Raw genomic sequence first — 72,089 nt, forward strand, 5'->3', positions numbered from 1 at the left:
TGTTTCTATGTGTGTGTCTGAAAGAAAATATTTTTGGGTCTATTTTGCATACACAAGATGGGGAGCTGTAAGTTCAAATGACACTAACAGAAAAAGCATTGGGACTAAGGGTCTGAGCATGCGTGGGTCCATATGCTGCAGTTGCAGGCCAGTAAACATCTCAATTGCAGCTCTTTTTGCATGCACTTTTATCAGAGTAAACTTACAACCGTACTTTGTATGAGCCCCAATATTTCAAGTTCATATTTAAATATGTTATATGTATAATTCTTTAATATCTTTAAAATAGAAAACCATATTGTTGCCATTTAATCCGATACCTTCCCACTCCATGATTTGCTATCAAAATCATTGTCCTTTTAAATTTTGGGCTTAAACACGCCGGGAAGCAACGGTTTTTACAAGCCATCCCTTAGTAAATAAATCCCATACAATCAATTATGAAAATTCCAATGCACTGCCAATATGCAGATCAGCCAAGCAAGTTTGGCATACTGACTTCCCATTTCGATAGTAAACAGACACTTTTTAATATTAAATTTCCTAGCTTGTTCCATTGAAGCACTTTAGCCTTGCCTCTTATGCTGGTTGTATTTCCAAAGCTACTTTTCCCATTACAAACTACGAGTGTTAGTTAGGAAATCCAATAATATGTGATGAATAAACAATTTTAAGGTTTGCTTTCTGTAGTGTGTAGGAATCCGCATATTAATTTATTCAAGCTTCCATAGACCATATTTCTGGGATCCTAAAAATGTCTAAATTCATCATATAAACTAATGGCCTTGCTCCATTACACAACACACTGTGGGACTGATTCACTACGGATCACTATTCTGCTTATACGCACGCAACGCAGTAGCTAATATCAGCGGTGATATGTAAATGTTTGCATTCGCATTGCGATCGCAGCCTAACATTAGGACGCCCACTTTATACTTTGACAACATAGGGAAACAATCTGTAACATCGAGTAACATTGGACCCAAACGCACAGTTAAGGCAGGTCAGACCTTACTCAGGAATTGCTTACTTCAGCGCACGCTATGAGTCCTCAGGCTACGTATGGTATCGCAGTGGCTAATTTATGCACGCCCATGCAACACTGTCCCAGCGCACTGGCACACCTGCGTTCACCCTGACCACCCCCCTCCCCATAACCACCCACAAACTGCACTTCCTGTCAATCACTCTGCCATGGGTCTGTGTATCCTCTGCAATCGCTGTCCCGATCGCAGTGGCTAGTTTCCGCACGCGCACTGCAATGCATATACATGCGCAGAACGTAACAATAGACCGATTGCGTGGATATAAGCAACTGCGTTCCTTGCTGAATCAGGCCCTGTGGGTAGATTAATTAACAGTTTTTAACAATTCTAAATAAAATGTTGCAAATAGTAACCAAACTCTATCTAGTACATTCTAGAAAATGATTACAAGAATCGGATTGGCTCCTGTAGGCAATACCCACACTCTGGGTCGTAGAGAGGGCTGTACCACTGGATTGTGAGCTCCAGGCACCTTACTTACCAGAGGGCGCCCTGCAGTCGGACTCCGGAGCAGCTGTCAAGTAGCTGACAGCCTGCCACGTCTGCAGCAGCAACAGCAGCTCCTGTCCTGCCTTCCTGCTCCAGTGAGAGACTACTGGTCACTAGAGGAGCTTGTGCTGAGCCCTGATTGGTGGAGCTCAGCACATGTTCATCTAACCACAGCAAGGGGGCGGGACTACAGCATGTCGAGGAAGAAGCTGCAGGATCCACATTAAGGTAAGAGAGGTTATACCCTAGTAGTTATGTCTATCACCCTCCCTTCCTGTATGTACTGTATGTGTGTATGTGTGACCCTTCCTGCCTGTATGTAGTGTATGTGTGACCCTTCCTGCCTGTATGTGTGACCCTTACTGCCTGTATGTGTGACCCTTCCTGCCTGTATGTATGTACTGTATGTGTGACCCCGCCTGCCTGTATGTATGTGTCTATGTATGTATGAATGTGTGACCCTGCCTGCATGTGTATGTATGTATGTATGTATGCAACCCTGCCTGTATGTGTGTCTATGTATGAATATGTGACCCTGCCTGCATGTGTATGTATGTCTGTGTGTATGTATGTATGTATGTGACCCTGCCTGTACGTGTGTGTCTATGTACGTATGTGTGACCCTGCCTGTATGTATGTGTGACCATTCCTGTATGTGTATATGTTTGTATGTATGTGTGACCCTGTATGTTTGTAAGTGTGACCCTGCCCTGTATGTATGTGTATATATGTTGCGGTTATATTATATAGCACACACAATTTTTTTTATTTTTTTTATCGCGGTAGCACACTCGTGCTCCAGGCACCCTGGCCACATGCTACACCTCTGCCTACACTTTTCCTTTTTAAAAGATTTTAATAAATCTATAACTAAATATTATACAAATCTCACTTTCATATAATGAATCTAGAATACAAATTTTATACAGTACATAATATAATATGAACTACTTGTTTTGTGCTAAAGATCAGGATACCCCAAATCCCCCTCCCCAAACAAAAAATTGCTGGCATCTCCAACCTGGGGCCAACTGTAATGGGATGCGATTTTGTAAAAAATGCGAGTTTAGCGCCAAACTCGCGTTTTCTACATACTCGCAAATGTAATAGGGTGCGACTATATATAAACTTGCATATTTCTTGCTTTACTATTACTCCCCAAAAAAAATCTCACATCCAGATGTTTTCCCATTCACAAGATAGAACTCGGGCAATGTAATGGGTTGCGAGTTTGCAAAAATTGCAAATAGACCAGGCTCAGATAGGCGGGGCTAGCCTGAGCAGGTACCAATAACACAAAACATGCACATATCCATGAGATACGTGCATGTTTATGTGTTAAAAAAAAGTAGTAAAATAAGACAAAAATGACATGCCCCCCCCCTCTCTCAAAAAGCATAACCAGCCCCAGGGTCTGTCCAGCCTGTCCTGGTTCTTAAAATACAGGGGAAAAATTTGTAGGGGTCCCCTGTATTTTAAGAACCAGAACTGGGCTATTTAGAGCCTATCCTGGTTCTTAAAATACAGGGGAAAAATGCATAGGGGTCCCCTGTATTTTAAGAACCAGCATAGAGCTCAGCTGAGCCGGTCCTGGTTTTTGAAATACAGGGGACAAAAAGAGTAGGAGTCCCTGTATTTTCTATAACCAGCACCGGACTCCTTCTAGCGGGGGTGCAATGCCACAGCCAAGGGGAACCCTTTAACTGGGTCCCCTGACCAAAGCATTACACCTCACTGCTAGTCAGTCCAAGCTGGGATCCATGGGGAGGTGGGGACCCACCCAATAAAGGGGTCCCTCGCTCCAGGGCACCCCAGGCCTGGGCTGATAGCCCGGGGTTATCCCTGGCCGGTTGGTGCCGGGTTGATTATGTATAGCGCGGTCTAAAAAATAGATGAAGTAATATTGTCTTTTGCTGGAGAACTACAGGTCCCAGCAAGCCTTCCCACATGCTGGTACCTCTAGAACCACAGGTACCAGCATACGGGGCATTAAGGGCCCGCTGGTACCTGTAGTTCACCTGCAAAAGAAATATAAAAGAAAACGACAAGACTCACACACCATGACAGTAAAGTTTTATTAAAACATACATGCACACTCGACATTTACATTCACATTCACGCATACTCACCTAGAATCCCTGTAGCCATTCACGTCCCCCTTCTCCAGTAGAATCCACGACATCTGTAAAAAAAAATTCAATACTCACCTATTCCTAGCGCAGATCACGTATTCTTTGATCCATGTAGGCGTCCACAGGGTTAAAAACAAAAAAAAGAATACCCAAATCCAGCATAGACAGGAAGAAGGGTATGTGTTTACACATACCCTCCCTCTGCACGAGTGACAGGGACTCAAGTATCTCCTGTCATTGCAGGAGCTGCCAGCCAATCAGCCGGCGCCTCCGTAGGAGCTGCCCACTGATTGGATCTAAGTGGTCAGGCTGCCTGTCAGCCTTTCCCCCATAGACATCAATGGTGGGAAAACTCCATTGAAGTCTATGGTGGAAACCGCTACATTGTAGCCTAAGAAGTTAACGGCAAGGTTAATAGAGGTCAATTGAAGTCTATGGGGGAAAGGCTGACAGGCAGAACTCAAAAGTTCCCAGGCTATTACATTTGCGAGTTCCGGTACCATCTCGCCTTTAAAAAACGTGAGAAGGTGCGAGCTGGTTTTTTACTGAACACTCGCACTCCATTACCTTTGGCACCTGATGTCAACTGTCAGCTCACACAGATAAAAGCAAATTTACAGAATATGAGGAGGGAGTGGTCCGGCTTGCTTTGTTTGTTCACAACAGCAAACTATGCTATTGAGATTTTAGCAGCTTTATTGTCATAAGATCACCTAACAATAAATGCCATTTATTACTGCGAATTTGCCACCGTTCTATCGGCCTTGCTCAGAGATGGACGCAGCTGCTGTGTGTATATATGCCTTTGCTGCAGGAAGCATCTGAAGGAAAAAAGATGCCTCCAGCCAGCATCTCAGATCCGATGCCTCTGTCCAGAGACGCAGGATCGGATCAACATCGGATTTGCATACATTTCTAAATCGGGCCCAATGGAAAGTTCTGGATTCTTAATTGTCAGCTACAAATGTGTCCTCAATCCCCTTATCACACCAACTAGTATTTTTTAGCTCACCATGGATTTTGTGACTTACGGCATGATTCAGGGGTGGACACAGCTCCGTCGCTCCATCTTTGTACTCAGTGGCTGTGTTAAAATATACAAAAGCCGCAGGAGGTGTATTGAGTTAAAAGACGCCCACAGCTGGTTCCTGTGATAGGCTACTGAGTCATTATACCCATTTTATCAATATAAAACATGGTTTCTCTGTCATTAATATTCCCAGGACCAGACCACTAAGGGGCAAAAAAGTTCTTTCAGTGATGTGGAACTAGTTCATCTTCATATGCAGGACCTTACCAATAGGGGGCAAAGAGCCACTAGCCTGCTTGTACTGATGACAATGTTCGATTGTCTGTTGTAAATTATCACTACAGAAACAGACTGCACAAAATGTTTGCAAATATTTAGTTGCAGGTAATTTGGTATTAACCTATATGGTAAGTTTTACCTGTATGGTAACTATTACCTGTATGGTAAGTTTTACCATACAGCAGTGGACGACATTTGTACGGGCCCGTATGGTGCATAAGACACATTCAGTCCGCCACCCATCCATGGAAAACATAACTTTTCCATAGTGCAGGATGAATTTTTCCGGCAATTTCTACTAGGGCTCCAGATCATTGGAAACTGGAAAATCCTCTTATACAGATGAAAACATGACACAATATTGATTGAATATGATTAATGTTGTGTCGACTAAGCAATACATTACACTATATTTTAGCCAGGAAATTAAGTGTGCTTAAAATATACCTTTTTGCAATTAGGGTACCTCCATCTTTTATGTGCAGCATTGTGGCAGAGTGATTAGCGTTGCTGCCTGAGGTCATGGGTTCGATACCAACCAGGGCCCTATTGGTGTTGACTTTGTATGTTCTACCCATGTTTGTGTGGGTTTACTCCAGTGTCCTCCCACAATCCAAAAACAGGTGATTTGGTTTATGACAATAAAAATAGTTTATTTATTTTGATGTTTTAAGTAACCACTTAGTGGATATTAATGTGATATTAAAAGTTATGTTTTAATTACAATTTGTTGTAAGCCTATGTGCACTCGTATGGGATTCTTTTTTTCTCTCTTTTATTGTTGAATAGATATAGTAGTTTGAACTCAATAAATAACAACAAAGGCCTCCGAGCTATGTGGGCCAGGCTGTAATAAAGGGAAAGATGTACTACAGGTCTACATGGAAGCAATTCAAACAGCAGCATTAGTCACAATAATATACAGATTTCCTGAAAGGTCCCACTAAATACTCCACTGGCACAATTGGTCACATAGAAGTTTGATGTACGGGATCACTTTTATCAAGCTACTGTAGATAATTATGTGCCACATTTTTATTTTTTTTAGAACTTGACCTTTCTCTACAGAGGATAGTCCCATATTACCAAGTGTTAAGTGTAACGTGTGTCTGTAGGTCGCATTTCATTGCAAAAAGTTTACAATGGCTAGCAAGGGTGGGAAATAAATTGCAGGTTTGGGTGCAATTTGTGACTGAGGTCCTGATCCAGTTGTGGACTCAAGAAAAACATTGGCACAAGCGCCCAATGTTTTCCTTATGCACAATCGTCCGAACTGCTACTGCTCAGTGTCCATCACTAAATCCGTCCTTGAGTCCTGCTGTCCGCACTGCGAGGGCGGTGGTGGGTATGCGTCTTAGCAGGCTGTCACCCATAATTCAGCCTGACAGCTATGGGGCTTAATTAAAGCCTGAAAAGTTTCATGTTGTTCTATCTAAAAATCCTCAAATGTTCTAACTAATGTTTAGCATCAATTTGATGTTGGACCCTGATTCTGAATTTCAGTCTATTTAGAGTTCTTAAAACGTTACATCCATACTCATTTCCACTGAGCCAAAGGGCCTGGGGAACACCTTCCTAGGTTACTGTGCATCCAATTTTGGATGGATTGTGAAAAATATGGAGCTTAGCAGCACTACTAACGAGATCCAGGAATACAGGCACATGTAGAATATATGCACTAAACAAGCAGAAGTAACAAAAGGCCATTTCTACTTTTTTTTATCAAAACACTTAAAATTTTGGAAATAGATCAATGATAATGTATTTTTGCCTCCCTGTGCTCAGGAGTAACAAGAACAACACAATATTGTCTGACAGCACTGCTATTTCTGGAGCATTTACTGCATTAATTTTCTTTCCACTCCTAAAATATTGCCTACTTAGATAATGAAGCTGATAGACTGGGGTGGAATAGTGGAACAGGACTTGCCAGGGGCCAGTGGAAGACAGATCCTGAAGTGTAGATACAGATGGGGCATGATTCTTTTGGAAGAACTACATGACCACATGGTACATCAACCCCAATGTTCACATTTAACTATAGGGGTCCATACAGTAGGGGACAGATTGAGTAATCCTTCGAACATATCGGAAACGTCGATCCGCCAGTCAGAAATGTTAAATTACACCGATTTGAAAATCACAATTATAATTTGATAGAGATCGGCAAATCAGTGAAATCCAAAATTCGAGATTTCACCAATCCTCCAACCTGGCTTTGCAGGAACGCAGCATTGCGACTAACTGTTGCTAGTGTATGGGGGCCATATGATGTGACTAATTCAATGGAGCAGGTGGAGTTTAACCCTTGAAATAGACCGTATATAGTTGAAATACGTTGAGACCCCAACCACAGCACTTCTTGACAAGCAGCCACTACACCGCACACTAACTTCGGGACCCCGGACCACCCTCAGCGAGACATCTATACGAAGGCAGTGTCAGCTGCTTACAGCCGGGGCAAGTCGGAAGCCGTTGTGGACCACGGTACAGGAACATACACAGCCCGCCAGGCGTGGAGAGGGTAAGTACCGTCAGGTCCAGACAGCCCGACCTTGTTATTACTGCGGCAGTAGTCCCATACATCAGCACGGAAGTAGCGGCACCTAGCAAGGAGTTCTCTTTATTATTACTATGATTGCCGGTCAGTGTTCCCCACTACAGAAAGACTGTGATAGGATCTATATAATACCGGATCTTCAACCAACATAGCATTTTGCAGGGCCGTAGCTAGGGCAGTGCGGCCAGTGCCATCGCACAGGGCACCACAGGCCAGGGGGCACTGTATGGGTCTGTCAAATTATCATTGGGTCTGTCAAATTATCATTCTCACTTGTAGCTTCCTCTTATTTCATCCCCAGCATTTCCTGGCCTCCCCTATCTCTTCCATGGCCCTTCCCCATGAGGCCATTCCCTTTTTGGGTGCATTATGTCCCTTTGAAAAATGAGGGGGGCGCCAATGCTCTTTCTGGCACAGGGCACCAAAAAGTCTAGTTATGGCTCTGGCATTTCGAGCCTAAGGGACACTGATTCCTTCCACAGGATTAATATTGGACCTTTATCCCTTACCACTTTTACCTTTTCCTCTTCACCACTAAGCCCAAATTGTCTCTGTCGGGCACATATACCCACACACAGCCTCTCCTCTGTATAGTCCTGTTCAACCCAGTCTGTCCTGTCTAGTTTGGGGTGATAACATCTACATCCATTAGCCGGCTTCCTATACAGTAACTGCATTTCATTTACTCATTTTGTATTCTGCTGTTGTTATACAGAACTTCTATTATGTACATATAAATGTTTTGCATTTAAGACCACATTGTATCATTGAAATATTGATTACTACAAAGTAGGTAAGTGAGCACCGCCACTGGCAGAAGTCTAGTTAATAAATAAATCAGCGATTTTAAGTTACTTCATAGTTTATTTGCCTTTGTCATTTTCCAATACGGCTTTACATACAGGACATACAAGGAAAGCTATTACAATCACACTCCAAGGTTGAGCGCTGGGTATTCCTTATTTAAAGACAGTCAGGAAAATGTAAAACTACACCGATTTGCAAATCATAATTATAATTTGATAGTGATCGGCAAATCAGTGATCCAACATGCTGGATACACTATACACTAGCGACAATTTGTCGCTAGTGTATGGGGGCCGTATGATGTGACTAATACAATGGAGCAGGTGGAGTTAGTGAAGCACAATGTGGCACATATCTACTGTAAATCTGCTCCATCTGGACCTGGATACTCATTTGTCCTGAATTCAACAAACTCAAGACACTTCAAGGGTCTAATGCTAAGTTGAAGTGTGCCCCTATTTTGCTATGCTTGCTGAGCTGGCCATATAGCTAAGATTTTTCATAGATCAGCAAAGCTAGTATCAGCATCTCCTTTACTCCTGGGGGTATATTTACTAAAGTGAGAGTTTTTAGAAGTGGAAATGTTGCCCTTAGCACCCAATCAGATTCTAGCTATGATCTTCTAGAAGGTGCTAGTTAAATGTTAAGTAGAATCTGATTGGTTGCTATGGGCAACATCTCCACTTCAAAAAACTCTCACTTTAGTAAATAAACTCCCCCTGGTGAGAACAGTAGTATATGTGCACAATGGTAGTAGTAAATGCTCAAAATAGAGTATACAATTCATACACAATACAGTACATGACCAGACAGTATTATAAATAATAAAATAATTTGCCCTGTTATATATAGTAAATTAGCACAAGACACAAAGACATAATGCATACCTCCCAACATTTGTAATAGGAGATGCGGGCATTCCGCGCGCCCGAAAAGGGAGCGTGTCCAGATAGTAAAGGGGGCGTGGCATGATGACACGTCCCCGTTTTCATCACTAATGGTGCATACACACGGTCAGATTTTTCTTCAAATCTGAACGATAACGATTTAAAAAATCGTTCATATCTGAAGGAAAATCTGACATATCTGATATGCCTGGACGATGAATGATGCGCGTTCCTGATGGTCAGATAACGATATCTGACATCTGATGTGTTTGCAGTCAGACTTGGACGATTCCATTCATTTTAATGCAGTCAAAAATCGTTCAAATCTTTGGTAAAATCGTTCATCTGACAGATATGACAAATCTGACTGTGTGTATGCACCATTAGGGGCGTGCCCAGCATCTCCGAGATGCTGGCCTGCCCCCGGGCTTCACCCCGTGCTGTGAATAGATGCTATGCGCATGCGCACAGCATCTATTCTCACTCTGCATACCCGCTGCTCTGCATGGTGTACGCTTCCCCCAACTTCCCCCCCACCGCGGAACACTGCGGCCCGCGGGTGGGACAGCGGGACAGTCCCAGAAAAACGGGACAGTCCCGCTGAATGCAGGACAGTTGGGAGGTATGACAATAAAACTTTATCTTAAGTTCAAATCAATACACGAGTCAGTTTCCTTTTTAAAAAATTAGATACTGTAGAAACATGGTTTATTGCTTTGGACTGATAGCAGATATCACAATAATAATGTGATTATGCAGCAGTAGTAACATTACTATTTTCATAGCATAAATGGGAGGGATTAAGGCAACCAATAAGAAGCACCGACTACTTGCCATCAGTTCGTATTTTACACCAGAGGTCGGGTACAGCAACTGATCCGTCCCCAAACAGATGCAAAGAAATCCCAAATCTTTAGCATAGCTAGACTACACTGGAATGGTTTAGCAGACACAGATGTTTTTATGGAGATTAAAGTAAAATAGCATTTAACAAAACAAATATCCTTTCTTGTATACGGCCATAGGGGTTTTCAGAAGGATAATGAATGATGGTATTTCTCAATGACTTAAGCACAGTACTTTTATGCAGTGTGTATTTTAAGAGTATTTGTTGTCACATACAAGTAGTCAATAATACCAGGAATTGGACATTTCTACAACATTCTTACAGGTTTTTAAAGATGCCAATTCAAAAGTAGGTGCATCATTGTGGTGTCCTCCCAAAGGGTGTAATTGCACAACACAATGCATTCCGCTGAAGGGAATGGGGTCAAGATGGCATAAACAGCAATCTGCATCATCATGGCCCTGCCCACCTCATGAAGCAGGAGTGCGCTCTACTCACTCCCAAATTCTGCATTCTCCTCGAAATCCTGGGAGAGTGGCCAAGTATGTTCCACCATGAGGCAAAGTATCTTATCTCAGAGGCGATATGCAGGAGACATAATTTAGCAAATTAAAAGGTAATGCATTTATAATAAATTCTCTCGATGAATCTTGAATAAAGAAAAAACTGAACACCATACCCCAAGACATGTTTTTGAATGTTTCACTTCTGTGTTCAAATGTGTAGATAAAAAATACATTTTGTACTTTCGATATATTATATATTTTTTGTACAGGTATTATTAAAGATCTAACATTTTTTAGCATTACTGCAAGCAAGAGGCAGAGCTGTAACAAGGGTTCAATGCGCCCTGTGCTGGCCCGCTCCCTTAGCATCCGGAGTCATGAAGTCAGACACATGGCATCACGTATAAACACAATAGGTGTGAACAAATGGCGCTGTCTTTATAACAAGTGAGGTGTTCAAGAAAAAATTACTTATCTCCTGATGGTACAGATAGTATTTTGTTGGTTTATCACTTGATGTTCCTCTTTCCGTTCATCCGACCCCATTCATGTATATATATAAAATTAAAGTACAAAAAAGACAAGAGATAAGCCGTAGTTTCTTAAATATGTATAGTCACTATTAACCACTTAACTGACAAATTTTTTGTCCAAAAACCGCTCCGAAATTGTCGTTTTTTTTTTTATGATTGAATTAGGTCAGGAACAGCCTTTTAAAACTATTTCAACGCAATTTTTTTTTTTAAACACCATATACCATAAAAATGTACATTTTTATGGCATACTGTAGTTCTGGTCATTGACAGCTGTACCATCGATGGACGATTGGTTCAACCATCGATAGAAACAATCGATTGTTTGACATCGGTCGGGGGCTCCACACACATATATATATATATATATATATATACACACACACACACACACACACACACACACACACACACACACACAGGTTGAGTCTCCCATATCCAAATATTCCGAAATACGGAATTTTTTGGGCTTGACTAAGAAAATTAAACCTTTGATTTTTGATGGTTCAATGTACACAAACTTTGTCTAGGGCACAAATTATTACAAATATTGTATAAAATTACCTACAGGCTGTGTGTATAAGGTGTATATGAAACATAACTGAATTTCATGTATGTACACAAACTTTGTTTGAGCCACAAAATTATTGAAAATCTTGTATAAAATTACCTGCAGGCAGTGTGTATAAGGTGTATCTAACACATAAATGCATTCTGTGTGTATATTTGGGTCCCATTCCCAAGATATTTCATTATGGTATGCATATATTCCAAAATACGGAATATTCCGTTATCCAAAATACCCCTGGTCCCAAGCATTTTGGATATCGGAGACTCAACCTGTATATATATATATATATATATATACACACATACACACACATACTGTGTATATATATATATATATATATATTTACACACATACACACTGTGTATCTGTATATATATATATATATATATATATATATATACAGTGTGTGTGTGTATATATATATATATATATATATATATTAATATACATACACATACATCTAGGGCTTTGCATTTATATGTGGGGTGGGGCTTGCAAACATGGAGGGAGAGGAGGGGTTGGCTCTTTGGCCAGTGACTGCTCCCTCTACTATTTGCAGCCGCTGGCAGGACGGTGGGGTGGGGGCAGAGAGAAGGTCAGCGCTGATAGCGCTACCTTCTGTTTGCCCGGCGGCTGCTCTGTCTAGTTTGCAGCCGCTGGGCTGTTGCTAGTGGGGTTGGAGGGAGAGAGAAGGACAGCGCTATCAGCGCTGCCTTCTCTGCCCTGTCGGCGGCTGCTCTCCGGAGGGGGATGGAGAGAAGGAGAGCTATCAGCGCTGCCTTCTCTGCCCTGTCAGAAGCCGCTGGGCTGCTGCTAGCTCCGGAGGAGGGAGAGGACAGCGCTATCAGTGGGATGTATGTCCAACCTTCTATAACCCACAGCTATGCGAGCGGCCAGGAGGCCACTCTAAAAAAAAGAGAAGGACGGCCCTGATTCAGAGCGAGCGGCTCTGAATCAGGGCCTCACTTCCCCGCACAGTTTGAGAGGTCTCCACTCTAGAATCCTTCAAAAATAGACTCAAGACTCACCTCTTCACCCAAGCATTTCACTAATGTCCCTTGTTTAAGTTTATTTTGTGTTTTGTACTGTAAAGGCAAAAGTAAAGCACTTTGAGTCCTTTAGGAGAAAAGCGCTATATAAATAAAATTATTATTATTATTAATTTGTGCCATGCTGATCTTACTTCAAATAAATGTGCCATACTGCCATTGCCTTAATAGATTTTGACATATTGCTATATGCCATTGCCTTAATAACTTGTGCCATATTGCCACACCGTTCGTCTAATAATTGTGCCATACTGCCTTTTCTTCTATTTTGTCTTCTCTCTTTGGCTCTGGCTCCTCTTTATGGATCCTCGGTCTTCTCATTTCTCGGCAAAGAGGCGTCATTCCATATTACAACGCCGATAACAGCCAGAGGAGGGGACGGAAGCCGGGGACAGCTGCACATGTCATCCAACGCAGCGGGAATGTAGTACATAGCACGGGCAGGCAAGCTGCTAGCACCACCATGGGCAGTGGACATGTGCCCCCACTGTACCAGCATCGACACATACCATCTTCGCTGTATATGTATATAAATAAAAGCAATCTGGGTCTTACAGAATATAGGAAAATATAAAAACAAAGCCAAAGTGAGCACTTAGCTGTCCAAGAAAAGGGGACTTTTAACAGATTACTAAATCTAAAATATAAGTTATTTAGTGTAAAAAAAATCATAGGAAAACAAATTATCCCCATGATTAATATAATGAACCCATACTCAGATATGATGAAGATATGATGAGCTCCTTATCATTCACATATATATTTGTAAATGTCATTAGAAACACATTTATATAAAGTTAATCCCATTTTAGGTTAAGTTTTCATTAATTTATTATTTATCAGTTACTTAAATAGCGTTTTTAGCTGACACTCCCAGTCAATCACGCTGCGAATAAATACTCACAGAGAGCGACTACCGCAATGTAGCTTGACACATGCGCAATGCAAATCGGATACATGCACAGACAGCTGATAATCACTCAACTGCGAAAACATCAGCTCAGGAACCATGTTCTCTATCACATGCACATACTAGGGATAATTTTTTGCCAATTAACCTACCAGTATATTTTTGGTGTGGGAGCACATGGAGAAAACCCACACAGGCCCAGTGAGAATATACAAACTCCACACAGTTAGGGCTGTGGTGGGAATTGAACCCAAGACCTCAGTGCTGAGGCAGTAAGGCTCACCATTACACCATCCGTGCTGCCCAATAACAATATGTTTATCACTATGCTTCCAGCGGACCCCAAGCTGCGATTCTCTTATTGGGGGGAAATGTAATAACCGACCTGGTTTTAAATGATTGCCACTTTAAAACATCGGGCAGATTTGCCAGGATCTTACCAGTGCCTGCAAGTCGCAAACTTTTTACCCATTCACTGTTAGTGACCATGATTAGGTGATAGAAAGTTAGAAGGAACCTAGCTCACTCTACAGAATGAAATCTGGTATCCTTCTGAACACATGGTTACTTCTTCCTGCAAGCAAAGACAGAGCCATCACTATCAGATTTTCATATAGAAGTTTTTCTTCTAAAAACAGCTACATCGAAAAGAGGGATGGGATAGAGAATAACGCACACAGAAAATAAGGGTGGCCATCACCCATTGATGAACTGACTGACACTAGTGGTGGTAAGCAGGGCCGGATTAAGCTATGTGGGGGCCCCTGGCAACAAACATGTGGGGGCCCCTATCAATAAAGGTTTTATATATATATATGATATATATAAACATATAGTAGTACCCCTTCCGCAATGCCCTCTGAAGTTGTGCCTCTTCAATGCCCCCAGTAGTTGTGCCTTCACCGATGTAGTCGTGCACCCTACAGTAGTGCCCCCAGTACTTCCTCCCCCTTCCTCCCTGTGAAAATCATACCTGTCTTCGCTCCACACTGTCAGGGCTCCCGGGTCCCGCCGTCGCGGTTGCCTGCTGGATCTAACTAGCTCCAGTAAAGGCGCGCAGGCTCCTCTCATCATGGGTGACGTCATCCACGCGATGCATCACTGGGAACGCTGGCCTCTGAAGCAGAGGCCAGTGTTCCCAGTTATTTGGTCGCGATCTACATGCAGGAGCTCCTCAAGCTTCTAGTAAATCGCTACAAAACCTTAGCCGGACATGACCTGAGGCCAGGGGTCGGGGACAGTGTGTGGGGGCCCCGGGACGACCGCCCCTGTCGCCCTGCCTTTAATCCGGTCATGGTGGTAAGTAGTTTTACCAACGATGTATGTTCAACAATGCTGTGGGAGTCTGATGACAGCCAGTGGTCATGGTCTGGCCATACGCAACTGGTGCCCATTGATGGTTTTCCCTGATAGTTTAAAACCATTGACCAATCCTACACAAAAAATTGTCTACATTTTCTTAATTATGACACAAATAGTTCTGATCAAACCACTAACAGGGGTATTCAATATGAAACGAAAACGCCGTTTCTGCGAGGTTTTCGCTCGGATGACGTCATTTTCGCCGGTTTTACATTTACACCGTATTCAATTTGAAAACTTTTCGCCAGGTGCGAAAAGTATATTGCATTCAACCCTGCGAAAAAGTATCACCAAGGAATGGGCGGCGAAAAAAAGTGCAGAATTGGAGTTTTGGGGTGCAACATTTCGAAAACCACCCTGCAACCTTCAGACAGTCCCCCAAAGGTAAACTGTGTCAAAAATATTTAAAAAAAAATACCTCAGAAAACTCCAAAAAAAGCACTTTCATTTTGGGGGTGAAAAACAAATTGGAGGGTACAAAGTTAAAAACTAACGAACTACAATCTAGGGGGGTCCCCAAGTATGCCCCAGGTGTTTTTTCATTGCAGGTGTTTGCAGCAGGTGGATTTTTCACGTTTTTTAAAACTACACTTTAGCAACTTTTAAATATGCTCACCCCCATTTTCAAGTACCCCAAATTTGCAGTGACTACTTATTTTCTGCAAAAAAACCTTCTAAATACTATTCTTCACCACCTTCCCAAATCCCCAAAATAGCAGCTATTGAGCCCATTTAAAGACCCCAAAAACCTTCAGCAGGGCTAATCGGGGGTATCCAGAGTGATCCCCCATGTCAGAGCATCTTTTTGGGGGTGTTAGGGTGATTTCCCCAAAAAACAGTGAAGTTCTCGCTGATTTCACATTCACCGGGTGCCGTTTTCATATTGAATACGGGTATAAGCGGGGGCGCGCACAATACTTTTTCACTGGCAAAAGCTCTGATGTGCGGTGAAAACTTCAACAGCGAGGATAACGTTTCATATTGAATACCCCTGTAAGAATATAATGTACACGTACAATATATGCCTGTAATCAATATACTGTAAGTTGCAGAATAAAATATAGGAATATTTTTTGGATTGAATTAACTTTGTAAAGTAGAGTACTATACACCACACACACAGGTATGATTACAGCTAGATCCCCTTCCGTCGATTGACACTGACGTCATCATTTACCGTAGTAGCAGCGCGAGCCTCGCGCCCGCCTAGCGTGTGACGTCAGACGCTCCGGACCGTCGAGGGGAATCTGGGCCGACTACTACCGCCCACAGTAGTTTCCTGCACAACCGCTCGCTGAATATCAACATCCGCTGCCAGCTAGCCTATCACAGCTCGTTTCACATAGTAAGGGACAGAGAAAAGGCTCAGAGCTGTCTTGTTAATGGCAAGCAGTCTGTAGGGAAGCGGAGGAGGGCGGGAACGGGCTTGTTAGTATATTGTCACTGAGTTCCGGCGCACGCTGCGTCCTCCCTGCAGTCATAGTAACAAGGTATAAATATCATATGGTTCCCTTATGTCTCATGCAGAACTTGTGTGTGTTGTACACGAGCGAGGGTAATAACGTGTCTGTGCTGTGCAGGTGTGTATCGCCCCGGTGACGCTCCCCAGCCATGGACGCCGAGCAGACATCGGAGGGAGGACAGAGCCAGGTATTGAGTGATCTCTCTCTAGCTGACCTGGCCGTCTCTGCGTCTCCTGACCTCTGCTGACCACTGTTTTATTTTACAGGTGTCGGAAAATCCTCACTCAGAATATGGTCTGACAGAGAATGTTGAGGTACCAAACCAGTGGCTGCTATGAGGCGCTGAGTGGCCTGATTACTTAGTTAACAGCCCATCCAACCCTGTGACTTGCCTGTAGTCCTCTGACTTGCCCCTGTCAGATGCTTGCAACATGGTAGAACATGTGGCTTAGTTTGTATGTAGCTGCAACTGCTGCCTAGGAAAGAATGTCTTATTTATGTTTGATTTAACCCTTGACTCTAAATACCTGCAGAAACCAGCGGACTTCTCGCTTGTGCTATAGTTCTAACATTTCTGTGTCTGTTGGTGCTTGTTTGCTGTTGACTCGATTTTATTGCTTTACTCTTCCTGTTGGCTTTATTTATGAGCAGTTTGTCTTTGATCTGCAAACATTTTTCTGACATTGTGTGTGTTGTGTTTTTTTTTTTTTTTTTTTTTTGTTTGTTTGTTTAGTTTTTCTAATATTTATACTTTCTTCCTGTGTGCTTTTGTTTTGTATTTATGCTGCAATGTTATGCTTAACAGGTAAATGGTCAAATGGATATCCCATTGATGCTGCCTTTTCTGTGGTTGTGTTTTACTATTTATAGTTCAGCAGGTTATAACTTAGGGGCCTATTTATTAAAGTAAATTTCCCTGAAAATTATGCAAATACTTTTTGAGACTCCTTTTATCTGGGCAACACTCAAAGATATCTCCTGCATTACAGTAATTACTCACAATGGGCACTGGTCTGAAGAAGTTTACTAAGCTCCAAAATGCTTACTTTTTTTGTAGGTTGGTTCTCATTGTAGCCTATGGGCTACATCTCTGCTATTTTGTTTTATGGTATCCCCTTCCCCCACATGCGCACAAGCTCTGTCTCATCTAAAGGGGCCTATCCATTACATGACTTTGTGAACAATCTGATCAAAACCAGGAGGTTTAGGTTGCATTGTTCACAAAGTCATGTAATGGATAGTCGGCAAGGACCAGCGATGCGTGTGCACGCTGGGTCCATGCTGACCCCGACTATCTACGGAACATGCACGTCAACTTGACGAAGCTCGTCCGGTTTGGCATGTTCTCAGATAGGAAGTTGGGCTCCTGCACTGAATGACGTTCAGTACGGGCACCACACCTCGGCGACCTGAAAGACTGAACGCTAGATGTTCAGTCTTTTCAGGTCGCCTAGTGGATAGGCCCCTTAAATTTAAAAGTAAAGTGATCATGTGAGCACTCCCTTTGTCTTTCAGCCATGGTTGGAACAGACTCTTTTTGGAGCCAGTGTCCCAGGCTGCCTTCAATGATAAATAACTCCAAAATATATTTGGATTGCTGTGATAGGAAATTGTAAATTTTTAGGGGAATTTTAAAGACAATAGACCCCCTAATTCTATTTGCCTAAACCTGGAAAATATTCCTCTATTGAGTGGCACAACAGAGGCAGTGCTGCTCACTAACAAGGAAGTAACTATAGTACAAGTTGAAGCTATAATCACAAGTCTGGAAATGCAGATACTTTTTTTTGGAAAATGTTATGTCACAGATATATAAAGTTTAGATTTGTCTAGAAATTACTACTGTGAAATGAGATTATAGAGCTTGCCCACAGATGGTTTAAGGAGTGCAATGGGAAGGTAGAATGATAAAGTGTACACTAAACCAAATATTATCCTGTATAGCAGGATAATAAAGAAAACTCCTTTTGTGGGGGGCACTCTTTAGCCTCAAATAACTGAGTATTGAAAACATAACTTAATAAAAATATAATTTTATACACCAAAAAGACTCGCATAATATACTGACTGTGATGCGCTTAAAGTCACCACAGATAGATGGATATCTATTTCAATTAGTAAAACATATTCATTCACATAATCTAGTGTTTTTCTGTACTACCATCCTGCTCATAATCATGGGGGAGACAAAAGGCGAAATATTGGATATACTTGTATTGATTTTTGTAAAACATCTGCATTTGCTAGCAGAAATGTTATCTTCATATATTTTGCAAGCTATATCTATTTCATGCACTGCATCAATTTCATTTTAAATCTGTATAAAATATCTACCGGATATTTATTTGAAAGAAGCTTCGAGGAGACCTTTAATCCTCCAAATATACATCTGTGCACAATAATACCTCAAACATTTATAGGAATTTCCATCCTTAAAATAACAGGTCAGTCAATGTTATCCATATACTTCAGCAATAGTTATATACACCCCCACATTAATACATTGTTTCGTAGATATAAATCATTGGGTCACAGTTATTTGAAAACTGTAACCTTACAGTCCCTTTGCTACATTTATCATTCAACAGCCTGCATTGGTTAATGTTGAGGGGAAAAAAAAATTATATGGCAGAAGGGAAGGGGTGACTCTGCTGCAGCCACGAGCTGTGCCTGGCCTGCTGGCTATTGCAAAGTAGCGTTTATCTATGCACTTGTCCGACATTGTGACCAAGCAGAGAGTAGATGGACGATACCTGACTTCACAAATGTAATGTGTGCGGGTAATATCGTGTCCTTGTCCTGAGCTTTTAGTTGTTGGCAGTGAGATCAGCTGTACAACGGTGATCCTCCCTCTTAACCTGAATGCGCGTTCCGCCTGTCTGCTTACTCAGCAGGGAGCTGTATAGGTTGTCAAGGAAGGGCAGCTATTTATTGACTTCCAATTACATGACCTCATCATTCTTATCCCTATTAGCTTCATCATAGGGAGGTGTGTGTAACAGATTGCTGTTACCAAGGAAGCGGCTTAAAACATACAGTATCAACACATAGGTTCTCTCTCAAGGAAAGGGGCTACAGCAATAGACTGATCAAAAAGGCCCAAACCTCCTTACTTAACACCAATAGAGAGTCCCTGATTTTTCAGAAAAGAACAGAGAAGATCGATACATCAGATTCGCTGGTAATTACTGCCGAGAATGAAAAGAGATACAGGAGTCTATCAACACACTTGCCTATTCTGTTATCTGACCCGGACCTTGCTGCCAAATTGAAGAACAAAGTATCTGAGTTTGAGACTCATGCCAAATCTGCGTGATCACCTTGTCAAGTCATTTAATACCACACCCTGCAAAGCCAAAGGAACCTTTACGTGTGGCACATGCAAAGCATGTGACTATCACAAGAGTCAACGGCATCCAGGACAAAGATGTAAACTATATAAAATTGGAGAATTTCATAGATTGCAAGACCTCCGGGATTAATATATTGCATCTCATGCTCATGCAATACCAGATATGTTGGCATGACAACAAGGCCATTCAAAACAAGAATTCTCGAGCATATTGGTAATGTGAGGAATGCGGGCACAGAAAGCAGACAGGTGAAACGCGCGTTCAGGTAAGAGGGAGGATCAGTGGTGCACAGCTGATCTCCCTGCCAGAGTCTAGAAGCTCAGGACGAGGACACTATCTTACCTGCACACATTACATTTGTGAAGTCCGGTAACGTCCATCTACTCTCTGCTTGGTAACAACATCGGACAAGTGCATAGATAAACGCTACATTGCAATAGCCAGTGGGCCAGGCTGCAGCAGAGATACCCCTTCCCTTCTGCCATATAATTTTCTTTTTTTTTTTTCCCCATCATTAACCAATGCAGGCTGTTGAATGAAAAATGGGACTGTATAAGGTTGCAGTCTTCAAATAACTGTGACCCAATGGTTTCTATCTATGAAACAATGTATTAATGTGGGGGTGTATATAACTTGCTGAAGTATATGGATAACATTGGCTGACCTGTTATTTTAAGGATGGAAATTCCTATAAATGTTTGAGGTATTATTGTGCACAGATGTATATTTGGAGGATTAAAGGTCTCCTCTAAGCTTCTTTCAAATATCCGGTAGATATTTTATACAGATTTAAAATGAAATTGATGCAGTGCATGAAATAGATATAGCTTGCAAAATATATGAAGATAACATTTCTGCTAGTAAGTGCGGATGTTTTACACAAATCAATACAAGTATATCCAACATTTCGCCTTTTGTTTCTCCCATGATTATGAGCAGGGTGGTAGCCCAGAAAAACACTAGATTATGTGAATGAATATAAGTTTTACTAACTGATCATAGAGATGGATATCTCTCTGTGGTGACTTTAAGTGTATCACAGTCAGTATATTATGCGAGCCCTTTTGGTGTGTTTTTTTTTTTAACTTTTGGGTGCTTATTTTTTTCATTTAAAAGTCATAATATAGTGCAATACCTCTAATATGCTCCTCCTATTGAGTAATCATGCTTTAAAGGTTTTTAGTAAAATATTGCCATTAAAGACACTAGTCATGCATGCTCTGAAAAGCAGAAATTGTAATGTTTTTAATAAAAAAAAAGCAATGTGTATATACTATACATATACAGGTTGAATCTCCCATATCCAAATATTTTTCGAAACACTGAATTGTTTTAGCGTGACTGAGATGGTGAAACCTTTTGCTTTCTGATGGTTCAATAAACACAAACTTTAAGGTGAAAAAATTATTTAAAAAAATTTAAATGTATAATATTAGTGTGTGTGTGTTTGTAAAACAAATCGATTGTGTTTAGATTTGGATCCCATTCCAGATATCTCATTTTGGTATGCTAATATTCCAAAATGTGGAAAAATCAGATATCCAAAATACCCTTGGTCCCAAACATTTTGGATATGGAAAACTCAACCTGTGTATATTTTACTGTGAAACTTGCTTTTTTTTTTTGTTTTTATTTATGGTTGTGTTTAAAATACTTTTCAGCATAAAAAAAATATATATATCTGCTACCCACAAGTATGTCGTCATGCAAAGTCTATAATGCCAACTCATCAGACAGTTAACCGATTGCTTTTATCAAGTGTTCTCAGAAACTACACACTTTCAATCAGGTACACTGTGTTCTACTGAAACAAAATCATGTTTTTCTTGGAAAACCAACGAACGATTAATTTTCACAATGTATCAATTCATTCCAATTTAATCCTTAACTATGCCCATTTCACATCTAACTTAACACCAAACCATATACTGGCCGCGGAAACTGCCGACAGTGATTACACCTTAGGTTATTCTGGCCAGGCATGTTGGGGGGGCGGAATGTTAAGTGTATCTGCCCAATTCGTTTGATCTGTCTGCCCGTCGGGCGGACGGCCGATCTATTGCTCAGGTGTGTACCCAGCATAACTCAATCATCAGATATGCTTCACTTCTAAACCACACTACAAATGTTTTGTAAACCACATTAAACAAAAATATTTCTAATAACACAATATATAAAGCATATAGCTGATTGCTGACCTACATATATAGCTGTGCACATCTCGTTAATTTATTTGAAAAACAAGCACCTGTTACGTACTGTTTCTCACAGCAAATTAATTGAAATGTGATCAGATATGTGAGTGTGAACGTCTTCAGCTATAAAATGCAATTTTCCCCGCTCACTCATCACATTAGTTAACCTGCGAGACGCTGTTTGTGAATGCTGCTCTGGCTCCATGCTTTCTTCATCTTTATGTGCTAGTAGAACTGTTGCTCTTCCTCAAAAGTAGTTTGATCCTAATGTTCACTCTAGGTTCGGCACCGGACCTAGAGAAAGGGCACTCTGGCATGCGCCTTCGGCGCACTCGCTCCCGAAAGGGGTCCCTGGAAAGGGGTGTGTGTCTTTAAGACGTGCTCCCTTTTCATCACTCTTGGGGGCGTTCCCGGCACTTATGGACATGTTGGGCTGCCCCAAGTGCATCTGTTTTAGCGGGGCGCCGTCAAGGGGGGCAGGGCGCTTTTTGCCCTTTTGAAATTTAGTGCGGCGCCCCGCTAAAACAGCCTAGCGGGAACGCTATGATCCCTCATTGTAATACAACCACTTGTAAACCTTGTGGCTAAGCGTTATACAGGTTGAGTCTCCCATATCCAAAATGCTTGGGACCAGGGGTATTTTGGATATCAGAATATTCCGTATTTTGGAATAATTGCATATTATAATGAAATGGAAATGGGACCCAAATATACACACAGAATGCATTTGTGTTATATACACCTTATACACACAGCCTACAAGTCATTTTAGACAATATTTTTTTATAATTTTGTGCATCAAAAAAAGTGTGTACATACATGAAATTCATTTATGTTTCATATACACCTTATACACACAGCCTGAAGGTTATTTTATACAATCTTTTTAATAATTTGTGCCTTAGACAAAGTTTATGTACATTAAACCATCAAAAATCAAAGGTTTCATTATCTCGGTCTTGCTGAAAATATTCCGTATTTCGGAATATTTGGATATGGGAGACTCAACCTGTACTTATGTTGCCTTTGAGGAAATCTTAAAAATGTGTGTAGAGCAGTAATGTTTCCAAACAGATATATTTTAGTTGAAAAAAGTATACATTTGAATAAAGTTTCTGAATCATTACCTCCATAGTAGACAAGATGTAAATTTTTGGATAAAGAGCTGTTGTTTTTTTTTTTTTTTTTTTTTTCTAATCCTGAATATTTGGTAACCAGTTTCAGAAGAGCTACAATAGTTTTTGTGTATCGAACTAAAAACTACATTATTTGAATTTCATGTGTTTCCTAGATAGTATTGCAGTTTATTCTCCTTGTGTGCTGCTTTGCCTTCACTTTTCGATTTGTATAATTTTTTTTTTTTTTTTTTTGTGTGGTGGCTTTTTTGCTTTTAGAAAGCAGCAGAGACCATGCAACTAAAGGCAATCTAGACATAATTGGGGTTTGTTTATATTCGGAATTGAAAACCTGCACCCTTTCTTCCTCTTTTTAGGTGAAATATACGAAGTCACAGGTTCTCAAACTCTGTCCTCAGGATCCCAAACAGTGCATGTTTTCCATGTCTTCTCACAGAATCAAAAGTGAAATAATTAGCTCCACCTGTGGATCTTTTGAAATGAGTTATGAATACACCTGTGCACCTGCTGGGTGACCTGTAAAACATAAACTTTGTTCTCAGGATTCCACACAGTTCGAGAACCACTGTACTAAAACATAAGCCTGAAAGGGTAGCTGCAGACACAGAAAATGGCAATTTTTCGGCAAAAAAGACACAGGTGAAAATGGAGACAAAAAAACTGAAGAAAAGTTCTCTCCATCCCAGACCAGGAGAAAAAAAAGCAAAATCCTTATTTTTAGGTAAGTTTGATGCTTTCTTTCAGAACTCTTGGACTTCTTCCCCCACCTCCCCTAATCAATTACCCCAAAAAAATTTAGTAAGTTGCTTACTTTGGCAATAAATGACCGTGCAAATTTTGCCTTTAAAAGTGGGAAAAAAAAAAAAAATGGTTTTAATGTATTGGGTCTGGTTTTTCGGGAGTTGTATGGATGCGTCAAGTGTTTGAAACATCGCACACGGTCGCAGCAGGCTGTTTTTTTAAAATGCATTTTTACGACATGAAAATATACTTGCACCAATTTTAACGTACCCCCAATTTACGTGGGACAGTAATTTCCTGGAAAATTACTTAATATTTAACAATTTTTTTTATTAACCCAAAATTTGCGCCGTTGTTGTTTTTTGCCAAAGTATGCAACTTACAATAATTTTTTGGGGATAATTTATCATTAGGGGGTATTCAAAGGGTTCTGAAAGTAATCATATTTTTAGCAAAAAAATAGAGATTTGTATTTTTTTTTTTTTTTCCTCATCTGAGATGGAGAGCTTTTCTTCATTTTTACCTGTTTGCCGTTTTTTTTGCGGAAAATTGCCGTTTTCGACGATAATTGGATATGGTCTCAAGGTAAATTTGATTAGGTTTATTATCTATGAAGATTGATCAACATCAATGTTTTTGGGGCTAAATCACACAATTACTAACAGACAATTTTTTTTTTTTTTTGTGGATTTATTCAACTTTTAGTAAATACAGTGCATCTGGAAAGTGTTCACAACTCTTCACTTTTTCCACATTTTATGTTACAGCCTTATTCCAAAATGGAATAATTTTTGTCCTCAAAATTCTACACACACTACTCCTAATGCCAACGTGTAAAGTGTTTTTTGCAAATGTAATTAAAAAAAAAAAATTAAGAAATCACATGTACAGTATTCACAACCTTTACTCAATACTTTGATGCACCTTTTGGCTGCAATTACAGCCTCAAGTCTTTTTGAACATGATGCCACAAGTTTGGCACACCTATATTTGGGCAGTTCAATCAGGATGAATGGGAAGCGTCGGTGCACAGCCATTTTCAGACCTCTCCAGAGATGTTCAATTGGATTCAAGTCTGGGCTCTGGCTGGGCCACTCAAGGACGTTCACAGAGTTGTCCTGAAGCCACTCCTTTGATATCTTGGCTGTGTGCTTAGGGTCGTCCTGCTGAAAGATGAATCGTTGCCCCAGTCTGAGGTCAAGCGCTCTGGAGCAGGTTTTCATCCAGAATGTCTCTGTACATTGCTGCATTCATCTTTCCCTCTATCCTGACTAGTCTCCAGTTCCTGCCGCTGAAAAACATCCCCACAGCATGATGCTGCCACCACCATGCTTCACTGTAGGGATGGTATTGGCCTGGTGATGAGTGGTGCCTGGCTTCCTCCAAACAGAACGCCTGGCATTCACGCCAAAGAGTTCAATCTGTCTCATCATGGTCTGAGAGTCCTTCAGGTGCATTTTGGCAAACTCCAGGCGGGTTGCCATGTGCTTTTTTACTAAGGAGTGGCTTCCGTCTGGCCACTCTACCATACAGGCCTGATTGGTTGATTGCTGCAGAGATGGTTGTCCTTCTGGAAGGTTCTCCTCTCTCCACAGAGGAATGCTGTAGCTCTGACAGAGTGATTATCTGGTTCTTGGTCACCTCCCTGACTAGGGCTCTTCTTCCCCGATCGCTCAGTTTAGACGGCCGGCCAACTCTAGGAAGAGTCTTGGTGGTTCTGAACTTCTTCTATTTACGGTTGATGGAGGCCACTGTGCTCATTGGGACCTTCAAAGCAGCAGATATTTTTCTGTACCCTTCCCCAGATTTGTGCCTCAAGACAATCCTGTCTCAGAGGTCTACATGGACTTCATGCTTTGGTTTGTGCTCTGACATGCACTGTCAAGTGTGGGACCTTTTTTATATAGACAGGTGTATGCCTTTCAAAATCATGTCCAATCAACTGAATTACCACAGGTGGACTCCAATTAAGCTGTAGGAACACCAAGGATGATCAGTGGAGACAGGATGCACCTGAGCTCAATTTTGAGCTTCATGGCAAAGGCCATGAATACTTATGTACATGTGGTTTCTTAGTGTGGGGTTTTTTTTTTGTTGTTTTTTTATTACGTTTGCAAAAATCTCAAACTTTTTTTACACGTTGTCATTCTGGTGTGTGTGTGTAATTTTGAGGACAAAAATGAATTTATTCCACTTTGGAATAAGGCTGTAACATAACAATGTGGAAAAAGTGAAGCGTTGTGAATAATTTCCGGATGCACTGTAAACCCCTAGCTATCATTGTACTGAGCACCTGATGCAGACCAACAGGTTTTATTTAGGTCCAGGTTAAAAATAAAAATCATGACCTGTGGTACAGTTTGTAGCAAGATGGGAAATAAAGCTTGTGGCTGGGTATGTATTTTAGCCCAAAGACATCCTGACTGCTTCCCTTGCATGAGGTCGTCAATGATTTTAAGTAAAAAAAAAATAAAAAAATCCTTTAGTGGGTTTTTTGTTCAGTAATTTTTGTGCTTTTTTGTTTGGTCAAATAACACTTCATTGTCTTAAATGTAACTAATAGTCCATTCTGTTTTTGGTGGTTTCCATGGTTTATTTTAGTACACACTGAGAAGGTTGGAAGATTTCCTTGTGCTAGTGACCATGATGCTGATTTGCATAGCTATAATCTTTTTGAGTCTGCACGGTATTGAGGCTGCTCCCAATAGTCTGCCTAGACTACTTGATTGGTGATGTTTTGGGTTCAATGTGCTGCGGTCCTGCAGAATGTGTGGTCATCTTTAAAGTGTATTGGTTTGATTTGCATTTGACCAATTTAGCTTCACAGACTAATTCAGCTCATGTGCTTTTCTTAGAGAATAGTAGAAAATGAAAAAGCAAGCACCGAAAAAGTATCCAAGCAGAAGGTGGATTTACAGGCCCTGCCAACACGAGCATATCTAGATCAGACTGTTGTTCCAATACTTCTACAAGGCCTTTCTGTTCTGGCAAAGGAAAGGTAAGATTTAAAATGAAATGTTACTTTTAAGGGGCCTATCCATTAGCAGATAAATTTGAACGATTTATCGTTCAGTCGTTCAATTTATCTGCTAATGGATAGGCTCTGAACGATCAAAATGCGCACTCCCGCGGGCCGACAAATTTGGTCTTTTGTCTCTCCAACATGTTGGTCAATTATCGTTGACAGATATTAGAAATATCTGTCGCGGTGAACGACTAACGATTTTTTTTAATGAATAGAAACATTAAAAAATAAAAATCAACTCCGAGAATGATGTCATGCAAAATCGTTTGTCGTTTGAAAAAATCTGTCATGTACATGACATATCTCACAGCAGCCCAAGGAATTTTCAAAAGATAAATCTTTGTCTTTCATCTTTTGAAAATATCTGCTAATGGCTAGGCCCCTTAAGGGTAAATGGCAGCCAAGTTTCAGTGGATGATTCAGGTCCTTATTCAGTTAGTTTATGTAATGTACTGTGTGCACAGTAGAATAGTCTACCCTTGTGAATTCAGCACTTTACTAGTGTCAGATAATTGAGAATAGTTGCACAAAAATTATGATTTCTAAGGTTTATCACCTTTTTTCTTGTATGTATTTTGTGAAGTCCAGGGATGGGTGAAGATCTCCATTCTGGCTTCCATTAACTAAGGGGTAACCACATTTAAAAGAAGAGCTTCCTCTATTTAACTTATGTAGCAACTTTTTTATATTAGCTGTCATATCACCCTGCACTGGATGTGCCCTATCTCTTATACTGCCAACTGCACACTCAAGGGCATGATCTTTTTGAAAGAGTGGAGTCCCCTGATGCCATACAATAGCATACTATGGGGTCCCCTGTCCTATTTTCAATAAACTCAAGGATGCCTTAAATTGATGAAGTGGATTGTCTAATTTTGAAGACTATTGAAATGCATAATGTGCAGACATACAAAGCTAACAAAATAGCTTTCAAGTGCAGCGATAATTTTGAAAACCTATGTGTAGAAACATGCTTTCTACTGTTTATTACCAATGCAAGAATTGCCAAGTAACTCTGCTTCTTGCTCACTTTCTTAAATCTCTAGTTTAAAAAAAATAAACCTTTTTTCTTTCTTCGGGTTCCATAGGGATATTATGGTTGGAAGACCAAGCAACAAACCGTTTTTGCTTCTGCTCCCAGAATGCCCAGGCATATATCTATATATCAGTTCGTTTGGTGCGGCAGGATCAAGACGCACCTTTTGTAACAAGGGACTGCTCTGGCAGTCCTAAGGTTTTATTTTTGGTTTTCTTTTCTTATGTTTCAGTCAGCAGTACTCGGCATCTTTATTAAGACTTAGATAATGCGACTCAATCTACCTCCGCCGGGCCGCAACATCAGTAATTGTGCTGGTTATTTTGGCGCGTCGCAGCTTAGCTAGCAGCAATGCTGCGACCTGAACTACACCGGATACTCGGAGATGTCGGGTAAGGCGATTGCTCGCTTACGAGGAATCGTGCACGGCAGTCCTTGCTTCTGGTGTCGGAGACTCGCCAGAAGCTGCTGCTGTCAGGGCCCAGGATTGTCCCCGTCCTCACTACACCAGCCGTGCCTTATCGTCTGACTCAGTTTCCCTGTATACCTCTCCTTTTGGTTAAGGCAGTGCTCAACAATTTTTTTTGTAAAGTCTAGGAGCCAGCTTAAAAGTTTAGGAGCTAGCCAATCGTCTGTTACCAAAATATATGAAAACTTGTACAGACCATCACACATGCCCCTTAACCTCCCCACATACCATCATACCACCACACATACCTCTTCGATGGTCAGATTCTGCCCCATGCCCATACCTGCCCCCAATTTAAAATATGCTATTCAGTGGGACCCAAATGCACATTATGCCACACAGTAGGACCCAAATGCACATGATGCAACACAGTAGACCACAATTCTTATGCCACAGTAGGACCCAAATGCACATTAACAGAATAATAACAAAAATAGCATTTGGACAAAAGTATATGTCCCAGGAGAAAGGTGCAGGAGTCTTATTAATGAAATGATAGTGGAGTGAGCAGCGCTTCTTTGTCTGCTACTCAGCTGCTGCAGCTACAGTACACACACTATGGTCCGGCCCTCTCCTTGCCACGCCACTACCCTGCTCAGCCCTCCCCCCAATCTTATAACTGACCACATTACTTTAAAAAAAATGGTGTCAGAAAGTAATACATCTGGACAAACCACTCTCCACTGCCATACCACAGCTCGGCTACCGCCAGGCACACCATCCCCCACAGTCACACCACTGCTCTGCTACACCCAAACATACCACCCCCCCCCCCCCCCCCCCCACAACCACGCCACTGCTCTGCTGCCTCTGGCAAATCAGCCCCCGCAGCCACACACCACTGCTCGGCTACCTCTACAATCAGACACACATACTCCTGCAAAACTTGCCACTGCCTAAGACACGTCAGGTGGATCCCTGCTTACACTGGACAGATACATACATTCCCATCCATGTAACACGTCTCCCCGTCCTCCCTCTGTAACAATCACCTACTTGCTCATCCTCCTGCATTGAGGCCGCTAAAGTCAGCCCGTCCGCCACCCGGGCGATCGTCAGCAGCACCATGTTGTGGAAAGGAGATGCGGCTTCAAACAACTTCCTGCAGCCACTCCTCGGCTAAGCCCCGCCGCGCGCCCATGTCTCTGCTAGTATACGCTACCCCTTCTGAAGCCCCCTCACCCGGCCACAAATAAATCCTCTTACCAGTGAGAACTATACATCCGGAGTTTGGAGAAGGAAGAGTCAGCTCAGCAGACTTGGTGCAGTTGGTTGCATGCACTTTGCACATGTCTGTCCTCCACATTAGTCACGCCCACGAATCTCCGCTGGGGCTGACAAGGATCTGCTTCCTCCCACCCCAAATAATATTGTCGCCAGGTTGAAAAATCTGGTCACCTTGGCGACCTGGCCCCCGGGATTTGTCGAGCCCTGTGTTAAGTTATATGGTGCTCTGTGTTACTGTTTCTTTGCCATGCTGTAGTTTTATTTTAGAGCTGATTTGTAATTATATTACATATGCATTGTTTGCTAGCTGCTGATAGATATCACTGTTTTCTCTCCATCCTACTTGGGGTGGAGGTTTCTTTTGAGTACTTCACATTCAGTTGAGTTTTTGTGAAGGCTGTCACTTAACATTGCAGTTATTGACTATGTCAAAAGATAAAGGGAAACAGGAGGAGGAGCAGCCTGTGTTGGTTCCATGTAAGTCATGTATGACTTATGTGTCCTCTCAGGGCGTAAAGGATGGTTTTGTGTCTATCATAAAGAGTCACCTCACCAATCCAGTTTACCTGTCCCTGGACAGGAGCCATCTTGGGTTTCCTTTGTCCCAGTTTATGATGAAGGTTGTGGATCGTATGGCTGCTCCTACAATGCCTCCTTGGATGGGGTGTCCAAAGTATACTATGTTTGCACCTCCTATGCATCTTTCATGGAAGGCTGTTTATGGCCTTTCTAGTCAGATTATGGTACCATCTAATGTTGATAACAGACGGGTAGTAACTTGCACATTGGTTATCTCTCTGCCCAACATTTGGATTCAGACGCATAATCGGGGGGAATCTAGATTATGCACAGGGTTCCTCTCCAGAATCTAGCTCTGGGGAGGAGGATCATCCATCCACAGTGGCTCCTCTTTTTGGTGAGGGCGGTTAAATCAGTCCTAGATATTCAGGATGATGAACTGGCTCATAGTATGAAGGCTCCAATGTTTAATCACCACCGGAAGGTGGTCAAAACGGAGTTCCCTGTATCTGAACAGCTCACAGAGCTTATCGAGGAGGTATGGGGTAACCCTGATAAACTATTTTATGTGAATAAAAGAATAACATCATTCTACCCGTTCCCACCTTCTGTATGTACTAAGTGGGAGGTACCTCCTACTGTGGATGCTCATGTAACATATTTAATCAGAAATGCTACATTGCCTATTCCATCAGCGTCTTCGCTGAAGGATTCCACAAATAAAAAGATTGAAACCTGTCTTAAAAATTATCTTTCGGGGAGCTCCCAGTGCACCAGCTACTAAAACCCCCTTACTGCTTGAGATAGGGGTACCTAGTCCTCCTGAGGCCCAGTCACTGGCCCACTGTACCCTCCGGACCCATTTGTAGAGGCGGCTACAGCGCCGGAGGATCGCCTGAGGCTTCAGGAGCTTTGGTGCCTGTTCCGTGCTGGAAGCCGCGGCCTCTATGCTCGCCCGCTGCGACCTTAAAAGTGCTGCAGAGTTCAGAGTATCTCACCCCCTCCCCCCCCCCCCCCCCTGCTTGCCCTCCGACCTCCAGGAGACCCTGGGCACCCCTCCGCTACCCGCTGCTGCACTGGCTGAAGGATCGGTGGTACTGGCGTGGGATCCGGGACTGCCTTCCTGACCGTGACCTGTGGGGGATGCCGGCACCACTTAGGGGTGAGAACTTTTAATTACTCACCCTAACGCTGCCCGCTGGAACCAAGAAGGTGACACAAGAGCCTGCTACCTTCACTCCTAGAGTCCCATGCAGCACCACTCAGCTCTGTGCACAGAGCCAAATAACACTCTGGCGCCATCCTGAGAAGAGGCCTGCCTTCTCCCTGCATGTCATTCTCACTACTGCTGACCCGATCATCTCCCTGTCTTCAGCACTTAAAATTCCTCTGATTCCCCAGCTCAAACGGTAGCCCTCTCACATTGTGGAGCTCCCAGACACTGTCTTATAAAAATACCACCCTGTAAATAACCATGACCCCCTAAAAGAGACACCAAGTGAATATAAGACTGGAATCTCTACTTCACAGATTCTTACACTTGGACTCATCATCTGTCAAAGCAGTATCCAGCTCAAGTCCAAACTCTTCATTTCCTGGTTCATATCATTCTAGACTCTCTTGCCAGAATAGTTTATTTGTTATAACAATTTGTATCAATGAGTCCCTGAGCACTCCGATGTTGCACCCTCCGGTGGTACTAAATTAGGCAATATAGTTCAATAAAGCACTCTCCTCCAATTCACTGTTGTATTAGGTCTCCTATTGTTCAACTCCTTCCAATTTCTCCCTTCATCAATCCACCTTCCCCTTACTACTGTCCATACGATATCATTATGAATAGGTCTAACGAAAACACCAGAAAAACGAACGGGCGGTGACATAGCTCAACTCTTTTCCAAAGGTGATAAGTCCTCAATGGCTGTCGATCCCTCGTCACCGTGCCCTCACCAGACTGAAGAGGACGACTCCCCACCACCAGCCTTGTCCACTAAAGAGGACATCAAGGGCATTAAGATCCTTATCACAGACCTCCAAGGAATCTCTGGAATCCAAACTGGATAAGGCGGTCACATCCATTAAATCCGATCTCTCATCACTGTCCTCCAGAACCTCTAAATTGGAGTCTCGTTAAGATGCTCTCCAAAAATCCCAAAACGAAACCCACAGAGACCTCTCACATTATTCAAGATCTCACTGACCTTCGCACTAAAAATGAGGACTTAGAGAACCGAGAAAGAAGAAATAATCTTCGTATTCGGAATATCCCAGAATCTGTAACCCCAGACAACCTGGAGAACTATCTGCACAAAATATTCACCTATATTATCTCTGATCTGGGTCCCCAGCAATTACCATTAGAAAGAACCCACCGGGCCCTTAGACCCAAGCCCCGAGATGGTTAACCTCCGCGGGATGTAATTATGCGCTTTCTCAGTTTTAAGGACAAGGAAAGAGTCCTTGCTCCAACGCGCAATAAATCTCATATCCTATACGACAACATTAAACTCCAGTTCTTTCAAGACTTGGCCCCTCTCACAATCATCCAACACCGGGAACTCCGAGATCTGACCAGTGCATTACGTTCACAAGGTATCCGCTACCGTTGGGGCTTCCCCTTCAAGCTGCTGATCGACTTCAATGGGAAAACAGTTATCATTAGGGATCCCAAAGAGGGCAAAGACTTTCTCATTTGGAAGACTCCGGCCCTTCTCCCACTACATAATCTGATACCTGAAGAAGTTAATTATTCTCTCATTCTGCAGACTCTCTATTACATGTTTGCTGGGGACTTTACAAATCTGAGATTTGCCATCACCATAAAAGATTGCCCTTATTTTTATTTTCAACGAACACCTAACCCATATCACTGGACCATTTCCAATGACCATTTCATATCCTTTTCAGCAATAGTACTGTGATATCATCCTGTTATATACAGTCAGGTGCATAAATATTGGGACATTGACAGAATTTTCATATTTTGGCCACCACAATGGCTTTGAAATGAAACAAACAAGATGTGCTTTAACTGCAGACTTTCAGATTTAATTTGAGGGTAATTACATCCAAATCAGGTGAACGGTGTAGGAATTACAACGGTTTCTATATGTGCCTCCCACTTTTTAAGGGGCCAAAAGTAATGGGACTATCAACTCAAAAGCTATTTCATGGACAGGTGTGAGCTATTCCCTCGTCATTTCATTATCAATTAAGCAGGTAAAAGGTCTGGAGTTGATTCTAGGTGTGACATTTGCATTTGGGATCAGTTGCTGTCGACTCTCCATATGAGATCCAAAGAGCTGTCACTATATACTTGTCAAACGCACGTGGGAAGGAGGCTTGGGTTTACCCAACCTACGCCGTTACTTTAATGCTACCCGACCTGAGTCAGATGGCTTCATGGCACTCTCTTCGACACATCAAATGTTGGGTCGATCTAGAAAGTGACCTTGTAGATATTCAGACACATCTTACCTGTCGTGGGTACCTCGTAAACACAGACCCAAGTCCTCGTTTCTGTTTCCCACTATTAACTCGACGCTTAGTAACTGGGACCTAATAAATGAAACCTTTCCTCGCACCTTTCCCCTTTAACACCCATTTGGAATAATCCCGCTTTCCCCCCCATGCCTTTCTCTTGGCATGGCTCGCCCATGGACCTCAGCTGGCATTGCAAGGTTCCACCATATCGCCGGGGCATCTTATCTGTCCTTCACAGATATTCAATATAAACACGGATAATACTCTACATTACCAATACCTACAAATCCGTAATTTTGTATCATCTTACAAGGTGTACCATAAGGTGGTACTTAGTGCCAGAACGTTTTCACCAGATGTATCCTAACTCTTCTAACTTATGTTGGAGAGGATGCGATCAAATGGGTAAATTTTTCCATAAATGGTGGACTTGTCCTCTAATTGTCACATTCTGGAACATGGTTCGCACCCTACTCTCCCAACTCCTTAGACCCCCCCAACTTCACCCACTCCTGTTAATCTTCTACTTTGCGCCCTGATCGATAATGTTCCCAACAACTCCAATAGACTAGCTCTTCATATATCTTCAGCTGCCAGGTATCAAATAGCCTGCAATTGGAAGGCCCCAAACACTCCCCCCGACTCTCTTCCCTCTCACCTTTTTCCTTACTCTACTTTAACTCTCCCCTCCCTTTTTTTTTTTTTTTTTTCTTTTTACCTTTTTTCCCTTTCACTTCCCCCGCCCCTCTTTCCAATCTTACTCAATCTGGTTAATTCCATTAGCCAGTTCAAACCTTACAGTATACGATTTGTCTACAGCTTTTTTGCTGATTTTTGAATTGTTTCATATTGACTTTGTTACTGTTTATTGCATTTTCTCAATGTACTCTCAAATTTACTCAAACTATTACAAAAAAAAAAATATATATATTTATTTATTTATTTCGTCATTTGGAGCGGTTACTCATCCAACTATGGCTGGAGCCTGGATAGCCAAAGCTGTTGAATAATGGATAGGGGCATTGGAAGATTCGTTACCAAATGCTACCGGAGAACAGATGATGAATATCTCCCACATATGGGAAGCAGCTTCCTATCTGGGAGGGGCTGCAGTAGATACTGGAATTTTAGCTTTTAGGGCATCAATAGTGGCACGCAGGGCCCGTTTTGGTTAAGATCTTTGAAAGCTGATACAGGATCTAAGAGGGTGCTGGAAGTCTTAACTTTCTATGGAAAGGTGCTTTTTGGAGTAGAGTTGGATAATCTAATATAAAGTTGCAGGTCTGCCATCTACGTCCAAAAACTAGCTCTAGGCAGGTTTCTTTTCAGTCCTACCGTCCTCTGGGACTAGCAAAGGAACAGTCTTCCTCCAGGCCAACTAGTTTCCGTCAGTCTAAGCGACAAACTAGGAAGTCTGGCCCGGCAAGACTTCCAGCTTCTAAGCCGGACAACAAGCCCTCAGCCTGATGGAGCGGGCCTCTTCCTGGGGGATCCAGGGTGGGAGGCCGGCTTCTTGAGTTTGTGGATTATTGGCAACTACATATGCCTGGGTCTGAGAAGTGGTCTCTTAGGGGTATGCCCTCACTTTCAGGAGACATCCCCACCAGAAGTTTTTTAGCACAGATCCTCCATCAGATGCTGTCAAGGCCTTGGCCCTTCAGGAAGCCATTCACTCCCTGCTGCAAGAGGGGGTAATAATTCTGGTTCCAGTGTCTCAACAGTGAAGGGCTTATTTCAATTTGTTTCTGGTTCAGAAACCGAATGAGGCTTATCGGCCTATACGAAGGCCCGTGTTAAATTAAAAGCGAAAAACCGAGATCCGCAAAAAAGTATCGCCGGTTGCAACTTTTCGCCTGTCGGAAACGTATCTCCATATTCAATTCCATCCGCTTTTCGCGTATGTGGAAAGTAAGTGCAATGTAATAGGCAAAAAATTTGCCTCTGAATAGCAGGAGTAAAGTGCAAAATTTTTTCATTTTCGGGTGCAAAGGTGGGGAAACCATTCGGAACCCCTGGGACAGCCACCCCAAAGGATAACCGTCAAAAAATCCCTATAAAAACTAGGAAAACCCAAGAAAAGTACTTTGTGCTTTTTCACCCCCAAATTCAAAGTGGGCGGACAAGTGTACAAACTAGCGAAATAAGGTTCTCTGAGGGAGCTCTAAGAAAGTGTCAAGTATTTTTGGGAATGCAGGTGCTTTTATGAGGGAGGAATTTCACTTTTATTAAAACTACACTTTAGAGACATTAAAAGATGCTTGCAGCCATTTTCAGGTGCCCCAAATTTGACAGGACTACTTATTTTCTCCCAAAAATACTGCTTTATGCTATTCACCTATTGTGCAAAGATGCTAATTAGAGGCAATTGTGCGAACTTAAATACCCCAAACAGTTTTATTACGACTAATTGGTCACTACTGCATTGATTCCCCCCCCCCCCCCCCCCCCAAATGTTTCTGCATCTTTTGGGGGATTCAGGCTGATTTCCACAATTCTGACACCACTTTTCGCTTGTTCTGACTTTACATGTCGCTGTTTTTGCGTCTTTTGGAATTGAATAGGGCGAATAGCGGGCACCCGCACAATAAGTTTCCTTGTCTAAAATACGCGATGTAGGCAAAGTCTGGCATGCGAAACTAATTGAAAACCGCCCTAAATCTAAAAACCCTCAACAGGTTTATCCATGTACCAAAGTTTCGTATGGCAACTCTCCGGTCAATTATTTTGACAATGGATTTGGGGGGGATTATTGTTTCTCTGGGCATTCAGGATGCATATCTGCATGTTCCTATTATACCATCCCACCAGCAATTTTTACGGTTTGCTGTTCTTCAGCAACATTACCAATTTCTGGCTTTACCTTTTGGCCTATCCACGGCTCTCTGGGCACTTACCAAAATAATGGCAGTCATGACGGCGTATCTCAGGCGTCAGGGAGTCAATTCTGCCATATCTGGATGACCTTCTATTGGCGCAGACTCTGGTTTTTGTTACAAAACCATCTTCAGATGACCATATCCTGCCTACAAAGGCACGGCTCGATAATCAATTGGAAGAAATCGTCACTTTCCCCAACACCAGCAATTGGTACAGCTGGGAGCGTTTTCTGGATTCTCGGGAACAAGATTGCGGATCTATCATTGCGAATACGCAAGCTGCTACACAATCAAAGGGTATCCATTCTGTTAGCAATGCAGGTCCTGGGATCAATGGTATCCACCTTCAACATGGTGGGGTATGCTCCGTTCCATTCCTGGCCTCTACAAAGATTCATTCTCTCCAGGTGGAACGGACAGCATCATCTTGTAAGGTCTGAGGATCCTTATCACTCCAGAGGTTCATCACTCCCTCCTGCGGTGGCTGAGAAAGGATCATCTAAACAAGGATTGTGAGATGCTCACCACGGACGCCAGCCTTCGCAGATGGGGGGATAGTGACATGTCATCACACCTTTCAGGGAAGATGGACAAATCAAAGTCATCTGCCAATAAACATTCTGGAACTGCGAGCAGTAGAGCATTGATCATGGCACAGGACCTGCTCCAGGGCAGGCCGGTCCAGATCCAGTCTGACACTGCGACTACAGTGGACTACCTCAATCATCAGGGAGGCACAACCAGTTATGCAGCCAAGAAGGAAGTGACGAAGGTTCTGATTTGGGCGGAACGTCCTCTTCTGGCCATCTCTGCAATATTCATACCAGGCGTACTCAATTGGAAAGCGGGCCTCCTAAGTCGCCAGGACATACATGCCAGAGAGTGGTCTCTCTATCCTGGAGTGTTTCAGCTCCTGGTAAACAAATGGGGTCTAACAGAGAGATCTCATGGCGTCACGCCACAACCACAAGCTCCCCAGGTACGGGTCCAGAGACCCATCAGCAGCCTTCGTGGACGCACTGGCAGTAAGATGGGATTTCAAGTTGGTGTATCTTTTTCCTTCGATTTCTCTACTCCCAAGAGTTCTCAGAAAATTCAAGCAGGAAGGTGGAACAGTAATACTGGTGGCTCTGGTTTTGCTGCTATATCTCGGCTTATTGTTCTATAACGTCACCATAATTTTATGCCTATCCAAGTGGTGTGTCTATTAATGTTAACACTTTGGGCAAAATGACCCTGTCTTAAAATGGCGCTCTTAATTTTCCAAAAATTACTGCGTTTTTCTGCTTCCGCAGACTTATGGCAGTGCCTATTCCTGGAATATGATAGGAGCAAGAAGCGATAAACCTGAGTGGGATGTCGATGACGTCGTCTATGGGCGGATGCTTGTGAGATGATTAACATTGGAATCAGGGCGGAAGTCACGTGGACACCCGCGATACCATCACCGGATACTGAAGGACGGATGACACGTGGAGCCAGAAGTGAGGGCGGAAGTCACAGATGTTACGTAGACGCCGATCCTATAACCATCTGCCTCCGTCCAGACCCGGAAGAGGGCGGATGTTGCCATTGAGGGCGGAGATTTGGAATCTGTGGGCGGAAGTACTGCTTAGTATTGCGCTAAGTTTTACATAATATTAGAAAGATCTGGACATTACTGGAATTCCATTCACATTATAAATAATGTATTTTATTCATAGGAGTGTTTTGAAAATCTCCTTTGTTAAATCACTCCGATAGACCGGATATGAGGTCACGAATTGTAATGAGGATGACTAATTGGCTCTGTTTAAGCTTGGTATAAATATGGACTCATGCTTGCTAGCTAATATCCCTTGAAAAAGTCCCATTGGATGAAACGCGTTGGGGAAGCTGCACTCTTGCCTTTGATCTATTAAGATAAGCACCTTTGAATTCATTGCTGTTTTTAAAACCGTATTCTCGTTCATCTGTTTTTAGTATATATTATTGGGCTTGTGCAATATTTACCATTAACCATTTGCACTTTATTCCAACACTGTGGTGTTGAGATTTGTTGATATGCTTTTTTAAGCCATCATGTAACATCATCCTTGCTCATTTATCTTGTAATTATAATAAAAACGCACAAAATGTCAATCTGATATGTATTCATGTTAGTGTGTCCTTATGAATTTTTGATTACATTTCTTTATATATTTATTGCACTGTGCACTTTCTGAGTGACGCCTGTCGCTGTATCATTCAATATATATATATATATATATATATATATGCCCTTCCTTCTTTTCTAACTACTTTACCTTAGTTGCCTTCTGGTTTTCTGTTCACAAATTTTAAACATTTGTTACCTGGAGTATATTCAATTAATGTTTTCAGTCTACTCTGATTCGCAAGTAGTCTTGCTTAGGTTTCAAGGTTCCCTAGCATGTTCCAGGTCCTTTTTTCACAGCAAATTTTATAATCTATGGTTGCTCTCATTCCTTAGTGCAGCCCACGGTTTCTTTGTGACTTCCTTTGGAGATTGGCCTGATGATACTTGCCGGGGGATCCAGCTATTCTACATCCTCTTCAGAGGTCTGTGGCATAAGCCACATGATTTTATCATGGTTCCACATCTGTCCTGGCTCTATGGGTTTTTACGTTTTCTTCTCTCTTGCAGGCGACCCATCACTGTTGATGCGTTGGTGTTTGTCTGCATAGCTCATTGTTCTTACCTACCTGACATGGGCGTTTGTAGTGGTGCTTTCTTTGCTTAGAAGTCTGCTGCTGCTCTGTTTACCACACCTTTTTGTTCTCAGGGTCAGCGCAGACCGTGTGATGGTTGGCATTACTGCCTCACAGCACTGCGGTTGTTGGTTCGATACCCTCTTCAGCATTAACTGTTTAGAGTTTGTATATTCTTCCTGTACTTGTGGGGGTCACTCCAATAATATACTATAATAAGTTTTCCTGCCGTTCCGTCTTATCTTTCTCCAACCCACCAATGGTTACTGGTGGTTTTTTTTTTTTTTTTTATCTCTGGACTCATTCTGGGTGCAGAGTTGTCTTCCCGGTTGTTTCGGTATGTGTGAACCTGCTACGTGTTCGGTTACCTTTCTGCCGGGAGCTCTACGTTATCGGTTGCTCCTGTTTCTGGATTCTCAACCTCATGGAGATAACTTGCCGATTCCTCCAAAATGGGTTTGTGCTCCTAGAAGTTGTGGACTTTCTTCTGGATCCTCCTCGACAGTTGTTACGTTTTGTCAGAGTATGGAACTTTGTTTAATTCCCTTCTGGTTTAACCTTTTTTTTTTTTCTGATTGATATGAGCGCTGCAGGTTGATCAACTCTGTTGTAGCGGCCAGTGTTGGCCTCCCAGGCTGCTCATTCTTGTGATTCTTCTTCATGGTAGGCTGCAGCTAAATTTTCACTTTTTTTTTTTTTTTTTTGTATTGATTCTCATATTCGTTCCAAGCTTTAAAAAACAAAAAAACAAAAACTTTAGTGCTCTTGGTTGCTTCTGCGTTTTCAGAAAGGGTCCCACAGGGTGTCCAGGGCAGTACTTGTGCTTGTCAGTTTGAGATGACTGTTCAGGACATTCTTCATGCAGGGTCATGGTTATCCATTGTTTTCTGGACCCCCCCCCCCCCCCCTAACTTTCTTTTCTTAGTTGCAGACGCCTGTAGGTCTCGGCGCCTTCCCACCCGGGGAGGTCAGCTTTGGGACGTCCACACTGTTTGTACTCCAGTGTCCCCTAGTGGATGAATGAGGACAGGATTTTGGTACTTACCGATTAATCCATTTCTTTGATTCCATAGGGGACACTGGACGACCTCCCAGCTCTGTGCCGTCCTGCAGTGTTTGGTGGTTTTTGCTGCAGCTTCATTGTCTGTCGGTCTGCACTGTGTAGTTAGGTTGTCACTTGGATTGACTGTTCACGGTCTTGGATTGGATTGTCCTGCTCCTCTTCCTTGTTATCTTTTCCTTTTTTTTTTTTTTTTTTGTTGGCTATGCTCCTTGGCTCCACTCGGGCTTGGTTAATTTTAACTGAGTCGTATAGAGGGGGAGGAGCCAACTACTCTTCTGAAGAAATATAAAGTGCCAGGCTCCATTCTCACCTGTCTATACCCCACTGTTTATACTCCAGTGTCCCCTAATGGATGAAGGAGAAATGGATTTATTGGTAAGTACCAAAATCCTGTTTTCCGGGGTATTGGCTTTTCTTTAGGCAGGATTAGACAAAGGTCTACGCCTAGCCACTTTGAGAGTGCATGTTTCTGCACTGTCAGTCTGGTTCCAGAAGAAGATTGCCTCATTACCAGATGTTACAATTTTTTTCCAAGGAGTTTTGTGAGTTCAGCCTCCTTTTATTCCACTGGTAGCGCCATGGGATTTGTCTTTTGGTTCTTAAAGGGTTACAAGCTTCCCCATTTGAACCTGTCTGTGGATTTGAAGTGGTTAACAGCAAATACACTTTCTTCTTGCTATTTCATCTGCTCGCAGAGTCTGACTTGGCAGCGCTATCTTGTCACTCCCCATTCTTGATTTTTCACCAGGAAAAGGCTGTTCTTCGTACAAGGAATGGTTACCTTCCTAAGGTAGCGTCCTGTTTTCATGTGAATGAAGGAATTGTTATCCCAGCCTTTCAGGCTCCAGATCTTTCTGTAGGTGAAGCCTCCCTGGATGTAGTTCCTGCTCTCCGTATCTATGTGGAGCGTACAAATTCTGTTAGAAAATCAGATGCTCTTTTTGTATTATATGGTTTTCACAAACGAGGACGGCCAGCTAACAAGCAGACCCTGGCTTGTTGGTTACGTATGACTATCTCTCAGGTGTATGTACACACAGCCTGATCTCGTTGTCCCAAACACTGACGGCACATTCTACTCGGTCTGCAGGGTTATCATGGGCATTTACTCGTGGTGCCTCTGCTGAGCAATTGTGCAAGGCAGCCACATGGTCTTCTGTCCACACTTTTTTTTCTTATGTTTTTTATATGCCTTTGATAATTTTGCCTCTCAGGATGCTTCCTTTTGGGCGACGAGTTCTCCTCTCGAGCAACCCCCACCCTAGGGGAACTGCTTTGGGACATCCTCATGGTATTCCTATGAACCCTGAAGAAGAAAATTAGTTATGGTAGACTTGCCTAAATAACTCCTTCTTCTAGGTCCACAGGACACCCAGCCTGACTCACCCGGCTTCATTTGGTTATTTTCTTTTGGTCAGATTCCCTAATCTTATGTGAGTGTTTCTGGTGTATGATTGTTCTTCATTCTCCTTTCCTTCTCCTGCCTTGAGACTTAACTAAACTGATGTCCTATGGCTTGGAGTGGGGTATATATGGAGCAGGACCCGGGGCATTCTGGGAGCAGTTTGGTGACTGGTCTTCCAACCATAATATCCCCATGTTATCCCTGTGGACCCTATGGCCTTCAAAGAAAAGGAGTTATCTAGGTAAGTCTACCATAACTTATTTTTTTTCTTTCTTGGCTAGCATGGGAAGTGTCAGAATAGGTTCAGCACAAGGGTGAAAATAGGCTCCATGGCGAATTGGTTGAAATAATTGGTAAAAAGAAAAGACTTCTGGTGTATATAGCATTATGACAGGCGCAGTTTAAGCCACCGCTCCACAGATGTCTTAGTAGTCGGCTGTAATTGACCTGAAATCACTATAGTCTTTCTGTCTGCTTGCTGCAGAAGCTGTGGTGATTATGGTATGGAGTCCATTGTGAAACTTTTTATACTTGACTCTTTGCCACATCTGAGGCCTTCATGATTGCTCTGCTGAGTGGGACGAGGGAGCCAGAGTAGTCAACAGCATGCACTGCTGCTTAATTCACTGCACCACACCTTTTTTTTTATAATTTTTTTTTTTTCCATCTCAAATCATTGACTTCTTGAATATGTAGTGTTAAATTTGTATAAAAAGTCTGCAAATACAGCAACTTTAAAAATATATATTTAGTTATTTATTTCTACTTCAGGGTCCATAGGGTATCCACAGGATACCTTGGGTATAGGTGTGACGTCAGTCGCAGGGCACCAAAGAGTTAAGCTTTCAGCCTCCCAGGATGCACTAGGTCCCCCTCCTATACCCCGCCCCCGGGCCAAGGCACCTCAGTTTAGTTTGGTGCCCGGCCGGAGTCGGGTGCACCTGTTGGAGTGGGGGCTAGAAGAGCCCCTGAAGCTTTTTCTTCATGCAGCTGTGGCTGCACATCTGGATGAACAGCATGGACAGTCAGTCCTGACGTCCATGCTGTCTTCCCTACACCCCGCCGGTACCAGAACGCCGGTACTGATCCGGGGATGCTGGTGGGCGTCTGGGGTCACAGCTAGCGGTGACCCCAGATGCTCCGGACCATGGCCGGATTCAAGGGGGACAGAGGTAAGCAGCGGGGTCCCGCGGTGGGTCCCCGCTGATCACATGGTCCTAAGTCCCCAGGCAGGGGGCTCCCTGGGGACTGGCTGCAGCGTGGAGCCAGGCGACCAACCTGCGCTTCCACTACCCCCTGGGACAGCGGACCGCAGCAGAGCGGTAGCGCTGCGGCGTCCCAGGGGTTAAATGCATGCCAGGGGAGCGCGCCTTCCCTGTCTCACAGCCGGCGCCTCCCCCGCTGCACACAGCCCTTTCTGCACTGTGCTGACTGGTCCTGTGTCAGCGCTCCTCCCCCAGGCCAGCTTCTCTCTGCTCCTCGGCGGCCATCTTCTCTGCAACGCATGGTGAACGCTGCTGGAAGTCTGGAAGGAAGCATCGTGGTCTGGGTCCCCCCGCATACCTCTCCTCCGCTGTGGCTCAGGTCTGTGTATGCAGCGCTGTGTCCTACCAGGCCCTGTGTCTGTGTAGTTGAGTGATCAGCGCTGTTAGTGCAGGAATTGTTATTTCTCTGCATTGTATGTGACTGTGCTAGCGCTGCCTGTAACTTTTCTTCTCTAAACTGTCAGCTTTAATACTGTCCCTGTTCTTCTGCTAAAGCCCTTGCGGTGCGGTGCTGCAGGGTGGTCTCTCGCCTATTTAATACTTAATTGGTGAGAGAGGTCACATACGTGGTGCCATCATGTCTGAAAGTGATTTTCCCCTCCGGCTACAGTGTACCACGTGCAAAGTACCGTTAGCGGAGGGGGAGGGTAGCGCGGAGGGCCTTTGCCGGCAGTGTTTGTCCATGGCGCGGCCTATTACGGTTACAGCATCGGTACAGGAGCCGCCCTGGGCTTGTTTCGCTCAGGCGTTAACAGCTTTAGTGGGCCAGTTAGCTCCGCAGCCCGCGTTTACTCCGATGGGTTTGTCCCAGCAGTCTGTGGTGTCGTCACCCATGCAGGGGTTCCCACGACAATTGGTGGTACCCCACAGTCTCCCTATTTCCCCGCTCCCGGGTTCTCAGGAGCCAGCGTGGGTTAACTCCCTGACGAGTTCTGTACAGCACTTGTCGGATGTGTTGCAAGGGGAGTCTGTGATGCGGCCTCATAAAAGGCCGGTGGCGTCTCTGTCCGCTCCTTATGAGGATGACGAAGGGACGTCTGATGATGGGGAGATTCTGGATCCTTACGATCAGGAACCTCTCCATACTAAGGACGCTGATGCTAAGTCCAAAGTATATATTCCTGGACTTATTCGGGCGGTCCGCACAGCCTTGGTGATTGAGGACGAAGTTCCCCCAGCGGCTAAATCTAAGTATGCCTTTTTCAAAGATGTGAAGGGCGATGCCACAGTCTTTCCTCTTTCGGGTCAGTTGGTGGACCATTTAGAGGAGGCGTGGAAACAACCTGGCAAAAGATACCAGCCGCAGAGACGCCTGGCGGTGGCTTATCCGTTCGCGGATAATTATTTTGCTAAGTGTGAATCCCCTCCACAGGTGGATTCTCACGTGACCCGTCTTGTCCGTAGTGCCACATTGCCGATGCCATCCATGTCCTCCCTTAAGGATGCTACGGACCGCAAGGTAGAAATCTGCCTGAAGTCCGCTTATTCCCTTGCAGGGGGGGCAGCACGGCCAGCTATGGCCATTTGCTGGGTTGCCAGAGCGATGGAGCGCTGGGCGGATTCATTAGAGGCTTCTTTTGAATCCGACTGTCCGGCCGAACAGGCGGAGTTGATTGGCAATCTCAGTGATTCGGCCACCTACATCAACGAGGCGGCTCTAGACATTAGTACTCTGGTGTCTAGAATTTCTTCAGCAGCGGTAGCTGCTCGTCGCACCTTGTGGCTGCGATCCTGGAAGGCGGACGCAGATCCAAGAAAGGTCTGGAAGCGTTGCCGTTTACCGGAGAAGTTCTCTTCGGTCCGGATCTGGATAAGATTGTGGCCACGCTGGCGGCAGCCAAATCTGCTTGTCTCCCGTTGGCCGCTGCTCCTTCTGGTTCTGGACCATCGTCCTTTCGGTCATCTAGGGCCCAGGGCAGGCCCAAACCACAGTCGTTTCCTCGACAGGCTGGCCCTAAGAAATCGGTCAAGCCCCGGAAACAGGCATGGAGTACCAGACGTCCGGCCCCCAAGCCAGATGACAAGCCTGCGGCCTGACGGTCCGGGTCTCCCCTTGGGGGATCCCAGGGTGGGAGGCCGCCTGCTGCAGTTCTCCCGGTGTTGGTCGTTCACTACGACAGACACTTGGGTTCTGGAGGTGGTCTCTCACGGGTACGCCCTCTCCTTCCGGCACAGACCCCCGGCTCGATTCTTCACCACGGGTCTACCATCAGACCGGAACAAGGCTACGGAGCTGCGGAAGGTATTGCACACTATGCTCCAGGCTGGAGTTATAGTGCCTGTTCCATTCTCCCAGAGGGGCCAGGGTGTCTATTCAAATCTATTTTTGGTACAGAAACCCAATGGGTCATATCGTCCGATTCTCAACCTCAAAGCACTCAACAAGTCTTTGCGGGTCCCGAAGTTTCGGATGGAGACCCTACGGTCCATCATTCTGGCGCTGGAACCTGGGGACTACATGGTGTCATTGGACATACAGGACGCTATGGCGGTCATGGCGGCTTCTCTGCGGCTGCAAGGAGTCCGCATGTTGCCGTACTTGGACGACCTGTTATTGGTGGCAGGATCTCCAGAGCTCCTGTTACACCACTTGGACCTGACCATTGCACTGCTGCAACGGCACGGCTGGCTAATCAACTGGCAGAAGTCCACTCTAATCCCGTCTCGGAGGATTCTGCATCTTGGAGCCTTATTGGACTCGGGACAGCAAAGGATCTTCGTGACGGAGGACAAGATCTCTGCTTTACAGTCAAGGGTGCGCAGTTGTCTGCACAGCCGCCGGGTGTCCTTACACTCTGCGATGAGGTTACTGGGCTCCATGGTGTCGGTGTTCGACATGGTGGAATACGCCCAGTTTCACTCCAGACCTCTGCAGCACCTGATCCTGTCCAAGTGGAACGGGCTGCCTCAGTCTCTGAAGTTCCAGACGATTGTGCTCACCCCGGAGGTTCGCCTGTCCCTTGCGTGGTGGTTAAAGACGACCCACCTCAACAAGGGACGTCCGTTCTGGGTTCCAAATTGGGTCCGGTTGACAACGGACGCCAGTCTTCGGGGCTGGGGAGCAGTTTCGGGTCCACACTTGTTCCAGGGCAGGTGGACGCCGACAGAAGCGGAGCTTCCAATAAATATCTTGGAACTCCGTGCGGTCTTCAATGCTCTCCTGCAGGCACAGCGGTTTCTCCAGGGTCACCCGGTGCAGGTCCAGTCGGACAATGCTACCACCGTGGCCTACATAAACAGGCAAGGAGGAACTCGCAGTCGGGCGGCTCTCGTAGAGGTCTCTCGGATCCTGGTTTGGGCGGAGCGCAATCTTCCGGCCATATCAGCGGTCTTCATCCCGGGAGTGCTAAATTGGAAGGCAGACTTTCTAAGTCGCCAGGACGTTCATCCAGGGGAATGGTCCCTGCACCCGGACGTTTTTCAACTACTGGTGGACAGGTGGGGTCTTCCAGAAATCGACCTCATGGCGTCCCGGCACAACAACAAGTTGCCGGTGTACGGGTCTCGCACAAGAGACGAAGGGGCGTCTCTGGTGGACGTTCCGGTTCGCATACCTGTTCCCTCCGGTCTCCCTTCTTCCACGGGTAATCCGGAAATTCAAACAGGAAGGAGGGACGCTCCTGTTGATAGCTCCCGCGTGGCCCAGACGGCACTGGTTCTCAGACCTTCAGGGTCTGTCCGTGGACAGTCCTCTGCTGTTGCCGCTACGACCGGACCTTCTGTCTCAGGGTCCTTGTCTTCACCCGGACCTGACTCGGCTGTCTTTGGCGGCGTGGCTGTTGAGACGGCCATGCTGAGGTTCTGGGGGTTTTCCAGCTCTGTGGTGCGTACCATGTTACGAGCTCGGAAACAGTCTTCCGCGAGGATATACCATCGCGTGTGGCATACGTTCTTCCAGTGGTGTCGACCGAGAGGTTATGCACCGCGGGAGTTTCGTCTGTCTCGGATTCTCGCCTTCCTGCAAGTGGGACTAGATCATGGGCTTCGCCTTGCTTCTTTGAAGGTACAGGTTTCGGCCCTATCTGTCTGGTTTCACCGTAGGATTGCTACAATCCCGGATGTGCGCACCTTTATGCAAGGTGTTCTCCGTATTCAGCCGCCCTTTGTTCCACCTGTGGCGCCTTGGGATTTGGCTGTGGTCCTGAGGGCTCTCCAAGGACCGCCGTTTGAACCACTGGGCTCAGTGGATATTAAATGGCTAACAGCTAAGACTGTTTTCCTTCTGGCCGTTGCTTCAGCCAGACGAGTTTCTGAGTTAGGGGCTCTTTCTTGTAGACCCCCTTTCTTGGTTTTTCATGGGAACAGGGCAGTGCTCCGCACTCGGCCCGAGTTTCTTCCCAAAGTTGTTTCCCAGTTTCATGTTAACGAGGAAATAGTTGTTCCGGCCTTTAAATCACCGGGTCTTTCCGTGGGTGAGGCCTCTTTGGATGTTGTGCGGGCCTTAAGGACTTATGTTGACCGCACTTCTTTGTTTAGGAAGTCGGACGCTTTGTTGTCCTCTATGGCTTCTGTAAAAAGGGTTGGCCTGCTTCAAAGCAAACTTTGGCAGCCTGGATCCGTATGGCTATTTCTGAAGCTTATCTTCATGAAGGCCTACCGGTCCCTCCTTCTCTGAAGGCTCATTCCACTAGGTCTGTGGGTCCTTCGTGGGCAGCTCGACGTGGTGCCTCGGCAGTTCAGATCTGCAAGGCTGCTACGTGGTCTTCTGTCCATACCTTCGTGAGGTATTACAGGTTTGACACCTTCGCCTCTCAGGATGCTTCCTTCGGGCGGCGGATTCTCCTTTCTGCACAGGAGCGTCCCCACCCTTAAAGGATACTGCTTTGGGACATCCCCAAGGTATCCTGTGGATACCCTATGGACCCTGAAGTAGAAAATATGAGATATGGTAAGAACTTACCCTTGTTATCTCTATTTCTACGAAGTCCATAGGGTTCCACAGGACTCCCGCCCTGTCGCACCTGTGCTGCAGATGGGCTTTGCTCTGGTCACCGGTTTTCCGTCTCCCTCTGGTGAGAATGTGATTCTTGTATGTGTCCAGATCTTTGTTCTCTCTCTTCCTTCTCCTCCTCCGGCCTATGGCTTGGTAACTAACTGAGGTGCCTTGGCCCGGGGGCGGGGTATAGGAGGGGGACCTAGTGCATCCTGGGAGGCTGAAAGCTTAACTCTTTGGTGCCCTGCGACTGACGTCACACCTATACCCAAGGTATCCTGTGGAACCCTATGGACTTCGTAGAAATAGAGATAACAAGGGTAAGTTCTTACCATATCTCATATTATTCCAAGTCTTTTGATAAGTGGAAAGATCTATGATTGATTTTGGCATTTGGCCAAAAAATGACCCTGAGGTGACATTTTCAGGGTACTAAAGCTAGACCTCCTATGGGTTTTGTGTTAGTCTAATTCAAACCCCTCCATTGTCATGGCAAATGAAAACTTGTTGGAGCACTGATATAGGCAGAGAATACAACGCCCCAGAACAAACTGCTTGCCAAGCAATGTAATTGGCAGCCAGGTCATTCCTAAAGAGCTCCATAGTATTATACACTGCTTGCAGGTTACCAACCTGCATATAGTCTTGCGTGAAGGGCTAAGTCAAAGATGTTTGAGCCAAATTAGAGCTGGCTGGTGACAGAAACTGAGTATAATAGAAGTGGTAATGGCGATTCAAGCTGTAAAGATGTCAAGAGGTCGTACATGGCTGCTGTTGGTGTTACTATCTCAGACTGCTGGGGAGCTGATCTCCCACACTTCAGGGTCTTGAAGCAAGACTCAACATCTGAGAGAAGTAAATAAAACTGAAAAACCTAAATACTAACTGGTAACCAGCTTTCAGGCATGGGGCTTTCCCAGGAAGCATCTGTTGATAATGAATCTGCACATCCATTTCCTTCAATTCTGCATATACGCGATCTCCAAACTCCAAAATGTAAATTAATTTTATTTGCTATGTTTTTAACACTGTATACATTTTATAATATTGACATGGTCTAAATGTCAACAGTCCATGACTGGGTTAGGCTGCGGTCAGGGTTACATTCAAAGAGAATGTAAAATTGCATTGCCGACTGTCGACATTCTGAATGTCTGCTTGATATACTACACCTGTTCAGCACAATGGGATACTATGCAGGTGATTCAATTCAGCGCGATGCTGAATAGCCCTTGGAAGGAGTTCCTGGAGTTAAGCAATTAAGCGCACTTAAGTCCAACTACAGTATTCCAGTGTGGTTTTCCGGCTTGGAGCAGCTCTAACAGTCTCGCGGACGGCATTTAAGTCGGAGAATGCCAGTTACCGCAACCAATCACCTGGCTTAAGGCCCGGTAACCGGCATTCTCCGACTTAAAGTGGTTCTAGTTGTACTATAATAGATGAAGCGAATAAAAACAGTTTATCATTTACGTGGACTAAATACTGAGGGTTACCATCACATGATCAACTTCAGTACTGTGTCCCACACTGACGTCCCTATCACGTGTTAAATGTATAGATCACGTGAACGGAATGGCTGTGTATTCCAATCTCCGTGACTTGTGATCGCTAGTAGATCACGTGAGTATTATCTCACTATCCTAATAGCCGTGGAAGATTATCACCCAATAGCTTTCCATCTCCTCACCCACGTGTGTTTTGTTTACATCACGTGGACGGAAAAGATCGTCACTAGTAAGTGTGTGCATTCCTGATATTAGATAAATAAATAAATCAACTACTCGAATCCACAATTGGATAAGTCTGTCATCCTATAGATCCATATGTTATGTTTTTCTATTGATTATGTGTGTTTTTTTTTTTTTTATGTAATTAGGATTAATTGCAGCAGCTGCTAATCAGCAGCCATCTTTAGAATATAAGTATAAATGGCCTTTGCAGCCACATAACCAACACCTTTGATAAAGCTGTGAGTTGGACACAGCGAAACGTGTCAGGGAATTGGCTGTCACATCTTGCGTTACTCTTCTGATCCAGCGCCATGTTCATTACCATCCATTGCTGTGCTTATCAGTGACAAGTGCTACACCAACCTATTACTGGACCTGTGCCCTGGGGACATCTTTGTAGGAATTGCTACATCGTAAATTGGACCCTAAATATTTGGTCACTGGACCTGTCACATCAAGTCCTCTACACGTTTGTTTTGGGGAGCCGTATTTGCCTATATATCCACTTTCATCAAACTGACCCCTTACCTGTGTGGCTATTGGACTAGGTAATTATTTGGCTGGACATTGACTCATCAAAACTAGCATTCAGCATAGGGATATCTAATCAGTTGTGACCATAAGTTGTTGACTGAGATATATAGGTGATTTGTGTAATTATTTATTACTTTTTGTTATTTATTGTGTGATTTGGGTTATAACCCGGTAATATTAAATTTTTTCATTTTATTTTTTAACTATAGAGCGCTGTTTCTTTGTTTCTATAATAAATGAAGGTATGGGACCTTGCACCTAATTGAGTCTACCACCAACTGACTCTGACTGTTAAACAACATTTAGATCATATGTTAAATTAATTGAATTTTTTTTTTTTTCTCACAATAGACCTCCAAATCCAATAGAATTTCTAGCTGCTTACTTGTTAAAGAACAAGACTCAGTTTGAAGACCGCAGCTAATGGACAATATTTGGATTGCGATGCTGCATTTGGCAAGAATGACCATGCTTTGCAAAAGGACTGAACAAGCTGTCACATTCAAGTTTGTTCAAAACAGACTTCCATTCTAATTGGGGTTTTTATTTAACATTTCTGTTCCTTACAATCGTATGGATCTTGATTGTTTTGAAGTGACCTTAGAAAAATAAAACCTTTTTAAAACTGAAGACTTGTAAATTGGTGTGGGACAAGACAGTTTTATGGAAATATAAGTAAAAAAAGATGTTGCGTAGTGACACTTTGCAAGCATTCTGCCATTTTGAACAAAAAATGTTGACTAGTAGGCTAATTGGGGCATTATTACTGTACATTCAGCTTTTCTACACAACGAAGTAGGTCCTATAACCACTGAGCTACAATTCTGTTTGTGCGGTGTTCTGCGTTTTTATTTCAGGCTGCGATTCAAATGTTTTGGTCGCCCTCTGCTGGCATCTATACAAAAAGGCTCCAGATGGCGCAATTCAATTGTTTTTCTGTTTGGGCTCCTATTAGTACTTAATGCGGCTAAAGGCACAGAGTTTAGCTGCACAAAGCTGCTAAACCAGTCTAAAGAAGTGGTTAGGGTGCCCAAAAAAAAAATGAACTTTTCAATAGTTACGCCTAAAGTTGCTAGATGAAATGTGTGCATACATTTAAAAAAAAATAAATGAATTTCCCCCCAGTGTCTTTAGACGCACCATGGAAGTTTGCACTATTTATTATTATTTCTTATTATTGTTTCTTATATAGCGCAGCATATTCCATTGCGCTTTACAATTGTAAACATTAATAGAACAAAACTGGGTCATAACAGACAGATATATATAGGTAGGAAGCACTAGCCCTATGCCAGGTGCAGTTTGTCAGAGTATGGCCTCTTTGGAAACAGCCGCTTACAGAAGCACGCCCACGTCTGCTTATCCACCCCCTGTTACCGGCCAAGAACACCCACTGAAATCCAGTCTCTGCGTCCAAATCTGTACTGAGTCTCCATGTGGTAATCTGGCTGCATGTGCTGTACGACATGACTCATTCACAGAAAAAAAAAAATTGGCTGTTTGCATGAATACAAGAATAGCGTTTGACTCCGAATCAGGCCCTTTGAATAGCCAATGAGAGATATTTGAGGCTGCTTCTGTTAATAAATATATATTAATATAACACACACACACCCGTGCATAAATATTGGGACATTGACAGAATTTTCATATTTTGGCCTCTATTCACCACCACAATGGCTTTGAAATGAAACAAACAAGATGTGCTTTAACTGCAGACTTTCAGATTTAATTTGAGGGTAATTACATCCAAATCAGGTGAACGGTGTAGGAATTACAACGGTTTCTATATGTGCCTCCCACTTTTTAAGGGGCCAAAAGTAATGGGACTATCAACTCAAAAGCTATTTCATGGACAGGTGTGGGCTATTCCCTTGTTATTTCATTATCAATTAAGCAGGTAAAAGGTCGAGTTGATTCTAGGCGTGACATTTGCATTTGGAATCAGTTGCTGTCGACTCTATACGAGATCCAAAGAGCTATCAGTGAAGCAAGCCATCATTAGGCTGAAAAATCAAAACAAACCCATCAGAGATAGCAAAAACATTGTGTGGCCAAATCAACTGTTTGGACCATTCTTAAAAAGAGAACGCACCGGAGAGCTCAGCAACACCTGGAAGACCACGGAAAACAACTGTGGTGGATGACAGAAGAATTATTTCCCTGGTGAAGAAAAACCCCTTTACAACAGTTGGCCAAATCAAGAACACTCTCCAGGAGGTAGGTGTATATGTGTCAAAGTCAACAATCAAGAGAAGACTTCATTACAGTTCTGGAACAACATCCTATGTACCGATGAGACAAAGATCAACTTGTACCAGAGTGATAGGAAGAGAAGAGTATGGAGAAGGAAAGGAACTGCTCATGATCCAAAACATACCACCTCATCAGTGAAGCATGGTGGTGGTAGTGTCATGGTGTGGGCATGTATGGCTGCCAATGGAACTGGTTCCCTTGTATTTATTGATGATGTGACTGCTGACAAAAGCAGCAGAATTAATTCTGAAGTGTTTTGGGCAATATTATATGCTCATATTCAGTCAAATGCTTCAGAACTCATTGGACGGTGCTTCACAGTGCAGATGGACAATGACCCGAAGCATACTGCAAAAGCAACCATAGAGTTTTTTTAAGGCTAAAAAGTGGAATGTTATGCAATGGCCAAGTCAATCCCCTGACCTGAATCCAATTGAGCATTCATTTCACTTGATGAAGGGAAAATGTCTTCAGTTCCTGCTTGTTCTTGGGGCATTTGCAGTAGAGGCCTGGCAGAGCATCACCAGGGATGAAACCCAGCGTCTGGTGATGTCCACGCGTTCCAGACTTCAGGCTGTAATTGCCTGCAAAGGATTTGCAACAAAGTATTAAAAAGTGAAAGTTAGATTTAGGATTGTTTAGTTTGTCCCATTACTTTTGGCCCCTTAAAAAGTAGGAGGCACATATAGAAACCGTTGTAATTCCTACACCGTTCACCTGATTTGGATGTAATTGCCCTCAAATTAAATCAAAGTCTGCAGTTAAAGCACATCTTGTTTGTTTCATTTCAAAGCCATTGTGGTGGTGAATAGAGGCCAAAATATGAAAATTCTGTCAATGTCCCAATATTTATGCACCTGATATATATAATTAATTAATTTGTGGCAATATCTAACTCCTATGGCGCAGTATTGGAGTGGGTTTAGGGGAGGTGATGTAAGGGGATAGAAAAAGAAAGTAAAGGGGCAGATTTGCAATTCAAAGAATGTTCTTTGTCTGTTAATACGGCACTCCACAGTGGTCTTGTATATAGTTTGAGATTGCAAAAACAGTTAAATTTTAATTTCCGTAATCTAATTATTTATTACTAAAATATAGTGGGTATATGTGTATATATTATATTTAAAAAATGTATTTTCTTAAATGTGTGCTTTTATTGACTCAAAGGTAGTTCTAACCCAAAATTAATGCAAAACACGATCAATTAGATGAGGATAATTCAAAGCATGAATTTATCCTGTGGATTTATCAGTTAACAAGTGACCAGGCCAAATATTAATACACCAAACACATCTTGTTCAAAGAAAATGAAATGAAAAATAAATTACTAAAAACAAAAATTGCACACCGGGCCTGATTCAGTAAGTATCGCTAAGTTGCGCATGCTCTGCAAACGCATTACAATTACGGACGCACAGATGAAGCCATCGCGGAGTGAGTGACTGGCTGAGCGCTTGGGGGGTGGTGATGGGGGAGTGGTCGGAAAATTGCAGGCGTGCTTGTCTGAATGCCGACTCTTGGGTGTGCATAAATTAGCCACTGCAACGCCATGTGCAGCTTGAGTATTCACTGCGTGCGATGAGGTTAGCAATTTCTGAGTAAGGTCTGACCGGTTGTAATTGTGTGTGAGCGTCTGATGTTACTCGATGTTCCCGGTGTATACGCAGGACTGCAAGGTATTACGGATGTGAGATAAAGGTAGTGGGCGTCTTTATGCTGGCAGAGCGACAGCATTGTACTAGCATTCATTAGCATATTTGTGCAGCAGATCTGCGTGCGTAATCACAGCTGCAATAGCGATCCGTAATGAATTTGGCCCATAGTGCGGGTGTGAAAGCAGTGGGCGTCTCTATGCTGGATGAGCGATGGCAGGCATTTGTATACATTTGTCAGTGGCTGCTGGTCTGCCAAAGGTTGAAAGAGTGTACGGTGACGCAATACTTTCAGTAGATTGTGAGCAGATACGCATCTGAGATCCGGAAAATTGAACAGGTGTGGAGGCATATGTTGGGTGTTTAATTGGCATCCAGGTTTCCAGTAGGATTATGTCAAGTTTGGTCTGGAGTTGGATCCCTGGAGGATTGGACAAGTAGTGTACACTCTAGGTCTGGCGCCGGACCTAGAGAAAGGGCACATCTGCACGTGGCCAATGAAAAGGGGGGGTGTTTTTAGGACTCGTCCCCTTTTTGTCAACCTTGGGGTCGTGCCTGGCACTTGCGGGCTGACCCCAAGCACTGCTGTCAGTGTGAATGAGGCCGGGCGCATACCCCAATCACCAGCGTTGACTGCTACACCACAGTTTTCCTCACTCGTGGGACACCGGTCCGGAGAGCAGGGTGCTTTTTGCCCTTCAGAAATATAGCAGGGTGCGGCGCCCCGCTAAAACAGTAGCAGGAAAGCTAGGACAAGTGTGTACTCATCTTAAATCTTGCAGCATCATATCAGATGAATAACTTGCTTTATCCATTGTTTCTAAAGCTGGGTACAAATTAAAACACAACCAGCCCAGACTTTTCAGAGCCAGTTCTGGTGTGAAAATACAGGGAACAAAAGATGTAGAGGTCCTCTGCATTTAGCACAACCAGTACTATTCTCAGCGAGCTGGTTTTGGAAATATAGGGGACAAAATAAGTAGGAGTCACCTGTATTTTCCATAACCAGCACCGGGCTCTTTTTAGCGGGGGTATAATGCCACAGCCAGGGGAAGCCTTTTACCATGTCCCCCGGCCAAAGCATTACACCTAACCGCTCGTCAGCCCAGGTGAACTACAGGTACCAGCGGGCCCTTAATGCCTTGCATGCTGGTACTTGTGGTTCTTCAAGTACCAGCATGCAGGGGAGGCTTGCTAGGACCTGTAGTTCTCCAACAAAAGAATATTTTTAAATCTATTTTTATACTACATTATACACAATCAACCCGCCAGGCACCCACCGGCCAATGGGTCTCGGGGATAGCCCCGGGCTAACAGCCTGGGGTGCCTTTATTGGTGGTAGGGGGTTCCTACCTCCCTAGGGAACACCAGCCTGGACTGACTAACAAGCAGGTGCATTGCTTTGGCTGAAGGATCCGCTTAAAGGGTTCCCCTGCATGTGGCATTACAACCCCACTAGAAAGAGTCCGGTGCTGGTTATAAAAATACAGGGGACCCCCTATTCATTTTGTCCCCTGTATTTCCAAAATTGGGACTGGCTCGCTGAGCCCAGTGCTAGTTGTGATAAAAACAGGGGACCCCTACGACTTTTGTCCCCTGTATTTTCACAACCAGGAATGGCTCAGGGAAGTCTGGGGCTGGTTGTGCTTTTTAGGAGGGAACCCAATTTTTTTTTTTCTTTTTTTCCCCGTTACCTGAAGATATTATTCAGATTACTTTTCTATAGATGTTGTTGTTCAGAACCTTATTGGAAGGTGTGATCCAAAGTCCATATTGGTAGTAGTTATCCAAAGTTGCTTAAATAAAGCAGAAACTACTCAGAGTATCAATGTAGGACAAAATGTCACCACAAAATAGCTGCCAGTAGCTATGCAACCTCTATATAAGGCTATGACCATATTGTGACATCATAATGCATGCAGGGAATGTAGTTGGCATCCTGGCACGTGGGATGCCGACTGTGAATACTGGTGCTGAAATCGCGACAGGTTGGGATCCTGAAACCAGTATCCCGACCGCCGGCATCCCGAAGGTAAGTATTGGGAGATTTAGGGTTAGGCACTGGGGAGGGGGTGTTAGATTTAGGGTGCAGGGGAGGTTAGGGTTAGGAACCAGGGGTTAAAAAAACACTTACCTGACTTCCCTATGGGTGTCGGGATTCTGACCAGCGGCATCTCGACAGCCGGGATTTCATACTTTATTATTATTATTATCCTTCATTTATATGGCGCCACAAAGGTTCTGCAGCGCCTTAAACAGTACATAAATGAGCACACAAGAAAAGCAGTTATTAGCCATGCAATGCAGGACAAGGACATGGTTTATAGACATAGCTGCATAACATAACCAGTAGGACATAAGGAACCAAGTGTTAGGTGCCGTTGTGGGGAGCGCGGAGTAAATTATACTATAAGTAGGGGGAGGAGAAGCACATGAGGGACGAGGCCTCTGCTCATGAGAGCTTACATTTTAAAGGGGAGGGGCAGACAGACGGGGCAACACAGATGGGGAAGATAGTGAGGAAGGAGCATGGAGCAGTGGGTTAGGATATGTGCTGCGGAATGTGTGTGTGTGTAAGATGACCTGATATGTCAAAAGTTACTCATTCATCTATCTCTATGTCTAAAAAATAGATTTTGATTGTGTTATTTACATGAGAAATGTACAAAATAAAGTTGTAGCACTTTAATTATTGTATTACAATTTAGCATCTAAATACATCCTGATAAAAAATGCATATATTATGGGACTGTCCCGCCATCCTAATACAGTAGTGACTACTTTAATCCCAGCTGCTAGGTGCTATGCCATGCTCCTGTGAGTGGGAGCATCTCACATGCTAGACCCGCCCACAAATGCCATGCCCAACATGCTGTGGTCCCACACGATGTTGCTGTACCCAGTCCTAGAATTTGTCTTGGCAGCCCTGGAGGTGACAGGCAAAACCAGAAGGGAATGGGGCTTAGTGGTGGGGTAGCAAGGCCATGGAGGGAGGGAGGGAGGTGGTTTAGAGTGGAGGAACAGGAAAGGCAGGGGAAAGGAGCAGAGGGTTGGAAAGCAGACTGATGAGAGAAAATAGGGGGAACTGCAAGCATAGGAGACAAGAGGGGAAGGATAGGGATGGATAATGTAGAGCATTATGTGGGCACTGAATAAGGGGGGTGTTTGAAGTAAGGGTGTTCATAATGTGGACGAGGTAATAAGCTAAATGAAAACTGAAGTGGAGGCTGTGTGATATAGAGACAGTGTGGATAAAAGTTGTTACATGTTTAAAAATACGGATAAAAGAACAGTTCTGCTAATGTATGAGCGCAGCTCCAAAAGTGATATGTAAAGAGAGGTGTGCGAGACCCGCATGCAGGCAGCAGCTAGAGATGGCTGTAGTTTATGTCAGCTTTAGGCCCAGATAAAATGCAGCAGCACTCTGGTGAGAATAGAAAAGCTGGGGCTCAGGTGATAGCAGTATAACTTTGTGCACCCATATCAGCCCAATTCTCTGCACCACTCACTGCCACTCACAAGCAAGGGCGTAGTCTGCCAAAGTGTGAAAGAGTGTGTACAGTGACACAATACTTTCAGTAGATTTAAACTAGAATGAAAAAAACAGTGATAAAGACCACAGAAAAAGTTTTGGTACTGAATGGACTGAGATGAATGGTTAAACTATTAAAATACAGGTAAATTTTAATCAGATAATATAAAATTATGTAGGTATACAATACCCTAAAAACACTAAATTACACACAATGCATAAATTAATTCAGCATGCAGTTAGCATAAGGATGGAAATCGGTGAAAGTGCAGACTTGCAATTGTTAATTATTCCCAAGTCATATATTGTGAAGTAGGACTCCCTCCTTTGTATCCAACACTTCGATTACTGTGAATAGTGCTGGCCTTCTGATTCTCGAATACATCTCGATGCTTATCATACTTGTCCCCATGTCAGTTTACATCTTTCCTCTTTGAAACACTGTCCTTTATTTTGGCTCTCTTGCCTATCCTCACATCATCTATCTGCATTATTATTAAAATTCTGCACACATTAGATCCCCACTTTTAATCCTCTCAATAACAAACTTGTTAAGCTGCATACTTGGTTACCATCACTGTTCTTTCACTTGCACTTCTACAAATCTCTTGCACTCATATTTCAATTACACTTCCAAATTTCATTCCTCTTGTTTACTTATATACACCATGACAAGATTTTCTTCAACTCCCTCCTTCAATCAGTCTCTACCTTTTCCTCTGTCCTGCCCCCTGCTTCCACCTTTATCCTTTCCCCCTTCTCCCCCTCCTCTGTCTGCCTACTCTTCCCTCCTCTCCCATTACTCCACCTTCTTCCTGTTCTACTCCCCCTCTGTCTTACTACCTCACCACCAAACCCTCCTCCTACACTCCCCTCCCTGTCACTTCACCCCACTGCCGTCCACATCTCCCTCCCTGCCCACCTCCTAGTTCCCTTTCTAGCTCAGGTGCCCACACCATCACTAAACTCTATTCATATTGGTCCCCCAAATTTATCTTGCCTCCACTTTACAGCAACCCAGATAATCTTATTCACATCTCCCCCACAAACACTATATCCTGTGCCCTCTGGAATGCCAGGTCAGTCTGTAATAAACTGGTCCCCACTCATGACCTTTTCATCTCCAACTCCCTGAATTATTGAAACCTGGATCTGGCCTGGGGGTCGCCATGGTGGTGTTGGGGTCCTTCTATCCACTAGTTATTCCTACCAGCTAATACCATCTGAACCATCCCTTACATTCCCCACATTTGAGGTTCATGCTATACACCTCTTCCAACCACTGAAAATCAGAGTAGCTGTCATTTACCGTCCCCCTGGCTCGCCCTTCAAATTCCTTGACCACTTCGCTTCCTGTTTTCCTCACTATCTCTCCTTAGATCTTCCCTCCATTATCCTAGGTAATTTTAATATTCCTATTGACATTCCCACAGAATCCTCTGCCGCTAAACTCCTTACCCTCATCTCTTCATTTGGTCTTGCCCAATGGACCTAATCACCCTCCCATGTGAGTGGGCACTCACTTGACCTGGTCTTTACTCACCGTTGTGATATTTCTGATTACTCCAATTCCCCATTCCCCCTCTCTGACCATCACCTTCTCTCCTTTAACCTATCTCTGTCTCCTTCCCCTCCTTTATCTCCTAAAGCTGGCCACACACTAGACCAACTTACATCCAACCAGCCAACTAGTTGATTGGTTGGAATGAAAATCTGGTAAGGTATGAAAGCAAATAACAATCAGCAATTTGCTCCCAAATGCTGGAAAATGGACAAAAACTGTTTGAACAAATTGTTTAGATCAAACATTTAACAAACTTGTCTGACGACCATTTTCATCTGATTTCTGGCATTTAGGAACAAATTGCTGATCATCTATTACTCCCATACATTACCAGATTTTCATTCCAACCAGACAACTAGTTGGCTCTGTTGCACCGGCAATAACTACTCACCCTCGCAGATCCACACCACAACACTGGCATTCCAAATGCACCAGGTACCTGCAAAAGTGTTCAAGAATTGATGAGCGTCAGTGGAGAAAATCACGCTCTAAGGCTGACTTCCTCCATTTCAAATTTATTTTCTCATCATACAATGCTGCCCTGTCCCTCTCCAAACAAACATATTTTAAGAACCTCATCTCCTCCCAGTCTTCAAACACCCGGCGTTTCTTTGCCACTTTCAACTCCCTCCTCTGCCCTTCCCTTCCTCGCTCTCTGCCCTTGACCTTGCCACCTACTTTACATCTAAAATTGACTCCATACATGAGGACATCATATCTCATCAGACCCTCAGCACTCCTCCCCCTCCTTTCCCTGACCACCCCTCCCCTTCTGCCTCACCAACTCTGACATCCTTCTCCCCTGTTTCTGGAGAGGAAGTCATGGCCCTCATCCGGTCCTCCCCTCTTGACCCTATCCCTACCTGTCTCCTTTTGCCTGTTTCCATCTTGCTCACCTCCTTAATCTCTCCCTATCATCTGGCACTGTCCCTTCTGCATTCAAACATGCCCTTGTCTCCCCATTCTTAAAAACCCTACCCTTGATCCTAACATACTTTCCAATTACCGACCCATCTCTTTTTTCCCTTTTGCTTCCAAACTCCTTGAGCGTATTGTTTGCAACCGCCTTGCAACCTTTCTTTCCTCCCATTCCCTCTTTGACTCATTTCAATCTGGCTTCCGTTCTCTCCACTCCACTGAACCTGCCCTCACAAAAGTCAGCAATGATCTCCTCCTTGCTGCCAAATCCAAGGGCCACTACTCTCTGCTCATTCTCATTGACCTCTCTGCTGCATTTGACACTGTAGACCACCCTCTCCTCCTGCAAATCCTTCCACCCTCGTGGTTTACATAGCATTGCCCTCTCCTGGCTTTCCTCCTACCTCTCTGATCGTTCCTTCTCTGTGTCCTGTCATAACTCCCCCACTTAACAGTAGGAGTTCACCAAGGTTCTGTTCTGGACCTCTCCTCCTTTTCTCCCTATATACAACCACTTTAGGGGAACTCATAAACTCCTTTGACCTCCAATATCATTTCTATGCTGATGATACTCAAATTTACCTTTCCACCCCTGAGCTCTCCCCCTCGCTCCTTACCCATATCTCCAACTGTCTCTCTGCTGTCTCTTCATGGATCTCCCAGCGCTTTCTTAAACTTAACATGTCTAAGACTGAGCTGATCATCTTTCCACCCTCTTCCACTACCTCACTTCCCACAATTTCATTACCTATTGATGGCACAACTATCGCCTCTAGTCCCAAAGTACGCTGTCTTGGAGTTATCCTAGACTCTTCCCTCTCCTTTAAACTACACATTCAGCACCTCTCGCAGTCCTGCCGTTTCCACCTAAAAATATCTTCAGGATTAGACCCTTCCTCACCCAGGATGCCACTAAAACCCTCATCCACTCACTGGTCATCTCCAGATTGGACTACTGTAACCTTCTCCTAGCTGGCCTTCCAATCTCTCACCTCCACTACAATCAGTTCTCAATGCTGCTGCTCGGCTCATCTTTCTCTCCAGACGTTCTACATCTGCTTCCCCTCTCCTTCAAGCCCTACACTGGCTCCCCTTTCCCTTCAGATGCCAATTCAAGGTTCTTACACTTGCCTACAAAGCCCTCATCAAATCCTCTCCCACATACATTTCTGACCTTCTCTCCCTTCACACTCCTGCCCGTCCACTTCGCTCAACAAATGCATTGCGCCTCTCTTGCCAACTGTTTATTTCCTTCCACTCCCGCATCCAAGATTTTGCCCGTGCTGCTCCCTACCTTTGGAATGCTCTCCCTCTCCCTATCGGACTCTCCACCTCTCTACAAATCTTCAAATGGGCTCTCAAGACCCACTACTTCATCACGGCCTTCCAGCTCTCATCCTAACCCACTTCATGCTCTTTCCTCCCTATCTTCCCCTTCTGTGTCACGCCTGTCTGTCTTCCCCTCCCCTTTAGAATGTAAGCTCTCACGAGCCGGGACCTCTTCCCTCATGTGCTTCTCTTTACATTGTCTTCTACTCCTTACTCCCCATAAGGGCACCTAACACGTGACTGCCAACTCCCTGCAGCTTATTGTGTGTTTAATCGCTATTGCAGCAATGTATATAAATCGTGTCCTTGTCCTGCACTATAATGTACTGTAAGTTACTTATTTCTTGTTCACTTATTAGTTTATGTATGGCGCTGCGGAAAACTTGTGGCGCCATATAAATAAAGGATAATAATATCAGATGAATAACTTGCTTTATTGTTTCTAAAGCTGGGTGCACATTAAATGTTTTGCTAACTATCCGATATCGTTGGCTATTTCCCCGGAACTTCTCGACAAACTATATAGTGCATACACTGTCCAATATTACTAATGACCAAATGATCTATCTTTGACGATTTCCAAAACGTTAGCTTGTTAATGATATCGTTTGCTGTCCCAAACACCTGATGACCATCGTCTGTACTGTGACACAGATGCATGCATAGATCAGTGAGATCCTTGCATGCATATGTGTAAAAACCATTAAAAGTGTAAATTCCCCCCCCAAAAAAATTACATAAGGAAAATGCACAGCCAGCCCCAGACTTTTCAGAGCCAGTTCTGGTGTAAAACTACAGGGAGCAAAAGATATAGGGGTTCCCTGTATTTAGCACAAGCAGCACTAGGCTCAGAGAGCCGATCCAGGTCTTGGAAAATATGGGACAAAATGAGTAGGAGTCACCTGTATTTTCCATAACCAGCATCGGATTCTTTCTAGCGCAGGTATAATCCCACAGCCAGAGGAACCCTTTCACCATGTACCCGGCCAAAGCATTACACCTGCCCGCTAGTCAGCCTAGACTGGGGATCCCCCCAATAAAGGGGTGTCCTTCTCCAGGGCACCCGAGGCCTATTTTGATAGCCCAAGGCTGTCCTGGCACCCCTGGCCGGTGGGTGCTGGCTTGATTGTGTATAGTGTATAAAAATAGATGTAAAAATATTGTCTTTTATTAGAGAACTACAGGTCCCAGCAACACTCTCCTGCATGCTGGTACTTGGAGAACCACAAGTGGATGCCTACATGGACAAGAGGATGTGTCCAAGGATTGTAGGTGAGTATGTGTGAGTGTGTATGTTTTAATAAAATTATACTGTCACTGTGTTTCTCTTGTTTTTATTTCAATATTTATTTTGCAGGTGAACTACAGGTACCAGTGGGCCCTTAATGCCTTGCATGCTGGTACTTGTGGTTCTTCAAGTACCAGCATGCAGGGGAGGCTTGCTGGGACCTGTAGTTCTCAAAATATATATTTTTTAAATCATATATTTATTGAAAACTTTTTAAATATAAACTACATAATCCAAAAGTCATCAATTACATATATAAAATAATCCAAATAAGAAAAAAAAAGGTGTCAGGGCAATTTGTTCATGCTCCATTACATCAGCAGTAAACAAAGCATAACATATTATTATTATCCTTTATTTATATGGCACCACAAGGGTTTCACAGTGCCTTACAAAGTACATAAACCAATAAGCACAAAATAACAGTTAACAGTACAAACAATGCAGAACAAATGCATGATTTATACATTGCTGCATAACACTTAAATAAGCAGCATGGTGTCAGCAACCAAGGGTTTGGTGCTGTTGTAAATTAAAGTAGGAGTAAGTGAAGGAGAAGCACGTGAGGGAAGAGGGCCCTGCTCGTGAGAGCTTACATTCTAAAGGGGGAGGGGGCAGACAAACGGGTGATACAGATGGGCTGCATTGTGAGGAAGGAACATGGAGTAGTGGGTTAGGATGAGAGCTGTAAAGCTTTGAGGAAGAAGGGGGTCTTGAGAGCCCATTTGAAGATTAGGAGCCAAGAAGTAAAGTTAACATTGAATTTTTAATTAAGGCCAGGAGGAAGAAGAAAGGCAGCAACTCGAGGAAGTTTGAAAAGGCAACTGATATGAGCATTGAATGCAAATAATGAAGTGGAGAGTTTAGAAGGTAAGAGTTGGTGGGAGTGACTAGATGATAGAAGTACCCCAACACTGTGGCAACCTCCAGGCCAGGCAGTGTGAAAGAAAGTGAGGCTCCCAGAGGAGATAGCTGCAGGAGAAGTGGTGTCCGATGGGTAAGTCCAGGATATGGTGATGGCTAGGAGATTGAAGGAGTGAATATGATGCAGTCATGGACAGGGACCAGGTGATTATAGACAGGACTGGCTTTCTAGAGGAGACAGGAGAGAGGGACAGAGTTTGGAGGAGAGAGAAGGAGATTATTAGTGTTGCTGTAGTGTGGGGTTGAGATTGATTTAGAGCAGAGAGATAAGGAGAGTGTGGATATATGGTGAGCTTCTGAGTGTGGAAGGGTGACAGCAGGTGGTGGGCAAGGTGGAGGTTTAGTGTGGTGTGGGTTGAGAAGAAGAGGTATAACTTGGAGAAAAGGGAGGGTGCAGGGCTTAGGAGTTATGGGAGATGCGGTGGAGAGTACTAGATGGAATGAAGGGAAATAGAGGAGAGGAGTGAGGGAGAGGAGAAACTAGAGGAGACTATGGAGGGAGGAAAGAGATGGGAACTGGTGGTAGAGGAACGTATTATATAGCTTCTGAGTGAGGGGGGAGCAGAAGAAAAGAGAGACAGTGCGTAGATGAGGGATTAGCGGGGGGGGGGGGGGGGAAACGGCAGTAGTAGTGATGAGAGCCAGATGCAAGAACAGTACAGTTAAAATGTCAAAAATCAGATAAAAGGAAGAAAAGTTGTAGGACTTTAAAATAAGGATAAAGCATTCTTATAGATGAACAGGAATTAAACAATGGTAGATACTACAGTGGTGTAGAGATAAATTGACATTGGTATAGGAATAATATAAACAGTGTAGGGCAGGGATTCCCAACCACGGTCCTCAAGGCACATTAACAGTCCAGGTTTGAAGGATAGCCATACTTGAGCACAACTGACTTAATTAGTACCTCAGTTACTTTGATTGAACCATCTGTGCTTAACCATGGATATTACTAATACCAGGACTGTTGGTGTGCCTTGAGGACCGAGGTTGGGAATCACTGGTGTAGGGTCAAAAAACATACATTCCAAAAATTAAAATGCAGCAATCCAACTGGTAGTTGCTTGCAATGTTGAAGCAGGCTATTGGCAAAAAGACCTGTTCGAGTACATCTCACCTGCAGAGCAAATAGGGTTATACAGTCCTGGCAGTACCAATTGTTCTCCTCAACCTAGAATGACACCATCTATCCCAATTATCATGGAATTTAGACATTATTACGAGACTTAAACATATGCTTTTCGTGTTTAATCACATCATTCACCAGAATTCTCCACTTAAATGGGTCAGGAGAGTCAGTTGAGAACCAGGACCGTGCAACAAATCACCTTGGCCAGTGTGAAAAGACACATAGTATAACGGTACAATATTGATGAATGTGTTTCTTCTAGATCTAGGCCGAATAAACAGAATTTAGCACTAAAACTGGGCAAGGAAGGAGCCATAATATATCCTTCCAAACGTGCTCCCAGAAGGAATAGACTAGTGGGCATTCCCACAGCAAATGCTAAAAGCCAGTATTCTCACGGCACCTAGGGCAGAGAGAGTCCTGCCTAAGGCAAGCATGATGCAGGGAAATGTGTGCAGTACACCCTGTGCAAAACAAAAAGTGAACCTGGTGAGATCTAATACAGGGTGTAGTGAACTTAATCGAGCCTAGAATTTGCAACCAATGGTCATCAGAGATTAGCCCTATATCTGTTTCCCACTTTAACTTAAGGGGAGTAAGCAACTCTGGATACAAGTTATCATTAAGAGAGGCATAGATGAAAGACACCCTACCCCTTGAACCCAAAGTAGGCACTAAAGCAGGGATGGGGAACCTCCTGCCCGGGGGCCGTATAAGACCCTCGGAATCATTTGGTGTGGCCCTCCGAGCTTTTTCTGCTAGCCTCATCTGGTTGGCAGAGTGCCTAGAATGGCACACTGCAGCCAGAATCTATGAAGCAGTGCCACCTGGATACTTCAGACAGTCACACCGCTGCCCTTACAGCTCCCCAGAGCATCCTCAGGATGCTCTGGGAATTGCTGTAATCACCTGTGATTGTGGCTCCACCTCCATGCGACGAAGTGCAGAGGGGGCATGGCCTGCACCGGGCCAGTGAATAATGTTATATATATCAAAAAAGGTTCCCCACCCCTGCACTAAAGACTTAACGGGAGACAGTGAGAATATAGGGGTAGTACAGGCAAACTGCGTCTTGTATAGTGTGCTGTAACTGTAAATATCTAAAAAAAAAAAGGCTGTATTAGGAATACCATATTCATTTTGCAGTTGTTGGAAAGATTTGAAATTCCCAGCATCATACAATTGACCCAGGGTCGTGACACCTTTTAAAAGCCATATATTGTCAGATGATAACTTAAGTAACTCAGGGTACGAACTATTAAACCACAGAGGAGAATCTGCATCTAAATCAGACCATTCAAAAAGAGTATGGGCATATCGCCAAGTCAGCAGAGCCAACAAAAGAATATTTTAACATCTATTTTTATACTACACTATACAAAATCAACCCATCACCCACTGGCCGGGGATAGCCCCGGGCTATCAGTGCAGGCATGGGGTGCCCTTAGATAAATATAAGGGTCCCAACCTCCCCAGGAAACTCCGGCCTGGACTAACTAGCGGTCAGGCATAATGATTTGGCCGAGGGACCCGTTTAGAGGGTTCCCCTGACTGTGGCATTACAATCCTGCTAGAAAGAGTCCAGTGCTAGTTATGAAAATACAGGGGACTATTATTCATTTTGTCACCTGTATTTCCAAAATTAGGACAGGCTTGCTGAACCCAGTGCTGGTTGTACTAAATACAGGGGACCCCTACGACGTTTGTCCCCTGTAGTTTCACAACCGGGACTGACTCTGAAAGGTCCGGGGCTGGTTGTGCTTTTAAGGGAGGGGGGAAAAGAACCAAACGTTTTTTTTTTTCCTGAAGATGTTGCTGTTCAGGACCTTATTGGAAGGTGTAATCCAAAGTACATATTAGTAGTCGTTATCCAAAGTCACTTAAATAAAGCAGGAACGACTCAGAGAGTATCAATGTAGGACAAAATGTCACCAGAAAATTGCTTCCAATAGCTGGGAATCCTCTATATAGGGCTGTGACCTGTATTGTGACATTATAATGCATGTAGACAGGAGCTAGAGATAGCTGTATCTTAGATCAGTTCTAGGCCCAGATGAAATGCAGCAGCACTCTGGTGAGAATAGAAATGCAGGGGCTCAGGGTATGGCAGTACAACTTGGTGCAGGAAGAGGGCCGGGCCCCATAGCAGCCTAATTCTATGCACTTACTGTAGATACACTCTTGCCTATGAGTGGCAGCTGGTCTGCCAAAGATTAAAAATAGTGGACGGTGAAACAATACTTTCTGTACATTGTTTAAGCAGATGCAGATCTGAGATCTGCTGCAAAATTGGACAGGTGTGGAGGCCTATATCGGGTGTTGAATCTGCATACAGGTTTCCCAGTAGTCAACAGTCTGGTCTGGAGTTGGATCCCCAGAGGATTGGACAAGTACTGTATGTATCCTTCTTCATTCATACAGCGTCATATCAGATAAATAATTTGCTTTATCGTTTCTAAATCAAAAATTGCAGATAAAATATAAGGAGGTATCTGAAAGGATAAGGGTGGAAGGCTAAAATTTTTTATACAGTCCTTACCTGAAGATGTTTTTCAGTTTATTTCTCTAAAGGTGTTGCTGTTCATGACCTTTTTGAAAGGTGTAATTCGAAGTACAGATCAGTAGTCGTTATCCAAAGTCACTTAAATAAAGCAGAAACTACTCAGAGAGTATCAATTTAGGACAAAATGTCATAACAAAATGGCTGCCAGTAGCTGGGAATCCTCTATATAGGGCTATGACCTGGATTGTGACTTCATAATGCAGGCAGCAGCAGCTAGAGATGGCTGTATCTTAGATCAAGTCTAGGCCCAGATGAAATGCAGCAGCAGTCTGGTGAGAATAGAAAAGCAGGGGCTAAGGAGATGGCAGTATAACTTGGAGCTTGGAGAGGGCCGGGCCCCAGGGGACGGCCTTGGATCCAAAGCAGCCCTATTGTCTGCATCTGCTGTAACTACGCCCTTGCCGGTGAGTGGCAGCTGGTCTGCCAAATTTGAAAGAGTGTGTACAGTGACACAATACTTTCAGTAGATTATTTGAGCAGATGCGGATCTGAGATCTGCAGCCAAATTGGACAGGTATGGAGACATATATTGGGTGTTGAATCTGTGTCCAGATCTCCAGTGTCAACAGTCTGGTCTGGAGTTCGAAGCCCAGAGGATTGGACAAGTGTGTACCCTTCTTGATTCATGTAGTGTCATAACAGATGAATAATTTGCTTCTTCCATTATTTCTAAACTAAAACTTTAGATAAAAATGTAAGGAGGTATCTGAAGGGGTAAGGATGGCAGGCCAAAATTTGTTATATAGTCCTTACCTGAATATGTTATTCAGATTTTTATTCTATAGCTGATGCTGTTCAGGATCATATTGGAAGGTATCATGCAAAATACATATCAGTAGTCGTTATCCAAAGACTCTTAAAAAAAGCAGGAACTGGGGCGTGGTCTCGGCGGCAATGTAGTAGGAGGCGCTGACTACAGGCTCTCCAGCGCAACATCCTTAAAACCCCAATCCTGAGATCTTAGGACCGGCTCCGGAGGTGCACTTACCTTCATCAGGTGCCTGTGGACCCGGTGAACAGTTTTGCGGGTGCCGGCGCCGAGTGTGTGGTGCCCTGGTCCTGTCAGCTGCCGGGAGTGTGGCTGCGTGCAGTGCTGCCGGGGTCAGTCAGTCGGCGCTACCAGCTGTCCCATCCATCCTCCCTGAAACTTGTCTGGCAGCAAATCTTCTCTGTCTCCTGAGTGGCCCTCTTATAGTGCCTGGCTACAGGGTGCCGTTTTCGCGGGTGTGGCGGCCATTACTGGGTGACACTTCTTCCTGAAGGCCCCCTGCTGGTGGAGTGTAGAATTGCACACCCTGCTTCTGAGCTCCCTTCTTCCTGAAGGCCCCCTGCTGGTGGAGTGTAATATTGCACGCCTTCCTGATTTAGGTCTGCTACCAATGGATAAATCCAGAAATGCAGCTGCAGCAGCCAGGTTGGAACGTTTTTCAAGATCCTCTACTCCTCAGCCACCCCCAAGTGAGGACTCCCAGGGTCCCTCATCACCGGTTCAGGCTACTCAGCAGCCTCGCCTGGATCCTAAGTCTCACACCTCTTCCTCCTCACCTCCATCAGAGGTCATCCTGCAACAGGCCGACTTATCCTTTTTACGTCAAGATCTGCAGCGGGTCGGTGAGAGAGTTGGGGAAACCGAAACTCGCATTTCCACACTAAAGGATTCCATGCTCCTTTGAAAACACAAGTATCCGCATTGACCTCCCAAATATCTACAATGCAGAACAAAATTGCTGACATAGAGGGTCGTTTGAGACGAAACAACATTCGTTTTGTTGGATTGCAGGAAAAGGAGGAAGGGTCATCTCCTGAGACCCTCCTGGAAAAATGGCTTGTGGATAAATATGGCCGTGACTCATTCTCAGCTCAATTCGCGGTGGAAAGGGCGCACCGAGTTCCTGCTAGACCGCTGCCTCCTGGGGCCCCTCTGCGCACCTTCATAACAAAATTCTTGCATTATTTTAGCTAAAGAGAAAGATAGGGTAAAGTACCTTGCGCCCCCTAACTGCAGCTCAATACCAACTCAACAAGGACACCAAAACCTTTTAAACAGACAAATACAAAGATGGAGTGGTTCACAAGCGCTGTTAGATTTGGATTAATATATTGGACACTTGATTTCCTTTGTAGTAATTTTCTATTGTTATAACAAGTCAGAAGACAAACAAGGGTTTATCAAACACTGTTTTTTCTCTCCTTTTATGTATTCGTCTGTATATCCAGACTCACCATCACTTAATGAAAATGCGTGCATCAAAAGGTATCTCTGATCTTCTCTATATATACCAGATATCATATATTCCCCCAGTGTTCTGACACTCACCAATTGAACGGTGGCTACATCCACATAAAGCTTTTTTTTTTACTTATGTCCGAGTAGGTAGGTCATCCATAGATCCTATATAAAGTCCCGAACAACCACAAATGTCCAAATAGAAAAGGACTTCCCTTTTAAAATCCCAAAAAATTTATTCTGACATATACAAAAAAATATAAGAACAATATACAATGTCCCCCATAAATGGATATGTTCTCCTCTACTCCAATTGGACTAAGAACATATTCCTCTCACCACTCATATCCCGGACATAGGAATGGGATACGGAACCGTTCTTTTTGATCGAATTTCAGCCAAATCAAGAGGGGAGTTTGTCCAAAAAAGATGGGGGGATTCTCCAGCTCACCAACGCGTTTCGGAATATGTTTTCCTTCCTCAGGGTGTGGAGGTGAACAATCTTTACTCCCTATTTATAACCTAAACCTAACCATGTGACCCTTCCTCCAATCCAACCAATCTCCTTCCAAACAGTGTATTGCGGAGAGCATTGTAAACTAAAAAATACATCATATCCTTCATTACTATATAAAACTCTTATACAGGTCTATATTAAATAAAAAATGGTATCAATATACATAAAAAACCATAATTGCATATAAGTGGGCCATAGAGAAATTATGGAGCATAATCCGGATCAGGTGCCTCTGAACACACATATACACTTCTATTGTTAAAATCCACATTAATAAATCCAGTCCATTATTGACCAACAAACATTCTGCCGGTCCAATTCTCCAATCCGAGAACTCCTCATAAAGTTCCCGTTGTTAAAAGTCTTCTGATTTGCAGGGAAAGGCGCCAAATCGATCAGCAACATAGTCACCCCTCTCGTAGTTATCACTAACCGGAAGTCCCAGCTCCGACTACTTCCGGTAGATGACCCGCACATTTCCGGTGGATGACACGCAAACAAACAAGCGGTCCACGTGGAACACTAGCACATTCCGTCTCTGGCCTCCGGAAGTCATCATTTTTAGTTCCTTCCGGTATTTGACCCGCAAACGGAAATGGACATGGATATTGTGGAACGCATGACCAATTTAATTGGTATTCCGGAAATCCACATGTAATTAAAAAAATTGCATTAATATTGCACTCCATTTATTCATAAACATCCTCATATTCTTCAAACACTCTAAATATATGGGATTTAATATTAGAAGAACATATGATCATAAATCGGTAAAAGATATCTAAATACATAAATAAATAAATAAATAAAAACAAATTAATGGCAACCACTCAAATAAACACATCATTATTTTTTCATCAAACCAGATATTCAAGAATACTCCGGGACGAATATATTAGGAGACGTCATCCTACAAAGATATAAGGGCAAACACACACATATAAAAAAAGGGGTTTCATATTTCATAAAAACCATTTCATCTCAAATTCTACGTTAAGTCCCTTGGGTACAAGAGTTCTTAATTCGTATATAGTTTTCATTTCTGTAACCTCTAATTTTTCTTCCCTATAATTCCTTCTCCAACTCGAGGCAATACTTTTTATCCCACAAAAGCTAACCAAATTCTCGATATTACACTGATGGTATTTACTAAAGTGTAGTGATACGTTATGAGTCTCCAATCCTTTTTTCACATTCCTCACATGTTCTGCCAATCTTACTTTAAGCATGCGGGTAGTTTTCCCCACATACTGGGCTTTACATGAACACTCCAGGAGATATACGCAGTATTTCGTATTACAGGAAACAAAATCTTTGATCCTATATGTTTTATTCGTCTGGCACGATTTGTATTCCACTATCTTATTTTCTTTACTTTTACAGGAAAAGTATTGTGCTGAAAAATTAATACCCAGAGGATTAAAAATTAATAAAGTACCCACGTTTCTTAATGAATCCGTAGAGTTCAAAAAAGAGTGGGAAAAAATCCTAGAGGTATGCTCGTTCTCTCTGATGCAATTAATTATCAGGGAGAGGAGTAAAGAGTTGCGGGATTTAGAAAATGAGATTGATACATTTAAAACTTTAGTAGAACCATTCTCAAACTCTAATAATTATAAAGAAATGGAAAACAGCATTATTAGAAAAGTGGAGAGAAATGAAAAAGAAATCAAAATAAAAAAACAGAAAAAATATTTAAGAGATAAAAAGGATTTAAAAGAGGGCAGATTGGTTACCACTGATCCGGATAGAATATATAGGGGGGTAGAATCTGGTAGGATAAATCCCACTGTGTCACCAAGGAGAGGATTTAATAGGGAGAGACCCATTGAAAGGTTCTCCAATATTTTATCTCAAAGGGATTGGAGAAGTCCTAAAGATAATAGGCAAATAAGGAACCCAATTTTAGGAGGGAGATCCCCGTGAGAAATATCGGAAGTAATAGATTCAGTAGGGGATACGATGAAAGATCAGAATATGGAAAAAGAATAGGACCACCAAAATGGAAAACTAC

General features: G+C 43.6%; 1 protein-coding gene across 4 annotated transcripts; it reads left to right on the plus strand.

The window, feature by feature from the left end:
- The first annotated feature begins 16,249 nt into the window (after positions 1-16,249).
- DPY30 (dpy-30 histone methyltransferase complex regulatory subunit) lies at positions 16,250-50,803 on the plus strand. Of its 4 annotated transcripts, XM_088474458.1 has the most exons (5): positions 16,258-16,501; positions 16,592-16,661; positions 16,741-16,788; positions 26,755-26,897; positions 50,525-50,803. In XM_088474458.1, exons 2-5 carry the CDS (start codon positions 16,623-16,625, stop codon positions 50,595-50,597), a joined length of 303 nt encoding a protein of 100 aa, XP_088330584.1. In that variant the 5' UTR covers positions 16,258-16,501; positions 16,592-16,622; the 3' UTR covers positions 50,598-50,803. The 4 variants fall into 4 exon arrangements, with proteins under 4 accessions (XP_088330586.1, XP_088330584.1, XP_088330585.1 ...); XM_088474460.1 differs by lacking the exon at positions 16,741-16,788 and having other exon boundaries at positions 16,250-16,501; XM_088474461.1 differs by lacking the exon at positions 16,258-16,501 and having other exon boundaries at positions 16,517-16,661.
- Positions 50,804-72,089: the final 21,286 nt, after the last annotated feature.

The sequence above is a fragment of the Taudactylus pleione genome, unplaced genomic scaffold (genome assembly GCF_031769625.1).
Source record: "Taudactylus pleione unplaced genomic scaffold, aTauple2 ptg000154l, whole genome shotgun sequence".
Taxonomy (NCBI): domain Eukaryota; kingdom Metazoa; phylum Chordata; class Amphibia; order Anura; family Myobatrachidae; genus Taudactylus; species Taudactylus pleione.

What these genes read in the sequence shown, in the direction of transcription:
- DPY30 (XM_088474458.1), top strand. Translation starts at nt 16,623, where the DNA reads ATGGACGCCGAGCAGACATCGGAGGGAGGACAGAGCCAG. An exon ending in GTCTGACAGAGAATGTTGAG is followed by an intron (nt 16,789 to 26,754) that starts GTACCAAACCAG and finishes TGCTTTTCTTAG; the next exon opens with AGAATAGTAGAAAATGAAAA. An exon ending in TCTGTTCTGGCAAAGGAAAG is followed by an intron (nt 26,898 to 50,524) that starts GTAAGATTTAAA and finishes TTCTCACAATAG; the next exon opens with ACCTCCAAATCCAATAGAAT.